This window comes from Cyanistes caeruleus, chromosome 34 (genome assembly GCF_971803275.1).
Source record: "Cyanistes caeruleus chromosome 34, bCyaCae1.hap1.1, whole genome shotgun sequence".
NCBI classification, from domain to species: domain Eukaryota; kingdom Metazoa; phylum Chordata; class Aves; order Passeriformes; family Paridae; genus Cyanistes; species Cyanistes caeruleus.
Window position 1 is genome coordinate 1,955,644 of NC_141735.1, and position 56,796 is coordinate 2,012,439.

General features: G+C 62.7%; 3 protein-coding genes across 3 annotated transcripts; 1 reads left to right on the forward strand and 2 right to left on the reverse strand.

Annotated features, from left to right (window-relative positions):
- The first annotated feature begins 4,201 nt into the window (after nt 1-4,201).
- AHNAK (AHNAK nucleoprotein) lies at nt 4,202-32,149 on the forward strand. Its single transcript, XM_086871133.1, has 5 exons — nt 4,202-4,283; nt 9,477-9,586; nt 10,989-11,142; nt 12,778-12,965; nt 14,917-32,149. Exons 3-5 carry the CDS (start codon nt 10,989-10,991, stop codon nt 30,592-30,594), a joined length of 16,020 nt encoding a protein of 5,339 aa, XP_086727259.1. The 5' UTR covers nt 4,202-4,283; nt 9,477-9,586; the 3' UTR covers nt 30,595-32,149.
- B4GAT1 (beta-1,4-glucuronyltransferase 1) lies at nt 32,122-37,182 on the reverse strand. The gene is made up of 3 exons (XM_086870880.1): nt 37,151-37,182; nt 33,846-35,688; nt 32,122-33,775 (listed from the first exon to the last, which is right to left on the reverse strand). The coding sequence occupies exons 1-3, from the start codon at nt 37,180-37,182 to the stop codon at nt 33,584-33,586; spliced, it is 2,067 nt and encodes a 688-aa protein (XP_086727006.1). The 3' UTR covers nt 32,122-33,583.
- Nucleotides 37,183-40,088: 2,906 nt separating this feature from the next.
- Nucleotides 40,089-48,251, reverse strand: NPAS4 (neuronal PAS domain protein 4). The gene is made up of 9 exons (XM_086871134.1): nt 48,077-48,251; nt 45,605-45,756; nt 45,400-45,502; nt 45,020-45,266; nt 44,816-44,925; nt 43,601-43,733; nt 43,183-43,282; nt 41,352-43,146; nt 40,089-40,135 (listed from the first exon to the last, which is right to left on the reverse strand). Exons 1-9 carry the CDS (start codon nt 48,249-48,251, stop codon nt 40,107-40,109), a joined length of 2,844 nt encoding a protein of 947 aa, XP_086727260.1. The 3' UTR covers nt 40,089-40,106.
- Nucleotides 48,252-56,796: the final 8,545 nt, after the last annotated feature.

The following is a 56,796-nucleotide window of genomic DNA, read 5'->3' on the forward strand; positions in this document are numbered from 1 at the left end:
CGGGAATGGACCGGGAATGGACCCGGGAATGGACCCGGGACCGGACCGGGAATGGACCCGGGAATGGACCCGGGACCGGACCGGGAATGAACCGGGAATGGACCGGGAATGAACCGGGAATGGACCCGGAACCGGACCGGGAATGGACCCGGAACCGGACCGGGACCGGACCGGGAATGGACCCGGGAATGGACCCGGGAATGGACCGGGAATGAACCGGGAATGGACCCGGGAATGGACCGGGAATGGACCCGGGAATGGACCGGGACCGGACCGGGAATGGACCGGACCGGGAATGGACCCGGGAATGGACCCGGGAATGGACCGGGAATGGACCCGGGACCGGACCGGGAATGGACCCGGGAATGGACCGGGAATGGACCGGGAATGGACCGGGAATGGACCGGGAATGGACCCGGGAATGGACCGGGAATGGACCCGGGAATGGACCCGGGACCGGGAATGGACCGGGAATGAACCGGGAATGGACCGGGAATGGACCCGGAACCGGACCGGGAATGGACCGGGAATGGACCGGGACCGGGAATGGACCGGGAACGGACCGGGAATGGACCCGGGAATGGACCCGGAACCGGACCGGGACCGGACCGGGAATGGACCCGGGAATGGACCCGGAACCGGACCGGGAATGGACCCGGGAATGGACCGGGAATGGACCGGGAATGGACCGGGAATGGACCGGGACCGGACCGGGAATGGACCCGGGAATGGACCCGGGAATGGACCGGGAATGGACCGGGAATGGACCGGGAATGGACCCGGGAATGGACCGGGAATGGACCGGGAATGGACCGGGACCGGACCGGGAATGGACCGGGAATGGACCCGGGAATGGACCCGGGAATGGACCCGGGAATGGACCCGGGACCGGACCGGGACCGGACCGGGAATGGACCGGGAATGGACCCGGGAATGGACCGGAACCGGACCGGGAATGGACCGGGAATGGACCCGGAATGGACCCGGAACCGGACCTGGACCGGACCGGGAATGGACCGGGAAAGGCACCGACCCCAACCGGGACCGGCCCAAAACGGCCCCGGTGCCCCCGGGACCGGTCCCGGAACCTCCCGTGGGGAGGGGTCCCGGGGGGGGGAGGGGGATCGGGAATTTGGGGGAATTTGGGGGAATTTGGGGCAATCTGAGGGAATTTGAGGGAATTTGAGGGAATTTGGGGGAATTTGGGGGGAATTTGGGGGGAATTTGGGGGAATTTGGGGGAATTTGGGGGAATTTGAGGGTTCAAGGGTGGGAAAAGTCCCGGATTTTGGGGGGATTGGGGCTCCCAGTATGGACTGGGCCAAACTGGGAGCAGCGCCTGAGGGTCCCGACCCCCCCCTCTGCCCCCCCAAAGTCACCCCCAGTGCCCCCCAGTGCCCCCCAACTCCCCCCAGTGCCCCCCCAGTTCACACCCAGTGCCCCCCAATGCCCCCCAACCACCCCCAGTGCCCCCAACCCTCCCCAGTGCCCCCCCAAATGTCCCCCAGTGCCCCCCCAAAGTCACCCCCAGTGCCCCCCAGTACCCCCCCAACTGCTCCCAGTGCCCCCCAACTCCCCCCAGTGCCCCCCCAAGTGGCCCCAAATGTCCCCCAGTGCCCCCCCACTGTCCCTCCAGTGCTCCCAGTGCCCCTCCAACCACCCCCAGTGCCCCCCAGTGCCTCCCAGTGCCCCCCCAGTTCACACCCAGTGCCCCCCAATGCCCCCCAACTTCCCCCAGTTCCCCCCAAGTGCTCCCCAAGTGCCCCCCCAGTTCCCCCCAGTACCCCCCCAACCCTCCCCAGTCCCCCCCCAGTGCCCCCCAACTTCCCCCAGTTCCCCCCCAGTTCCCCCCCAGTACCCCCCCAACCCCCCAGTGCCCCCCAGTACCTCCAATGTCCCCCAGTGCCCCCCAACCCTCCCCAGTACCCCCCCAGTGCCCCCCAGTGCCCCCCCAGTTCACACCTAGTGCCCCCCCAATGTCCCTCAGTGCCCCCCAGTGCCCCGCACTGTCCCCCCAGTTCCCCCCAGTTCCCCCCAGTACCCCCCCCAGCCCTCCCCAGTGCCCCCCAGTGCCTCCCCAGTTCACACCCCAGTACCCCCCCAACCCTCCCCAGTGCCCCCCTGTACCCCCCAATGTCCCCCAGTGCCCCCCAGTGCCCCACAACCCTCCTCAGTCCCCCCCCAGTCCCCCCCCAGTGCCCCCCAGTGCCTCCCCAGTTCACACCCCAGTACCCCCCAACCCTCCCCAGTGCCCCCCCAGTGCCCCCCACTGTCCCCCCAGTTCCCCCCAACCCTCCCCAGTTCACACCCAGTGCCCCCCAATGCCCCCCAACCCCCCCCAGTGCCCCCCAAATCCCCCGTTCCCCCCCAGTGCCCCCCCAGTTCACACCCCAGTGCCTCCTCAGTGCCCCCCAACCCTCCCCAGTTCCCCCCCAGTGCCCCCCACTGTCCCCCCAGTTCTCCCCAACCCCCCCCAGTTCCCCCCAACCCCCCAAAGTGCCCCCCAACTCCCCCCAGTGCCCCCCCAGTGCCCCCCCAGTTCCCCCAGTTCCCGGTTCTGGGGTTTTTGGGGGGTCTGGGGTCACTTTTTGGGGTTTTTCGGGGGGTCCGAGGGGTCTGGGGGGTCCCCGGGGGGATTTGGGGTCACGGGGGGGGCGGGGCTTGGGACTCACCTGGGGGGAGGGGGAGGGGGAGGGGGAGGGGATGGGGGGGTCCCGTTCTGGAATCGTTCAATGGAACCGGAACCGGAACCGGGACCGGGACTGGATCGAGATTGGATCGGGACCGGAACCGGGATTGGGACTGGAACCGGGACTGGATCGAGATTGGATCGGAACCGGGATTGGATCGAAACCAGGACCGGGATTGGAACCGGGACTGGATTGAGATTGGATCGGAACCGGGACTAGGATTGGATTGGAACCGGGACCGGGGTTGGATCAGGACCAGGATCAGAACCGGGACCGGATCGGAACCGGGATCGGGATTGGATCGGGATTGAACCGGGACCGGGATTGGATCGGAACCGGGACCGGGACCGGATCGGAACCGGGACCGGGATTGGATCGGGACCGGGACCGGGACTGGATCGGGACCGGGACCGGGATTGGATCGGGACCGGGACCGGGATTGGATCGGGTCAGGACACGGACCGGGACCGGGACGGGCTCGGGAACAGGAGCAGAACCGGGACTGAAGCTGGACCGGGACCGGGATCGGATCAGAACCGGCACCGCATCAGATTTAGGAGCGGGACCGGGTCGGAACCGGGACCGGAATTGGGCCAGGAGCGGGATCAGAACCGGGATCAGAACCGGGACCCGCAGTGAAACCGGGACTGGAGCGGGATCAGAACCGGGATCAGAACCGGGATTGGGATCAGAACCGGGATCGGGATCAGAACCGGGATTGGGATCAGAACCGGGATTGGGATCAGAACCGCCCCGGCTCAGAACCGGGACCGGGATCAGAACTGGGATCGGGATCAGAACCGGGATCGGGATCAGAACCGGGACCGGGATCAGAATCGGGACCGGGATCAGAACCGGGATCGGGATCAGAACCGGGATTGGGATCAGAACCGGTACCGGGGTCAGAACCGGGACCAGGGTCAGAACCGGGACCGGGATCAGAACCGGGATCAGAACCGGTACCGGGATCAGAACCGGGACCGGGATCAGAACCGGGACCGGGATCAGAACCGGGATCAGAACCGGTACCGGGGTCAGAACCGGGATCGGGATCAGAACCGGGACCGGTGTCAGAACCGGGACCAGGATCAGAACCGGGATCGGGATCAGAACCGGGACCGGGATCAGAACCGGGATCAGAACCGGTACCGGGATCAGAACCGGTACCGGGATCAGAACCGGTACCGGGGTCAGAACCGGGACCGGGATCAGAACCGTTACCGGTGTCAGAACCGGTTCCCGGTTCCAGGTTCGGAGCTGCTCCGGGCCGGTGCCAGGACAGGGATCGGGATCAGAACCGGTACCGGTGTCAGAACCGGTTCCCGGTTCCAGGTTCGGAGCTGCTCCGGGCCGGTGCCCGGACAGGGAGCGGGCCCAGAAGCGGGCCGGATCCTCCCGCTGCCGCTCCGGGGCTGTCCCGGGCCGCTCCCTGTGCCGGGGCCGGGCCGGGCCGGGCCCTCCCCGCGGGGCGGGGGAGGCTCCGCCGCCCTACAAGAGCCGGGAGCCGCCCGGGCGCGGCCACTCCGCACGGACCCGCTCCGGGACCGCCAGAACCGGCACCGGGCATGGCCCGGCCCGGCCGCTGAGCCCGCAGGTACCGCCGGGACACAACCGGCACCGAACCGGGACGGGCGGCGGCTCCGGGAGGGGCGAGGGGGGGGTCCCGGGGCTGTTTTGGGGGGTTCTGGGGGGTTCTGGTGGTCCCGGGAGTCGCCTGGGGGGGTTCGGGAAGTGTCCGAGGAGGCTCCGGTAACTCCGGGAGCTCGGGGGGCGTCCCGGTGGTCCCGAGAGTGGCCCGGGAGGGTCCCGGGGGGTTCCGGTGGTCCCGGGACCGCCGTGGGGGTGCAGGGGGGGTCCCGTGACCGTCTCGGGGGGCTCCGGTGCCGCCGGGGGTTCGGGGGGGTTCGTTCGTCTCGGGGGGCTCCGGTGCCGCCGGGGGTGTCCCGGGGGGGCTCCGGGAGCGCCGCGATCTCCCCGGGGTGGGGGGGGTGGGGTGGGGGGGGCCACGCGTGTCCCGCGCTGGGTCCGGGGGGGGCTCCGGGATCTCCGGGGGGGGGGGGGGTCCCGAACTGTTCGGGGCAACCCTCGGGGGGTCTCGCGCCCGTCCCGGGGGTCCCGGGGGGTCCCGGGGGGGTCCCGGGGGGGTCCCGGGGTGTCCCGGCCGCGCTCAGGGCGTGGCCCCCCCTTCCCCCCCCCCCCTCCGGCCGCGCCCGGGGAGTCCCCGGTGGGGGCGGGGCCGCGGTTCCCCCCCCCCCTCCCCCCCCTCCGGGCCCCTCCCGCCGCTCCCGCCCCGCCCGGACCGGGGGGGACCCCGGGGGGGGGTCCCGGTGCCGATTTTGGGGCGGGGGGGGGATCCCCGGGATCCCGCGAGGGCGCGGCCGCGCGTGGGCGCTCGGTTAATGAAGTTGGGGTAATTAACGCTCATCAGCGCCGGTTTCAGCGCGGGGGTGGGGAGAGCGCCGAGCTGCTTTTTTGGGGGGGGGGGCGTTAATTTTGGGGTCCCCAAACCCCACCCGAGGGGTCCGGGAGGGGGGGGCGTTTGGGGAGGGGGGGAGGGGACGCGGGTTCCCCCCCCCTCCCCCCCCCGCTTTGCGGTTTTTGGGGCGCGGCCGCTCCCGGGCGCCACTTCCCCCCCTTGGGGACCCCCCCACCCTTCTCGGGGGGCCGAACCCCCCCTTTGGGGACCCCCCCCTTTGGGGACCCCCCACCCTTCTCGGGGGGCCGAACCCCCTCTTTGGGGACCCCCCCCCCCTTTGAGGACCCCCCCACCCCTCTCCGGTCACCGAACCCCCCCTTGGGGACCCCCCCACCCTTCTCGGGGGGCCGAACCCCCCCTTGGGGACCCCCCCACCCCTCTCGGGGGCCGAACCCCCCCTTTGGGGACCCCCCCACCCTTCTCCGGTCACCGAACCCCCCCTTTGGGGACCCCCCCACCCCTCTCCGGTCACCGAACCCCCCCTTTGGGGACCCCCCCACCCCTCTCCGGTCACCGAACCCCCCCCGGGACCCCCCGAATTTATTTGGGGTGGGGTCCATTCCCCCGCCCCCCCCCCGGAACATCTCGGGGGGGTTCCCAAGGGGGGGTTCCCAAGGGGGGGGGGGGGGGGGGAGGGGATTTTTTGGGGAGGGGGCGGGGCTGGGGACACCCCCGGAGTGTCCCGGCGCCACCGCGTGTGGCCGCGGGCAGAGTCCGGGCAGGACCCGGTGGAACCGGTCCGGGACCCTCCCGGATCCCCGCGCTCCCCGCCGCCCGCGGGACTCTCGCTCCAGCCGGTCCGACCGGTACCGGCCGCGGGGCCCCGCCCGCCGCTCCTCCTCCTCCTCCTCCTCCTCCTCCTCCTCCTCCTCCTCCTCCCGGGGTTCTTTCCCCCCGTTTTTCCCCATTTTTCCCCATTTTTTCCCGTTTCCCCCCGTTTTTTTGGGATGGTTTTCCGGGATTTGGCGTTTCCTGGGAGGATCCCGGGCCGTGCGTCACCGGCCCCGCCCGGACCCCCCGCCCTTGGGGGGGTCACAACTCCCGGGGACCCCCGGATTTGGGGTGAAAACCTCCCCAAAGCCCCAAATCCGGGTCCTGGAGCGGTGACAAAGTGGGGGCGACACCGGGGGGACCTCGGGGGTGGCACCGGGGGGACCTCGGGGACCTCGGGGGAGGATGAGGAGGGTCCCGGGGGTGGCACCGGGGGGTCCCGGGGGTGGCACCGGGGGGTCCCAAGGGACAACGTGGCCTCAGCGGTTTGTCCCTTTGCGGCCCGGGGGGCTCTGGGGGACCCCAAAACAGCGCCCGGGGACCCCAAAACAGGGTCAGGGGACCCCAAAACAGCGCCCGGGGACCCCAAAACAGGGTCAGGGGACCCCAAAACAGCGCCCGGGGACCCCAAAACAGGGTCAGGGGACCCCAAAACAGGGTCAGGAAACCCCAAAACGGCACCTGGGGGTCCTGAAACAGGACCTGGGGACCCCAAAACAGCGCCAGGGATCCCAAAACAGCACCCTGGGACCCCAAAACAGCACCTGGGGACCCCAAAAGAACGCCCTGGGACCCCAGAAGAGCGCCCGGGGACCCCAAAACAGCGCCTGAGGACCCCAAAACAGGGTCAGGAGACCCCAAAACAGCACCTGGGGGTCCTGAAACAGGACCTGGGGACCCCAAAACAGCACCAGGGATCCCAAAACAGGGTCAGGGAACCCCGAAACAGCGCCCTGGGACCCCAAAACAACACCCAGGGGTCCCAAAAGAGCCCCCGGGGACCCCAAAAGAGCGCCCTGGGACCCCAAAAGAGCCCCCGAGGACCCCAAAACAGCGCCTGAGGACCCCAAAACAGGGTCAGGGAACCCCGAAACAGCGCTCGGGGACCCCAAAGCATCTCCCGGGGACCCCAAAATAACACCCAGGGGTCCCAAAAGAGCGCCCTGGGACCCCAGAAGAGCGCCAGGGGACCCCAGAACATCTCCCGGGGACCCCCGTGTCCCCCCCAGCCGTCACCCAGGGGTGGTGGCCGGCTCCCTTTGGGGACCCCGCTGCCACCGGCCAGGGTGACACGGGTGACATCTCATCCCTCTGTCCCTCTGCGGCTTTTTGGGGGCGGCGGGGGGGACACTAAAAATACCGGGCGGGGGCCACACGTGGTTTTCACCCCAAAAATAGCGCGGCGGGGCTGGCGGGGGGGTGGTGACACCGCCGGGGGCGGGGGGGGGGTGGTGACACTCGGAGCTGTCCCCTGGGCTCGAGCCACCTCGGGATGGGAGGAAAAGCGCTGGAAAATCCTGGAAAAAGGCTGGAAAATCCTGGAAAAAGGCGGATTTTTGGCTCATTTCTGGGCGCGGGGAAGCGGCCGCGGGGCCCGGCCCCTCCCAGCGCTCGGGGCCGCTCTGAGTCACCCCCGGCCCCCCCCCCGGGTCCCCCCCCGGTCCCCCCGCCCCGCTCTGAGTCACCAACCAGTTTGGCCGCCACCGAGCGGAGCCTTCCAGAGCCTTCCGAGCCCGGATTGTCCCTCCTGGGGACACCCCCGGGCCGCGGGGGGACACCCCGAGACCCCCCCGGAGGTGTCACCCCCCCGCTGGGGACGCTCCGGGGGTCCCCCGGGTGTTGTCACCCCCTCCCCGGTTTTGCAGGGGGGGTTTGGAGAGAGGGGAAGATTAAAAAAAAAACCGCACGAAATTGTGTGAAAAGGGAGAAATTCACTCAAAAGTTGAGGGGCGGAGCTGGGGGAGCGCGACGGGGGCGCGAGGGGAGCGCGACGGGGACAGGGACAGAGGGACAGGGGATGGGACAGGGGGACAGGGGGACACAGGGACAGGGGACAGGGGGACACGGACAGGGGATGGGACAAAGGGACACAGGGACAGAGGATGGGGACAGAGGGACAGGGGGACAAGGACAGGGGATGGAGACAGGGGATGGGACAGGGGACAGGGGGACACGGACAGGGGATGGGGACAGGGACAGGGGGACACACGGACAGGGACAGAGGGACAGGGGACAGGGGATGGGGACAGGGGATGGGGACAGGGGATGGGACAGGGGACAGGGGGACAGGGGGACACGGACAGGGACAGAGGGACAGGGGACAGGGGATGGGACAGGGGATGGGACAGGGGGACACAGACAGGGACAGAGGGACAGGGGACAGGGGGACACAGACAGGGACAGAGGGACAGGGGACAGGGGGACACGGACAGGGGATGGGACAGGGGGACACAGGGACAGGGGGACACAGGGACAGGGGATGGGGACAGGGGGACACGGACAAGGGACAGAGGAACAGGGATGGTGACAGGGGACAGAGACAGGTGACAGGGGATGGGGACAGGGGGACAGGGAACAGGGGATGGGGACAGAGGGACACGGACAGGGGACAGAGGGACAGGACCAGGGATGGGGACAGAGGGACAGGGGATGGTGACAGGGAGAGAGGGACAGGGACAGAGGGACAGGGGATGGGGACAAGGGGACAGGGACAGGGACAGGGATGGTGGCAGGGGTCAGGTGACAGGGCCAGGGGGACAGGACAGGGCATGGGGACAGGGACAGAGGGACACGGACAGGGGGACAGGGGAGGGTGACAGGTGACATTCCCACGCTGTCCCTCCCTTCCCGACCCTCCCCCAATTCCCGCGGGGTCGGAGCCCTTCGGGGCCACCCGGCCCTGGGGACATCGCGGGTGTCCCCAAAGTGTCCCCGAGCCGGGGCCGGGTCCCGGTGGGGGAAGGGATGAGGGGGGGGGGGGAGGGACGGAGCCCCCCGGTGTCCCCCGATGTCCCGGGGGTGTCCCGGGGGTGTCCCCCGATGTCCCGGGGGTGTCCCCGTGTCCCGGGGGTGTCCCGGGGGTGTCCCGGGGGTGTCCCGGGGGTGTCCCCGTGTCCCGGGGGTGTCCCGGGGGTGTCCCGGGGGTGTCCCCCGATGTCCCGGGGATGTCCCGGGGGTGTCCCGGGGGTGTCCCGGGGGTGTCCCCGATGTCCCGGGGGTGTCCCGGGGGTGTCCCGGGGGTGTCCCCGTGTCCCGGGGGTGTCCCGGGGGTGTCCCGGGGGTGTCCCGGGGGTGTCCCGGGGGTGTCCCCGATGTCCCGGGGATGTCCCGGGGGTGTCCCGGGGGTGTCCCCGTGTCCCGGGGGTGTCCCGGGGGTGTTCCGGGGGTGTCCCCGATGTCCCGGGGGTGTCCCGGGGGTGTCCCCGATGTCCCGGGGGTGTCCCGGGGGTGTCCTGGGGGTGTCCCCGATGTCCCGGGGATGTCCCGGGGGTGTCCCGGGGGTGTCCCCGTGTCCCACCGTGTCCCCGATGTCCCCGCCAGGCTGGGAGGTGACACCGGAGCCGCCGCGAGGTTCCCGAGCGAGGGCCGAGGATTCCTGGGGCGGATCCGGCCGGGACCGGGACCGGGACCGGGACCGGGACCCCACCAAGGTCAGCGGGGCCGGTTCGGCTCCTCCTGAGCCCCGGCCCGACCCCAGACCCAGCGTCCGGCCCCGACCCCCGACCCCCGACCCCCGACCCAGCGTCCGGCCCCGACCCCCGACCCCCGACCCAGCGTCCGGTCCCGACCCCCGACCCCTGACCCCAGACCCAGCGTCCGGCCCCGACCCCCGACCCCAGACCCCGCGTTCGGCCCCTCCCCGACCCCCGACCCCAGACCCAGCGTCCGGCCCCGACCCCGACCCCCGACCCCGCGTCCGGTCCCGACCCCCGACCCCTGACCCCAGACCCAGCGTCCGGTCCCGACCCCGACCCCAGACCCCGCGTCCGGCCCCTCCCCGACCCCAGACCCAGCGTCCGGCCCCGACCCCAGACCCAGCGTCCGGCCCCGACCCCCGACCCCAGACCCCGCGTCCGGCCCCTCCCCGACCCCAGACCCCAGACCCAGCGTCCGGCCCCGACCCCCGACCCCGGACCCAGCGTCCGGCCCCGACCCCCGACCCCGGACCCAGCGTCCGGCCCCTCCCCGACCCCAGACCCCAGACCCAGCGTCCGGCCCCTCCCCTTGAACCCCAGCCCCTCCCTGGTCCCGAGCCCCCTGCCCAGCCCCCCTGACCCCAGCCCCTGCCAAGACCCCCGACCTTGTCCAGCCCCTCTCACCCCCAGCCCCCAACCCCTCACCCCCCAGCCCCTTCTCACCCCCGTGACCCCAACCCTTGACCCCCAACCATGTCCAGCCCCCCGACCCCAGCCCCTGACCCCGACCCCTGACCCCAACCATGTCCAGCCCCTCCATTCCCACCCCCAATCCCTGCCCAGCCCCCCCGACCCCAATCCCTGACCCCCAACCCTGCCCCCAGCCCCTTCTCACCCCCAGCCCCAAACCCATCACCCCCAGCCCCTTTTCAGCCCCTGCCCAGCCCCTCCATTCCCACCCCCAGCCCTGCCCAGCCCCCTGCCCTCAGCCCCTGCCCCCAAACCCTGCCCCCAGCCCCTTCTCATCCCCCCGACCCCAATCCTTGACCCCCAACCATGTCCAGCCCCCTGCCCCCGACCCCACTCCCATCCTCAGCCCCCCCTGACCCCCGGCTGTGTCCAGCCCCTCCCCCCCAGCCCCCCCAGCCTCCCCCTGACCCCCAGCCATGTCCAGCCCCCTGACCCCAACCCCTGACCCCAGCCCCTCCCCCCCAGCCCCCCCAGCCCCATCCCCAGCCCCCCCCGACCCCCAGCCGTGTCCAGCCCCTCTCCCCCAGCCCCCCCAGCCCCCCCAGCCTCCCCCTGACCCCCGGCCATGTCCAGCCCCCTGACCCCAACCCCTGACCCCAGCCCCTCCCCCCCAGCCCCCCCACCCCCAGCCCCAGCCCCCCTGACCCCCGTCCGTGTCCCGGCGCAGATGGAGCGCGAGGAGGAGACGCGGGAGATCCTCCTGCCCAACTGGCAGGGCAGCGGCTCCCACGGCATCACCATCGACCAGACCGACCGCGGCGTCTTCGTGCGCCGCGTCCAGCAGAACTCGCCGGCCGCCCGCATGGGCGTCGTCAAGGAAGGTGGGGACACCCGGGGGGGCTTTGGGGACGTCCTGGTGGCATCTCGGGGGCTTCTGCTCCATCCCCGTGGGTGGTGACCCCGTGGTTCGAGTGCTGGGGATCCAAATCTTGCCCAAACCTGAAGAAATTTGGGTTAAAATCAGATTTTTGGGGTTGTTTGGTTCATTTTGGTGGCACCTCAGGAGCTTCTGCTCCATCCCCGTGGGTGGTGACCCCGTGGTTCGAGTGCTGGGGATTCAAATCTTGCCCAAACCTGAAGAAATTTGGGTTAAAATCGGATTTTTGGGGCTCTTTGGGACATCCTGGTGGCATCTCAGGAGCTTCTGCTTCCATCCCCGTGGGTGGTGACCCCACGGTTCGAGTGCTGGGGATCCAAATCTTGCCCAAACCTGAAGAAATTTGGGTTAAAATTTGAGTTCTGGGGATCTCTGGGACATCCTGGTGGCATCTCAGGAGCTTCTGTCTCCGTCCTCATGGGTGGTGACCCCATGGTTCGAGTCACAGTGGGGATGGGGAGTTCATCCCTCAGAGTTTTGGGGTTCAAAACCGGATTTTTGGGGATCTTTGGGGACATCCTGGTGGCATCTCAGGAGCTTCTGCTCCATCCCCGTGGGTGGTGACCCCGTGGTTCGAGTGCTGGGGATCCAAATCTTGCCCAAATCTGAGGGGATTTGGATTAAAATCGGATTTTTGGGGCTCTTTGGGACATCCTGGTGACATCTCGGGAGCTTCTGCCACCATCTCCATGGGTGGTGACCCCGTGGTCAGTCACAGTGGGGATGGGGGGTTCATCCCTCAGAGTTTTGGGGTTCAAAACCGGATTTTTGGGGTCATTTGGATTTTTGGGGTCGTTGGGTCCTTTCTGGTGGCATCTCAGGAGCTTCTGCTCCATCCCCGTGGGTGGTGACCCCATGGTCAGTCACAGTGGGGACAGGATGGGTCCCCAAAGCCCTGACATGTCCTCCCTGTGTGTCCCCATGTGTCCCCGTGTGTCCCCGTGTGTCCCCTGTGTGTCCCCGTGTGTCCCTGTGTGTCCCTGTGTGTCCCCGTGTGTCCCCCGTGTCCCCACATGTCCCCGTGTGTCCTTGTGTGTCCCTGTGTGTCCCCACATGTCCCCGTGTGTCCCCATGTGTCCCCCATGTGTCCCCATGTGTCCCCGTGTGTTCCCACATATCCCCCCGTGTCCCCACATGTCCCCACATGTCCCCACATGTCCCCGGTGTCCCCGTGTGTGCCCACATGTCCCCACATGTCCCCCCGTGTGTCCCCCCTGTGTCTCGGTGTGTCCCCACATGTCCCCACATGTCCCCGGTGTCCCTGTGTGTCCCCGTGTGTCCCCACATGTCCCTGTGTGTCCCCCGTGTCCCCACATGTCCCCACATGTCCCCACGTGTCCCCATGTGTCCCCACATGTCCCCCCGTGTGTCCCCCCTGTGTCTCGGTGTGTCCCCACATGTCCCCACGTGTCCCCGTGTGTCCCCCCTGTGTCTCGGTGTGTCCCCACATGTCCCCACGTGTCCCCGTGTGTCCCCGTGTGTCCCCCGTGTGTCCCCACATGTCCCCACGTGTCCCCACATATCCCCCCGTGTCCCCACATGTCCCCACATGTCCCCGGTGTCCCCGTGTGTCCCCCAGGGGATCAGATCGTCAGTGCCACCGTCTACTTTGACAACCTGCAGTCGGGGGAGGTGGCGCAGCTGCTGCAGAGCGTGGGCCACCACACGCTGGGGCTGCGGCTGCAGCGCCGCGCTGACCGCTCGCCCCCCGCCGGACACGGCTGCGGCCAGCGGGACCCCGCGCCCGGCAGCCCCGAGGTCGTGCTGGTGAGTGCGGGAGGGACGGCGCAGGGGGAGGATGGGGAGGAGGGGGATGAGGGGGAGGATGAAGATGAGGATGAGGAGGGAGATGTGGGGAGGATGAGGATGAGGATGAGGAGGGAGATGTGGGGAGGATGAAGATGAGGAGGATGAGAACGGGGAGGATGAAGATGAAGATGAGGATGGGGAGGATGAAGATGAAGATGAGGATGAGGAGGATGAGGATGAGGGGGAGGATGAAGATGAGGATGAGGATGGGGAGGATGAGGATGAGGGGGAGGATGAAGATGAGGATGAGGAGGGAGATGTGGGGAGGATGAGGATAAGGATGAGGAGGATGGGGAGGAAGATGTGGGGAGGATGAGGAGGACAAGAACAGTGGGGAGGATGAGGATGAAGATGAGGAGGAGGATGAGGATGAGGAGGGGGATGTGGGGAGGATGAGGATGAGGAGGATGAGAACGGGGAGGATGAGATGAGGATGAGGATGGGGAGGAAGATGTGGGGAGGATGAGAATGAGGATGAGGAGTACAAGAACAGTGGGGAGGATGAGATGAAGATGAAGATGAAGATGAGGAGGATTGAGGATGAGGATCAGGAGGATGAGGATGGGGAGGAAGATGTGGGGAGGATGAGGAGTACGAGAATGGTGGGGAGGAGGAGGATGAGGATGAGGAGGATGAGAACGGTGGGGAGGATGAGATCAGGATGAGGAGGATGAGGAGGGAGATGTGGGGAGGATGAGGATGGAGAGGATAAGGAAGATGAGAACAGTGGGGAGGATGAGGATAAGGATGAAGATGAGGAGGATGAGGGGGAGGATGTGGGGAGGATGAGGATGAAGATGAAGATGAGGAGGAGGATGAGGAGGATGAGGATGAGGATGGGGAGGGAGATGTGGGGAGGATGAGGATGGAGTACGAGAACGGTGGGGAGGATGAGGATGAGATGAGGATGAGATGAGGGTGAGATGAAGATGAGGATGAGGGGGAGGATGAGGATGAAGATGAAGGTGAGATGAGGATGATGAGGATGAGATAAGGATGAGGAAGATGAGGATGAGATGAGGATGGGGAGGAAGATGTGGGGAGGATGAGGATGGAGTACGAGAATGGTGGGGAGGATGAGATGAAGATGAAGATGAGGATGATAAGAGGATGAGGATGAGATGAAGATAGGATGAGGATGAGATGAGGATGAGGATGGACATGAAAATGAGATGAAGATGAGGATGAGGACAGGGAGGATGAGGAGGGAGATGTGGGGAGGATGAGGATGAGATGAGGATGAGAATGATAAGAGGATGATGATGAGATGAGGATGATGAGGATGAGGATGGAGATAATGAGATGAGGATGATGATGAGATGAAGATGAGGATGATGAGGATGGAGATGAGGATGAGGATGAAGATGAGGATGAGAATGATAAGAGGATGAGATGAGGATGAGATGAAGATGAGGATAAGATGATGATGAGGATGGAGATGAGAATGAGATGAGGATGAGAATGATAAGAGGATGAGGATGAGATGAAGATGAGATGAAGATGAAGATGAAGATGAAGATGAAGATGAAGATGAGGAGGATGAGGACGGGGAGGATGAGGAGGGAGATGTGGGGAGGATGTGGATGAGATGAGGAGGATGAGGATGAGATGAGGATGAGACGATGAGATGAAGATGAGGAGGATGAGAATGAGATGAGGATGATGATGAGATGAAGATGAGGATGATGAGGATGAGGATGGAGATAATGAGATGAGGATGAGGTGAGGATGAAGATGAGATGAGGATGAGATGAGGATAAGATGAGGATGAGGACAGGGAGGATGAGGAGGGAGATGTGGGGATGATGAGATGAGGATGATGAGGATGAGGATGGAGATGAGATGATGATGATGAGGAGAGGGAGGAAGCAGCATCCCGGCTCTCACCGGTGCCGTCCCCTGCCCGCAGAGCGGCGATGACGAGGAGTACCGGCGCATCTACACCACCAAAATCAAACCGCGGCTCCGGTCCGAGGAGGGGCCGGACGCCGAGGCCGGGGGGACGCAGAGCAGAACCATCACCGTCACCCGCAAGGTCACCGCCTACACCGTGGACGTCACCAGCCACGACGGCGACCTCAGCGTCATCGGGAGCCCCGAATTCAACGTCCGCGTCCCCACGCCGGAGCTCGGGGTGACGTCCGGGACACCCGAGGGGCTTCACCTGCGGACGGAGCCCCAGAGCCAAATTCCTGCTGGAGAAACTGGAAAATCCCTCCCGGGCTGGAAGGGCTCCGGTGCCTTCCCGGGCTCTCCCCGGATCGAGGCCAACGGACAGTTCGGAGAGCCGGACGGGCGATTCCACGCTCCGTGTCCGCAGGGAGAGCTCGCCGGCTCCTCGCCACCGCTGGACGTGGGGAAAATCAAAATCCCGGCGTTAAAAATCCCCAAATTCGGGTTCCAGGCTGGCAGAGAAGCTCCGGCCCCGCAGGTGGGCGGCGGGACGGACGTCACCCGCTCGTCCCCACCGGACCTTCCGTCCCCGGTGCCGCGGGTGGACGTGGCGGTCAAAGGCGCCGCCGAGGCTCCGCCGGACGTCGCCGGCCTGGAGCTCCCGGCCCCGGATGGCGCCAAGGGGAAAATCCAAATCCCGCACGTGACCTTCCCCAAATTCACCGGCCAGGGGGACGGCGCCGCCGCCGAGGTCCCCAAGGGGGTGGCCGTCCCCGAGGTGGCCCTGGAAGGAGAATGGAAAGGCCCCACCTTCAAGAAGGTGGAAACGCCCCAAATTTCGCTGTCGGACGTGAACCTGAACCTGAGGGGCCCCAGGGTGGAAGGGGACCTGAAAGGACTCGGCCCCAAGGGGCTCCAGGTGGACGTGAAGGGTCCGGAGGTGGCAGTGGCCGGTCCAGGGGGTGGCCTGAAGGGCGTGGAGATGGACGTTGGCGTGAAGGGGTTGAAGGGAGGAGTGGACGTGTCCCTGCCGACCGTGGGCGGTGAATTGAGGGGGCCCCAACTGGACCTCAAAGGGCCCCAAATCGGGGTGGAGGTGCCTGGGGTGGACATCAAAGGCCCCGCGGTGAAGATGCCGGAGATGAGCATCAAGACCCCCCAGATCTCCGTGCCCGGTGTCGACCTCAAAGGGCCGGGAGTGAAGGGAAATCTGGACGTTTCTACCCCAAAACTGGAAGGGGAGCTGAAGACCCCAGGACTGGACATCAAAGGTCCCAAAGTCGAGGTTGGGAGCCCAGAAATGGAGATCCAAGGGCCCGAGGGGAAGCTGAAGTTCCCCAAGCTGAAAATGCCCAAATTTGGGGTGAAAGGAGAGACCCCCAGCGTGGACGTGACCCTTCCCAAAGCGGGGGTGGACATCTCCGGCCCCAAGGTGGACGTCAGCGTCCCGAACGTGGACATCAAAGGCCCCAAAGTGGACGTTGAAGCACCTGAGATGGACATTCAGGGCCCCGAGGGAAAATTCAAGATGCCCAAGTTCAAGATGCCCAAATTTGGGATGCCCGGGGTGAAAGCTGAAGGTCCTGAGGTGGACGTGAACCTCCCGAAAGGCGGCATGGAGGTGTCCTGCCCCAAGGTGGACGTTGAGGCACCGAATTTGGACATCCAGGGGCCCGAAATGCACCTCAAGGCCCCCAAAATCTCTGTGCCGGATGTCGACCTGACCCTGAACGGCGCCAAGGCCAGCGGCGACCTGGACGTGTCCGTGCCGGGTTTGAAGGGCCCAGGACTGGACATCAAAGGTCCCAAAGTCGAGGTGGAAACGCCGGATTTGAACCTCCAAGGACCCGAGGGGAAGCTGAAGTTCCCCAAGCTGAAAATGCCCAAATTTGGGGTGAAAGGAGAGACCCCCGAGCTGGAGGTGGCCCTTCCCAAGGGCGGAGTGGACGTTTCGGGTCCCGGCGTCACCGTCGAGGTCCCCGGCGTGGACCTGAAGGGCCCCAAGGTGAAGGTGCCTGAGGTGGGCATCAAAACCCCCCAGATCTCCATGCCTGACATCGACTTGAACCTCAAAGGACCCAAAGTCAAGGCAGATTTGGATGTTTCCACCCCAAAACTGGAAGGGGAGCTGAAAACCCCCGGGCTGGACATCAAAGGCCCCAAAGTCGAGGTGGAAACGCCGGATTTGGACCTCCAAGGACCCGAGGGGAAGCTGAAGTTCCCCAAGCTGAAAATGCCCAAATTTGGGGTGAAAGGAGAGACCCCCGAGCTGGAGGTGACGCTCCCGAAGGGGGAGATGGACATTTCCGCCCCCGGGGTGGACGTGGATGTCCCGAGCGTGGATGTGGAGGGGCCAGAGGTGAAAGGGAAAGGCCTCAAGTTCAAAATGCCCGAACTCAACGTTCAGACCCCAAAACTCTCCATGCCAGACGTGGATCTGGGCTTGAAGGGCCCAAAACTGAAAGGAGATGTTGGAATTTCTGGGCTGAAGGGCCCCAAAATTGACGTGAAAGGCCCCAAAATGGACGTGGAAGGTGCCAAAATCGATGTGGAAGGTCCCAAGTTGGACGTGAAAGGTCCCAAGTTGGACGTGGAAGGTCCCAAAATTGACGTGGAAGGTCCCAAGTTGGACGTGCAAGGTCCCAAGTTGGACGTGGAAGGTCCCAAGTTGGACGTGGAAGGTCCCAAGTTGGACGTGGACGTGCCAGAGGTGGATTTGGAATGTCCTGAAGGGAAGGTGAAAGGCCCCAAATTCAAGATGCCCAAACTCAACATCAAATCCCCCAAAATCTCGATGCCGGACGTGGATTTGAACCTGAAGGGACACAAAGTGAAGGGAGAGGTGGACGTGTCCCTTCCCAAGGTGGAAGGGGACATCAAGGGGCCGAAGGTGGACGTGGAGGTCCCGGATGTCCACCTGGAAGGTCCAGAGGCCAAACTGAAAATGCCCAAAATGAAATTACCTCATTTCAACGTTTCCGGCCCCAAACTGGAGGGGCCTGAGGTGGAGGTGACCCTGCCCAAAGGAGAGGTGGACATCTCCGGGCCGGAGGTGGACATTGAGGGACCGGAAGTGGACGTTGGAGGTGCGGAAGGGAAATGGAAAGGTCCCAAATTCCGGATGCCAAAACTCAACATCAAATCCCCCAAAATCTCCATGCCGGACGTGGACCTGAACCTGAAGGGCCCCAAGGTCAAGGGGGACATCGATGTTTCTGCTCCAAAGCTGGAAGGTGACCTGAAGGGTCCTGAAATGGACATCAAAGGGCCGAAAGTGGACGTTGAGGTGCCCGACGTGGATTTGGAGTGTCCAGAGGGGAAGATCAAAGGCCCCAAGTTCAAGATGCCCGAGATGCACATCAAGACCCAGAAGATCTCCATGCCTGACGTGGACATCAACCTGAAGGGCCCCAAGGTCAAGGGTGATGTGGACGTGTCCCTCCCAAAGCTGGAAGGTGACCTGAAGGGTCCTGAACTGGACATCAAAGGCCCCAAAGTGGACATTGAGGCACCCGACGTCGACATCCACGGCCCTGAGGGAAAATTCAAGATGCCCAAGTTCAAGATGCCCAAATTTGGGTTGAAGGGAGAAGGTCCCGAGGTGGACGTGAACCTCCCAAAAGGAGACCTGGATGTGTCCGGCCCCAAGGTGGACATTGAAGGTCCAGAGCTGGACATTGAAGGTCCAGAGGGGAAGATCAAAGGCCCCAAGTTCAAGATGCCTGAGATGCACATCAAGGCTCCCAAGATCTCCATGCCTGACGTCGATTTGAATCTAAAGGGCCCCAAAGTGAAAGGAGATGTTGATGTCTCTGTCCCCAAGCTGGAAGGTGACCTGAAAGGTCCCAAAATTGACCTCAAGGGCCCCAAAGTGGACATTGAGGCACCCGATGTCGACATCCACGGTCCTGAGGGAAAATTCAAGATGCCCAAGTTCAAGATGCCCAAATTTGGGATGCCGGGGTTCAAGGCAGAAGGTCCCGAGGTGGACGTGAACCTCCCGACAGGAAACCTGGATGTGTCCGGCCCCAAGGTGGACATTGAAGGTCCAGAGGTGGACGTGGAGCTGCCAGAGGGGAAAGTGAAAGGCCCCAAGTTCAAGATGCCCGAGATGCACATCAAGGCCCCCAAGATCTCCATGCCCGATGTCGACTTCAACCTCAAAGGCCCCAAGTTGAAGGGGGACATCGATGTCTCTGCTCCAAAGCTGGAGGGTGACCTGAAGAGTCCTGAACTGGACATCAAAGGCCCCAAAGTGGACATTGATGTACCAGACGTTGATATCCACGGACCTGAGGGAAAATTCAAGATGCCCAAGTTCAAGATGCCCAAATTTGGGATGCCCGGGGTCAAGGCAGAAGGTCCTGAGGTGGACGTGAACCTCCCAAAAGGAGACCTGGATGTGTCCGGCCCCAAGGTGGACGTTGAGATGCCGAGTGTGGACATTGAGGGTCCCGAGGGGAAGATCAAAGGCCCCAAGTTCAAGATGCCCGAGATGCATTTTAAGACCCCCAAGATCTCCATGCCCGACATCGACCTGAACCTGAAGGGCCCCAAGGTCAAGGGGGACATCGATGTTTCTGTCCCAAAGCTGGAGGGTGACCTGAAGGGTCCTGAACTGGACATCAAAGGCCCCAAAGTGGACATTGAAGCACCCGATGTCGACATCCACGGCCCTGAGGGAAAATTCAAGATGCCCAAGTTCAAGATGCCCAAATTTGGGTTGAAGGGAGAAGGTCCCGAGGTGGACGTGAACCTCCCAACAGGAAACCTGGATGTGTCCGGCCCCAAGGTGGACGTTGAAGGTCCAGAGCTGGACATTGAAGGTCCAGAGGGGAAGATCAAAGGCCCCAAGTTCAAGATGCCTGAGATGAACATCAAGGCCCCCAAGATCTCCATGCCCGACATCGACTTGAACCTGAAGGGCCCCAAGGTCAAGGGGGGTGTGGACGTCTCCGTCCCCAAATTGGAGGGTGACCTGAAATGTCCGGATGTGAACATTAAAGGTCCGAAGGTGGATGTGGACGTTCCTGACGTGGACGTTGAAGGTCCTGAGGGAAAGTGGAAGGGACCCAAGATCAAGATGCCAGAGATGAACATCAAGGCGCCGAAATTTTCTCTGCCTGATGTCGACCTGAACCTGAAAGGTCCCAAGCTGAAGGGAGAAGTGGCTGTGTCTGCCCCAAAAGTAGAAGGTGACGTGAAAGTGCCGGATCTGGAGGTGAAAGGACCCAAAGTGGACGTGGACGTCCCCGACATCGAACTGGAAGGTCCCGAGGGGAAGATCAAAGGCCCCAAGTTCAAGATGCCCGAGATGAACATCAAGGCCCCCAAGATCTCCATGCCCGACTTTGATCTGAACCTGAAAGGCCCCAAAGTGAAGGGAGACGTGGACGTGGCCGTCCCGAAAATCGAGGGAGATTTTAAAGCCCCAGACATCGATATCAAAGGCCCCAAAGTCAACGTGGACCTCCCCGACGTTGACCTGGAGTGCCCCGAAGCGAAGCTGAAGGGCCCCAAGTTCAAGATGCCCGAGATGCACTTCAAAACCCCCAAGATCTCCATGCCCGACATCGACCTGAACCTCAGAGGCCCAAAACTGAAGGGGGATGTGGACATTTCCACCCCCAAGCTGGAAGGTGACCTGACGGGCCCAGACGTGGACATCAAAGGTCCCAAACTGGACATCAAAGCACCTGACGTGGACATTGACCTCCCGGAGGGGAAGATCAAAGGCCCCAAGTTCAAGATGCCCGAGATGAACATCAAGGCCCCCAAGATCTCCATGCCCGACTTTGATCTGAACCTGAAAGGCCCCAAAGTGAAGGGAGACGTCGATGTGTCCCTGCCCAAGCTCGAAGGGGACCTGAAAGGGCCGGAGGTGTCACTGAAAGGACCAAAAGTGGATGTAGAAGTTCCTGACGTGGAGCTGGAATGTCCTGAGGGGAAGATCAAAGGCCCCAAGTTCAAGATGCCCGAGATGAACATCAAGGCCCCCAAGATCTCCATGCCCGATTTTGATCTCAACCTCAAAGGCCCCAAATTGAAGGGGGACGTCGATGTCTCTGCTCCAAAACTGGAAGGTGACCTGAAGGGTCCTGAACTGGACATCAAAGGCCCCAAAGTCGATGTCGACCTTCCTGACGTTGAGCTGGAGTGTCCTGAGGCAAAACTGAAAGGCCCCAAGTTCAAGATGCCCGAGATGCACATCAAGGCCCCCAAGATCTCCATGCCCGACATCGACCTGAACCTGAAAGGTCCCAAAGTGAAGGGGGACATCGATGTCTCTGCTCCAAAGCTCGAGGGGGACCTCAAAGCCCCAGACATCGACATCAAAGGCCCCAAAGTTGATGTGGACCTTCCGGACATGGATTTGGAGTGTCCCGAGGGGAAGATCAAAGGCCCCAAGTTCAAGATGCCCGAGATGCACATCAAGGCCCCCAAGATCTCCATGCCCGATGTCGACTTCAACCTCAAAGGACCCAAGGTCAAGGGGGACATCGATGTCTCTGTCCCCAAGCTGGAGGGTGACCTGAAGGGTCCTGAACTGGACATCAAAGGCCCCAAAGTGGACATTGAGGCACCCGACGTCGACATCCACGGCCCTGAGGGAAAATTCAAGATGCCCAAGTTCAAGATGCCCAAATTTGGGTTGAAGGGAGAAGGTCCCGAGGTGGACGTGAACCTCCCAAAAGGAGACCTGGATGTGTCCGGCCCCAAGGTGGACGTTGAGATGCCGAGTGTGGACATTGAAGGTCCAGAGGGGAAGATCAAAGGCCCCAAGTTCAAGATGCCCGAGATGCATTTTAAGACCCCCAAGATCTCCATGCCAGACATCGACCTGAACCTCAAGGGCCACAAGGTCAAGGGGGACATCGATGTCTCTGTCCCCAAGCTGGAGGGCGACCTGAAGGGTCCTGAACTGGACATCAAAGGCCCCAAAGTCAATGTGGACCTCCCTGATGTGGATTTGGAGTGTCCCGAAGGGAAGATCAAAGGCCCCAAGTTTAAAATGCCCGAGATGCACATCAAGGCCCCCAAATTCTCCATGCCCGACGTCGACTTCAACCTGAAGGGCCCCAAGGTCAAGGGTGATGTGGACGTGTCCCTTCCAAAGCTGGAGGGTGACCTGAAGGGTCCTGAACTGGACATCAAAGGCCCCAAAGTGGACATTGAGGCACCCGATGTCGACATCCACGGCCCAGAAGGGAAAATAAAGTTCCCCAAGTTCAAAATGCCCAAATTTGGGATGAAGGGAGAAGGTCCCGAGGTGGACGTGAACCTCCCGACAGGAAACCTGGATGTGTCCGGCCCCAAGGTGGACATTGAAGGTCCAGAGCTGGACATAGAGGGTCCAGAGGGGAAGATCAAAGGCCCCAAGTTCAAGATGCCCGAGATGCACATCAAGGCCCCCAAGATCTCCATGCCCGACATCGACCTGAACCTCAAAGGCCCCAAATTGAAGGGGGACATCGATGTCTCTGCTCCAAAGCTCGAGGGGGACCTCAAAGCCCCAGACATCGACATCAAAGGCCCCAAAGTCAATGTGGACCTCCCTGATGTGGACATTGAAGGTCCTGAAGGGAAGATCAAAGGCCCCAAGTTCAAGATGCCCGAGATGCACATCAAGGCCCCAAAGTTCTCCATGCCCGACGTTGACTTTGGCCTGAAGGGCCCCAAGGTGAAGGGGGACATCGATGTATCTGTTCCCAAGCTGGAAGGTGACCTGAAGGGTCCTGAACTGGACATCAAAGGCCCCAACGTGGACATTGAGGCACCCGATGTTGACATTAATGGCCCAGAAGGGAAAATAAAATTCCCCAAGTTCAAGATGCCCAAATTTGGGATGCCCGGGGTCAAGGCGGAAGGTCCCGAGGTGGACGTGAACCTCCCAAAAGGAGACCTGGATGTGTCCGGCCCCAAGGTGGACGTTGAGATGCCGAGTGTGGACATTGAGGGTCCCGAGGGGAAGATCAAAGGCCCCAAGTTTAAAATGCCCGAGATGCACATCAAGGCCCCCAAGATTTCCATGCCCGACGTCGACTTCAACCTGAAAGGCCCCAAATTGAAGGGGGACATCGATGTCTCTGCTCCAAAGCTCGAGGGGGACCTCAAAGCCCCAGACATCGACATCAAGGGCCCCAAAGTCAATGTGGACCTCCCTGATGTGGACATTGAGGGTCCCGAGGGGAAGATCAAAGGCCCCAAGTTCAAGATGCCCGAGATGCACATCAAGGCCCCCAAGATCTCCATGCCCGACGTCGACTTCAACCTCAAAGGCCCCAAGGTGAAGGGGGACATCGATGTCTCTGCTCCAAAGCTGGAAGGTGACCTGAAGGGTCCTGAACTGGACATCAAAGGCCCCAAAGTGGACATTGAGGCACCCGACGTCGACATCCACGGCCCGGAAGGGAAAATTAAAATGCCTAAATTCAAGATGCCCAAATTTGGATTTTCTGGGCCCAAAGTTGAAGGCCCCGAGGTGGACGTGAACCTGCCAGAGGCTGAGGTCAACATTTCAGGTCCCAAGGTCGACGTTTCCGTCCCCGAGCTGGACGTCGAAGGCCCCGATGGGAAACTGAAGGGTCCCAAGTTCAAGAAGCCGGAGCTGCAGTTCAACGTCCCCAAGATCTCCATGCCCGACATTGACCTCAACCTGAAAGGCCCCAAACTGAAAGGTGACCTCGATGCTTCTCTCCCCAAGGTCGAGGGCGAGCTGAAAGGCCCCAAAATGGACATCAAGGGACCGGAGCTTGAGCTGGAGGGGCCAAAAGTTGACCTTGAAGGAAAAGCTAAAAAATCCAGGTTCAAACTTCCCAAGTTTGGCTTTTCTGGCCCAAAAGTTCAAAGCCCTGAGGTGGACGTGAAGCTTAAAAAACCTGAGGTTGAAGTGTCCGGCCCCAAAGTTGAGGTCCAGGCTCCGGATTTGGACATCCAGGGAAAATCCAAGGGCTCCAAATTCAAAATGCCTTTTCTGAACATTTCTTCACCCAAAGTCTCGATGCCGGACGTGGAGCTGAACCTGAAGGGACACAAAATGAAAGGGGAGTTTGACCTGTCCACCCCCAAGCTGGAAGGGGAACTGAAAGGTCCTGAGATGGACATCAAGGGCCCCAAGGTCAACATCGAGGCCCCCGACGTGGACATTCACGGCCCGGAGGGGAAAATCAAAATGCCCAAGTTCAAAATGCCCAAATTTGGTGTTTCTGGGTTTAAAGGGGAGGGGCCAGAGCTGGACGTGAACCTGCCGGCAGCAGAACTGGACGTGTCAGGTCCGAAGGTGGACATTGAAGGTCCAGAGGTGGACATTGAGGGGCCGGAGGGGAAGATCAAAGGCCCCAAGTTCAAGATGCCCGAGATGAACATCAAGGCCCCCAAGATCTCCATGCCCGACATCGACCTGAACCTGAAAGGTCCCAAAGTGAAGGGAGACGTGGACGTGTCCTTGCCCCAGGTGGACCTGAAAGGACCCAAGGTGGACGTGGAAGCTCCCGAACTCAACGTGGAAGGTCCGAAAGGGAAAATCAAGGGCCCCAAATTTAAAATGCCCGAAATGAACATCAAAGCTCCCAACATCTCCATGCCGGACCTGGACCTCAACCTGAAAGGTCCCAAGGTCAAAGGCGGGGTGGACGTCGATCTTTCTGCACCAAAAATCGAAGGGGACGTGAGCTTGCCGGACATCGACATCAAAGGACCCAAGGTGGACATTGAAGGTCCAGAGCTGGACATTGAAGGTCCCGAGGGGAAGATCAAAGGCCCCAAGTTCAAGATGCCCGAGATGCACATCAAAGCCCCCAAGATCTCCATGCCCGACGTCGACTTCAACCTGAAGGGCCCCAAGGTGAAGGGGGACATCGATGTCTCTGTCCCCAAGCTGGAAGGTGACCTGAAGGGTCCTGAACTGGACATCAAAGGCCCCAAAGTGGACATTGAGGCACCTGACGTCGACATCCACGGCCCTGAGGGAAAATTCAAGATGCCCAAGTTCAAGATGCCCAAATTTGGGTTGAAGGGAGAAGTTCCCGAGGTGGACGTTAACCTCCCAACAGGAAACCTGGATGTGTCCGGCCCCAAGGTGGACGTTGAGATGCCGAGTGTGGACATTGAGGGTCCCGAGGGGAAGATCAAAGGCCCCAAGTTCAAGATGCCCGAGATGCACATCAAGGCCCCCAAGATCTCCATGCCCGACATCGACCTGAACCTGAAAGGTCCCAAATTGAAGGGGGACATCGATGTCTCTGCTCCAAAGCTGGAGGGCGACCTCAAAGCCCCAGACATCGACATCAAAGGCCCCAAAGTCAATGTTGATCTCCCTGACGTCGAGTTGGAAGGTCCCGATGGGAAGATCAAAGGCCCCAAGTTCAAGATGCCCGAGATGAACATCAAGGCCCCCAAGATCTCCATGCCCGACTTTGATCTGAACCTGAAAGGTCCCAAATTGAAGGGTGACGTTGATGTGTCCCTGCCGAGTGTGGAAGGTGACCTGAAAGGGCCAAAGGTGGATGTGAAAGGCCCCGAATTTGATGTTTCTGCCCCAGATGTTCAAATTGAGGGCCCTGAAGGGAAGATCAAAGGCCCAAAGTTCAAGATGCCCGAGATGAACATCAAGGCCCCCAAGATCTCCATGCCTGATTTTGATCTGAACCTCAAAGGTCCCAAATTGAAGGGGGACGTCGATGTCTCTGTCCCCAAGCTGGAAGGTGACCTGAAGGGTCCTGAACTGGACATCAAAGGCCCCAAAGTTGATGTGGACCTCCCTGATGTGGAGCTGGAAGGTCCCGAGGGGAAGATCAAAGGCCCCAAGTTCAAGATGCCCGAGATGCACATCAAGGCCCCCAAGATCTCCATGCCCGACATCGACTTCAACCTGAAGGGCCCCAAGGTCAAGGGTGATGTGGACGTGTCCCTTCCAAAGCTGGAAGGTGACCTGAAGGGTCCTGAACTGGACATCAAAGGCCCCAAAGTGGACATTGAAGCACCCGACGTCGACATCCACGGCCCTGAGGGAAAATTCAAGATGCCCAAGTTCAAGATGCCCAAATTTGGGTTGAAGGGAGAAGGTCCCGAGGTGGACGTGAACCTCCCAAAAGGAGACCTGGATGTGTCCGGCCCCAAGGTGGACGTTGAGATGCCGAGTGTGGACATTGAAGGTCCAGAGGGGAAGATCAAAGGCCCAAAGTTCAAGATGCCCGAGATGCATTTCAAGACCCCCAAGATCTCCATGCCCGACATTGACCTGAACCTCAAAGGCCCCAAAGTGAAGGGAGATGTTGATGTCTCTGTCCCCAAGCTGGAGGGTGACCTGAAGGGTCCTGAACTGGACATCAAAGGCCCCAAAGTCAATGTGGACCTCCCTGATGTGGACATTGAAGGTCCCGAGGGGAAGATCAAAGGCCCCAAGTTCAAGATGCCCGAGATGCACATCAAGGCCCCCAAGATCTCCATGCCCGACTTTGATCTGAACCTGAAGGGCCCCAAGGTCAAGGGTGATGTGGACGTGTCCCTCCCAAAGCTGGAAGGTGACCTGAAGGGTCCTGAACTGGACATCAAAGGCCCCAAAGTGGACATTGAGGCACCCGACGTCGACATCCACGGCCCTGAGGGAAAATTCAAGATGCCCAAGTTCAAGATGCCCAAATTTGGGTTGAAGGGAGAAGGTCCCGAGGTGGACGTGAACCTCCCAACAGGAAACCTGGATGTGTCCGGCCCCAAGGTGGACATTGAAGGTCCAGAGCTGGACATTGAGGGTCCTGAAGGAAAACTGAAGGGCCCCAAGTTCAAGATGCCTGAGATGCACATCAAGGCCCCCAAGATCTCCATGCCCGACATCGACCTGAACCTGAAGGGCCCCAAAGTCAAAGGTGACATGGACGTGTCCCTGCCCAGCGTGGAAGGAGAGCTGAAAGGTCCCGAGGTCAACGTCGCCGTCCCCGACGTCACCATCGACAGCCCTGAGGGCAAATTCAAACTGCCCAAGTTCAAGATGCCCAAATTCTCCATGCCCGGCTTCAAAGGGGATGGGGTGGACGTGGACCTGACCCTCCCCAAGGGTGACGTGTCCGTTTCGGGCCCCAGCGTGGACGTGGAGGCTCCAGAGCTGAGCGTGGATGGGAAAGTCAAAGGCCCCAAATTCTCCATGCCCGAGATGAACATCAAGGCCCCCAAGATCTCCATGCCCGATGTCGACTTCAACCTCAAAGGTCCCAAATTGAAGGGGGACATCGATGTCTCTGCTCCAAAGCTCGAGGGGGACCTCAAAGCCCCAGACATCGACATCAAAGGCCCCAAAGTCAATGTGGACCTCCCTGATGTGGACATTGAAGGCCCTGAAGGGAAGATCAAAGGCCCCAAGTTCAAGATGCCCGAGATGCACATCAAGGCCCCCAAGATCTCCATGCCCGACGTCGACTTCAACCTCAAAGGACCCAAGGTCAAGGGGGACATCGATGTTTCTGCTCCAAAGCTGGAGGGTGACCTGAAGGGTCCTGAACTGGACATCAAAGGCCCCAAAGTGGACATTGAGGCACCCGACGTCGACATCCACGGCCCTGAGGGAAAATTCAAGATGCCCAAGTTCAAGATGCCCAAATTTGGGTTGAAGGGAGAAGGTCCCGAGGTGGACGTGAACCTCCCAAAAGGAAACCTGGATGTGTCCGGCCCCAAGGTGGACGTTGAGATGCCGAGTGTGGACATTGAGGGTCCCGAGGGGAAGATCAAAGGCCCCAAGTTCAAGATGCCCGAGATGCACATCAAGGCCCCCAAGATCTCCATGCCCGACGTCGACTTCAACCTGAAGGGCCCCAAGGTCAAGGGGGACATCGATGTCTCTGCTCCAAAGCTGGAGGGGAACCTGCAGTGCCCAGATGTCGACCTCAAGGGCCCCAGAGTGGACATTCAGGCACCGGACGTGACCCTGGAGGGTCCCAAGGGGAAAATGCCTGAAGTTCACCTCAAGACCCCCCAGATCTCCATGCCCGACATCGACCTGAACCTGAAGGGCCTGAAGGTCAAGGGTGAGGCCGACCTGCAGGGCCCCAAGCTCGAGGGGGGTCTGAAGGGCCCCGAGGTCGAGATCAAAGGCCCCAAAGTGGACATCGAGTGCCCAGCGGTCAACATCGATGGTCCGGAGGGGAAAGTGAAGCTGCCCAAAATGAAAATGCCCAAATTTGGCTTTAAAGGAGAAGGTCCCGACGTGGATGTGAACTTGCCGAAGGCTGAGGTGGATCTTTCCGGCCCCAAGGTTGATCTTGGCCTGCCGGAGGTCAACGTTGAAGGTCTGGAGGGCAAAGTCAAAGGTCCTAAACTGAAAATGCCCGAAATGCACGTGAACGTCCCCAAAATCTCCATGCCCGAGATAGACTTGAACTTGAAAGGCCACAAAACCAAGGGCGGCTTCGACATTTCCACCCCGAAGGTCGAAGGTCACCTGAAAGGGCCCGAGGTTGACCTCAAAGGCCCAGAATTCGGCGTCAAAGGTCCCGAAGTCGACGTCGAATGTCCCGACCTGAGCATCGAGGGCCCGGAGGCCAACGTCAAAGTTCCCAAGTTTAAAAAGTCCAAATTTGGGTTCGGGATGAAAAGCCCCAAGGCCGAGGTGGATTTACCCGAGGGGGAGCTGAACGTGGAGTCACCCGAGGCCCACCTGTCCGGGAAGGGCAAGAAAAGCAAGTTCAAGATGCCCAAAATCCACATGAGCGGCCCCAAAGTGAAGGGGAAGAAGGGGGCGTTCGATGTCAACGCGGCGGGGGCCGAGCTGGACGCGGAGCTCAACGTCACCGGCCCCGACGTCACCGTCAGGGGCGACGCCGCCGTGAAGTCGCCCAAAGGCAAGAAACCCATGTTTGGCAAGATCTCCTTCCCGGACGTCGAATTCGACCTCAAATCGCACAAATTCCGCGGCGAGGCCTCGGGGGGGGTCCCCAAAGTTGAGGGTGAGCTGGAGGTCAAGGGCCCGAGTCTCAACGTGGACGTGGAAGGTCCCGACGTCAACCTGAAAAGCCCAAAATTCAAACTCCCCGGGGTCCAGGTGGGCACGGGGGACGTGAAGGTCGGGGGTGACCTGAAGGGCCCCGGCATCGACGTCGCCGTCCCCTCGCTGGCGGCGCCCGACGTCGACATCGGCGTGAAAGGACCAAAAGTAAAAGGCGAAGTCGGCGCACAACTGGAAGGTCCCGAGGGGAAACTGGGATGGCCCAAGGGGGGGAAAATGGGTTTGGGGCTGGAGATGCCGGACGTGAGCTCGGACGTGGATGTGAAGCTCAAAGGGCCCCAAATATCCGGGCCTGAGTTGGAGGGGAACCTGCAAGGACCAAAATTAAAGGGAGATTTGGACATTTCGGGCTCCGTGGAAGGGCCCGGTGTTACCCTGGACGCAGCCGGCCTGGACCTCGGTGGCCTGGGGGGGAAGGTGAAGCTGCCCACGGTGAAGTCCCCAACGCTGGAGGTCAAGGGGGGCGTCCCCTGCTCCGTCCAGTCCCCGGGGGCCACCCTGGACCTCAAGGGGCCCTCACTGGACGTCTCCGGGCCAGATTTGGATGTCAACCTGAAAGGACCAAAGTTGAAAGGAGACGTCGGCGTCAAATCCCCGCAAGGGTCGGCGGACGACGCCGGCTTTGAAATTTTGGGGGGCACCATCAAACTCCCGTCCCTGAAGCTGCCCCAGTTCAGCATCTCCGGCCCCAGCGTGGACGGAGGGGACGCGGGGGTCACTCTGGAAGGTCCCCAGGTCAAGGCGGGGCTGAAGGGCTCCGGTTTGGGGCTGGAAGGTCCCGAGGTGGAACTGAAAGGGCCGAAATTCTCCGCGCCGGACGTCGACCTGAGGCGGAAAGGACCAAACGTCGACGTGGCCGGTGACATCAAAGGGTCAAAGGTCAGCGTGGAAGCCCCTCACGGAGGCGTCCACCTGGAGGCTTCGGCTCTGGAAGCGTCCGGCTCGGGGTTGAACGTCAACGTGAAAGGGCCAAAGGTCAAAGGCGCAGCCGAGGCGACGCCGCCATCGGTCAGCGCCGGTTCCGGAACCTTCCACGTCTCCTGCCCCAAGGTGAGCGCAGAGGGCGGCCAGGTCAAAGTGTCCTTCCCCAAGCTGCGGATGCCGAAATTCGTCTTCTCCGAGCCCGAGGCCAAGGGCCGTGAGGTCGGGGTGGACGTCGACTTCCCCGGCGCCGACGCGGCCGAGCCGGAGCCGGACGAGGCCGAGGCGAGGCTGAAGAAATCCAAGCTCAAGATGCCCAAATTCAACTTCTCCAAGCAGAAGGGACGCGGCGGCGGCGGCGGCACCCCGGGGTCCCCCGAGGCCTCGGGCTCCATGTCCGGCTCCAAGGGTGACCTGAAGAGCTCCAAGGTGAGTCTGGGCTCGGCCGAGGGCGAGCTGGAGGCCGAGGCGCCGGCGGCCAAGGGCAAATTCTCGTTGTTCCGCGGCAAGAAACAGCGGCCGCGCTCGTCGTCCTTCAGCGATGACCACTCGGCCGAGCCGGACGCCGCCAGGCAGCCCAAGAGCAAATTCGGGACCTTCGGGGGCATCGGCTCCAAGGCCAAGGGGTGCTACGAGGTGACGGCCGGCGCCGAGGACGGGGGGCGGGCGCCGGGGTCCCCCAAATCCCGCTTGTCCTCGTCCTCGTCCTGCGAGGGCGTGGCCCGGGGCGGGCTCCGCGTGCCCGGCCTGGAGCTGGCGGTGGCCAAAGGCAAGGAGTGACCGCGGGGGAGGGGTTGTACATAGGCCTGGAGCGAGGGACCCCCCCCGTGTGTACAGAGAGGGGGAGGGGCTGGGGGTTCCCCTCCCCCCCACCAAAGATTTTGGGGGTCCTCCCCTTGTGCTGAGAGCTTTGTTTTTTTTCCCTCCCAATTTATCCTTTTTTTTTGGATATTTTTATTGGGGTTTGTTTTTGTCCCCTGTTTTTTTTCTTCCTCCCTCCTCTGCCCCTCCCCCCCCCCCCAAAAAAAATATTTTCAGTGTTTGGTTCGTGGAAATGAATTTTTATTTTTTTTTTTGTATTTTTTCCTTCATTTTAACTTTTTTTTTTTGCTTTTTTTTTTTTTTTTTTTTTTTTTGCGGGGCTGAAGGTTCTGTCGGTTTGGTGGATTTATTCCAAAGTTTGGATTTTTTGGGTTTGTGAAAGAAATGAAACCAAATCCGTGGATCTTTTATGTTTTAAAAAAAAGTTTAAATATTATTAAAAAAATATTTTTAAAAAATTAAATATTATTTTAAAAAATGTAAAAAATTAAATATTATTTTTAAAAAAATAAAAATTTAAATATTATTAAAAAAAGAAGACCAAAACTGTGGATTTCTAAAAAAAAACCCTACCCAAAACCGTGGATGTATTTGATAAATTGGATATATTAAAATATAAGGAGAAAAAAAATATGGATTTACTAAAGAAATTAAAAGAAAAATATGGAATTATTAAAAAAAACTCAAAGTAAAAATGTGGATCTATTAAAAAAAAATCAAAGAAATTAGCAAATAAATAATAATTTAAATAATAATAATAATAGTAAATTATATGAACAGCGACAAAATTGGATCAATTAAGAAAATAAACCAAAACTAAAAGGGGATTTATTAAAAAAATAACATTAAATGGATTTATCCAAAGAAAGAAACCAAAAAAAATACAGATTTATTGAGCAGCATAAAGCAAAAATATTAATTAATTACATAAAATAAACCAAAAAACACGGATTTACCAATAAAAACAAACCAAACCCGTGGCTTTATTAATAAAAATAAACCAAAACCAGTGGATTTATTAATCCAAACAATCCAAAAGCCACAACTCTGACCTCTGAAACTGAGAAGTGTCCCCAGAGCTTGGAAGATTTTAATCCGTGGCACAAGACCCGGAGATCGAATGACTCCGGGGAGGACGGAACGAGCCCAGAGCCGCTCCCGAGGTTTTCCCTGCAGCTTTATTTTCATTTTTTTTTTTTGTTATTTTTAGCTGTTTTATGGCTGTTTTTTTGTCGTATTTGTTACATTCTTTGTATTATAATTTGATAAAAACGCCCGTTTCTGTCTTGTTTAGCCCCAAAATTCAAAAAAAAAAAAAAAAAGGTGCGTTGGTGCATCCGGGATAAAGTTTTGTTTTATGAGGATTTTGGGGAAGTTTAAATAAATTAAATTTTTAAGGAATTCCTCCCCCCTTCCCAGAAAATTGAAACCTTTGCAGCACTTTAACGGCGAATTAACGGGAGAAAAAACGGTGGAAAACGCAAATAAAACCAAAAATGTTTATTAACCGCGATTTTGCTTCGTTTGGGGTCTTTTTTAAGGTGAAATTTGGGGGTTGAGGCTCCCTCTGGATTTTGGGGGGGGTCCCTTTGGGGGGGGGGAGGGGTCACACCAAAACAAATCTGGGCTCCCGTCCCCTCCCCCCACCTCAAATTTCACCTCCCCACCCCCCAACCAGGGCCCCTCCCCCACCTCGGATTTGGTGTCACGGCCCCTCCCCTCCCCTCCCCATATTTGGGATTCCCCCCCGTCCTCTCATTGCCCCTCCCCCTCCCCCAGGCCCTTTTTGCCCCTCCCCCTCAAAAATAAAGCACTTTGGTCCTCCCGCCCGCCAGGGGGCGCTGCCGCGCACGCGCTTTAGGGCGTGGCATCTCTGGAATAACGCACCGGAAGTCGGCCATGTTGCCCTGGTGCACGATGGGAACTGCAGTTCCGTGCACCCTCACAACTTCCGGTCACCTGTTTGTGAAGCATGACGGGAACTGTAGTTCTAAATTAGCGGCCATACCGGAAGTGGCTTGGCGGCTGTTTCCCGATGCATTCTGGGAGCTGTTGTTTGTTAATAAGGGGGCGGGGGCTCGGCCATGTTGGCGCCCGGTGCATGCTGGGAGCTGTAGTTCGCTCCAGTCCCCCAGGAGGAGTCTCTGCCTCACGGCCTGGGCGTTACTGGTCCGTACTGGGCGTTACTGGTCCGTACTGGAGGCAGCTGCTCGCCACGCCCTGCCCCACCGCCGTGACGTCACCCACACCGAGGCATCATGGGTAGGCGGCCATCTTTACTGAGGGCACTGGGGGACGGTCACCGCCGTGTCCGGGGGGCATCCAGGTGTCCATGGAGGGTCCCCAGGTATCCTCAAAGATCCATTGGAGGGTCCTCAGGTGTTCATGACAGGTCCTTCAAGTGTCCCCAGGCATGTCTCAGGTGTCCCAGGCGTGTCCCAGCTGTCCCAGGTGTGTCCCAGGTGTTCATGGGAGGTCCTTCAAGTGTCCCAGGCATGTCCCAGGTGTGTCCCAGCTGTCCCCAGGCGTGTCCCAGGTGTCCTCAGGTGTTCACGGCAGGTCCTTCAAGTGTCCCCAGGTGTGTCCCAGGCGTTCTGGGTGTGTCCCAGGCGTGTCCCAGCTGTCCCCAGGTGTCCCAGGCATGTACCAGGCATGTCCAAGCTGTTCCCAGGTGTGTCCCAGCTGTCCCCAGGTGTTCACGGCAGGTCCTTCAAGTGTCCCAGGCGTGTCCCAGCTGTCCCAGGTGTGTCCCAGCTGTCCCCAGGTGTGTCCCAGGCATGTCCCAGGTGTGTCCCAGGTGTCCCCAGGTATTCACGGCAGGTCCCTCAAGTGTCCCCAGGCATGTCCCAGCTGTCCCAGGTGTGTCCCAACTGCCCCAGGTGTGTCCCAGGCGTGTCCCAGGCATGTCCCAGGCGTGTCCCAGCTGTCCCCAGCTGTCCCCAGGTGCTCAGCAGCGCCGGGGGGATCCGGGGTAGCGCCTCCTCAGCTCCTCCCGGAATCCACGGAAGAGGCGCCGGTTGTGGCCCAGCTCGGCCTCGCGGCCCCCGTGGAACCCGCCCGGCTCCTTGAACCCCCGGTGGGTGACGAAGGCCCCGTCCAGCACCGCGAAGCGGAACCCGGCCACGTGCAGCTCGCAGGCCTGGGAAGGGTTAAAATGTCACCCCGAGACCCCCAGGGAGCCCCCCGGACCCCCCCGGCCCCGTCCTCACCTGGCTGATGCGGTTGAAGCCGTACTGGAGGAACCTCTCGTCGAAGGGGGGGACGCCGCGGGCGGGGGCCACGAAGAACGGCTCCCAGGGGTCCCTCCACGGCGCCTCGTAGGCCACGCGCGGCCGCGGCGCCGGCGGCAGCGTCCGCCAGCGGCCGAAATCGGTGGGGGCCTGGCAGCGGGGACACAGCGTCCCGTAGAACGGCCGCGCGTCCCCCGCGCCCCAGAGCCGCAGTAGCTCCGGCTTGGACGCCGGCGGCCGCAGCCCCGCGCGCACCTCGAAGGCCGGCAGCACAAAAAGCACCCGCGCCCAGGGCGGCTCGGCGGCCTGGGGGTCACTCGGGGCGTTGGGGTCACTGAGGGTGTTGGGGTCACTCGGGGCATGGGGGTCACTCAGGGCCTTGGGGTCATTCGGAGCGTTGGGGTCACTCAGGGCCTTGGGGTCATTCGGAGCATGGCGGTCACTCAGAGCTCGGGGGTCATTCGGAGCATGGCGGTCACTCAGAGCTCGGGGGTCATTCGGAGCTCGAGGGTCACTCAGAGCTCGGGGGTCATTCAGAGCGTTGGGGTCACTCAGAGCGTTGGGGTCACTCAGGGTGTTGGGGTCACTCAGAGAGTGGGGGTCACTCAGAGCACGGGGGTCACTCAGAACTCGGGGGTCACTCAGAGCTCGGGGGTCACTCGGGGCCTTGGGGTCACTCAGAGCTCGGGGGTCACTCGGGGCCTTGGGGTCACTCAGAGCTCGGGGGCCACTCAGAACTCGGGGGTCACTCAGAACTCGGGGGTCATTCAGTTCATGAGGGACAGGGGGGTCCTGGAGACCCCCGGGGACCTCCAGGCCGTTGGGGACCCCCAGGGCTCGGGGACTCTTGGGGTCTTCCCGGCCACTGGAGCCCAACCAAGTCTTGGGGTTCTTTGGGATTTTGGGGACCCCGAGGTCCCGGAGACCCTCAGGGGCCACCACGGCCTTGGGTGAAGCCCCCAAAGCCTTTGGGTTCCCCGAATCCCCCCGAAACCCCAAACTGCCCTGAACAGCCCAAGTTTTGGGGTTCCCCGAATCCCCCTGAGCTTTGGGGTCCCCCCGTCCCCCCCAGTTTTTGGGGTCCAGGCCCCCGTCCCGCAGCAGCTCCAGGAACCCCTCGCGCAGCCCCGGGCTCGGCACCACGTCGGCGTCCACCACGAGCACGAAACGCTCCCCCAGTTTGGGTGGGGGGTCCCCCCGCGGGGCCCCCCCGGCCGCCCCCTCCCAGGCCACGTTCCTCAGCAGATTCCCGGGGTACGGCACCCCAAACTGTAACTGGGGGGTCGGCGGCCGCCAGCCTCGCCAGGGCCCCCCGACACCCCCCGGCGCTTCGGGGGGCTCGCGGCGCCTCGGGGATTTTTGGGGGGGTCCCGCCGCCCCCAGCACCACGTGCAGCCTCAGGCGGCTCCTCAAACTCCGGCAGGGACCCCCCAAAATCGCCAGCAGCTCCTCCAGCCCCTCCCGGGGCACCCCAAACACGGCCAGGGCCAGCGGGCCCCCCCAGGACCCCCCCAGCGCCGCCGCCGCTCGCCCGGGGCTGCCGTGGGTGGCCAGGACCAGCTCGGGGCGGGGGCGCGGGCCCAGCCCGGGGGGGCTCCCAGCACGTCCCGGAACACCCGGAACGCCCCCGAGGCGTCCAGGACCCCGCGGGGGGGCGCGGCGGGGCGGGGGGGCGCGGGGCGGGGGGCACGGCCCGCAGGTAGAGGGTCTGCAGCAGAGCCAGAGCCCCCAGGAACCAGGCACAGCCCCCCAAAACACGGCCCCGGGGCATGGCGGGACTGGGGGAACTGGGGGGAACTGGGGAGGGGGGGACTGGGGGGGACTGGGGGGAACTGGGGGACTGGGGGGAACTGGGGGGGATTGGGGGGACTGGGGGGACTGGGATGGACTGGGAGGGACTGGGGGGGACTGGGGGGACTGGGGGGATTTGGGGGACTGGCAGGGACTGGGGGGACTGGGGGAACTGGGGGGATTGGGGGGGACTGGGGGATTGGGGGGACTGGGGGGATTGGGGGGATTGGGGAAACTGGGGGGACTGGGGGGGATTGGGGGATTGGGGGAACTGGGGGAACTGGGGGGACTGGGGAGGGGATTTGGGGGAGACTGGGGGGACTGGGGGAACTGGGGGGACTGGGGGGACTGGGGGACTGGGGGAACTGGGGGGACTGGGGGGACTAGGGGGGACTGGGGGGACTGGGGGGACTGGGGGGACTGGGGGGGACTGGGGGCAACTGAGGGGATTGGGGGATTGGGGGATTGGGGGGACTGGGGGGGACTGGGGAGGACTGGGAGGAGATTTGGGGGGACTGGGGGGACTGGGGGGGACTGGGAGGAACTGGGGGGAATGGGGGACTGGGGGGACTGGGATGGACTGGGGGGACTGGGAGGAGATTTGGGGGGACTGGGGGGACTGGGATGGACTGGGGGGACTGGGAGGGACTGGGAGGAGATTTGGGGGGACTGGGGTAACTGGGGGGACTGGGAGGGGATTTGGGGGACTGGGGGGCACTGGGGGGACTGGAGGGACTGGGGGGACTGGGGAGGGTAATGAGGGGGACTGGGGGAACTGGGGGGACTGGGAGGGTAATGAGGGGGACTGGGGGAACTGGGGGGGCTACTGGGGGGAACTGGGGGGGCTACTGGGGGGGAGTGGGCGGGTAATGGGGGACTGGGAGAGGGGATTGGGGGACTGGGGGGACTGGGAGGGACTGGAAGGACTGGGGGTACTGGGGGTACTGGGGGTACTGGGAGAGGGGACTGGGGGTACTGGGGGTACTGGGGGTACTGGGAGAGGGGACTGGGGGGGACTGGGAGCTACTGGGGGCACTGGGAGGGGTCAGGAGCGTGTACCGGCAGGGCACTGGGGGATACTGGGGGTTACTGGGAGGATTCTGGGGGTCTCTGGGGCCGGCGCGGAGCCAGGACCAGTCCGGCATGCTGGAACCAGTACGGGGCTACTGGGACCAGTACGGGGCTACTGGGACCAGTACGGGCGTGCTGCGACCAGTACGGGCGTGCTGCGACCAGTTTGGGGTCACCGGTCCCAGTTTGGGGTCACCGGTCCCAGTTTGGGGTCACTGGTCCCAGTTTGGGGGATGGCGGGGAGGGGCTGGGTCCAGTGCCGGGGGGATCGGGACCAGTTTGGGGTCACCGGTCCCAGTTTGGGGTCACTGGTCCCAGTTTGGGGATGGCGGGGAGGGGCTGGGTCCAGTTCCGGGGGTGTCGGGACCAGTTTGGGGTCACCGGTCCCAGTTTGGGGTCACTGGGACCAGTCCGGGACTCACCGCGCTGCGTCGGCGCCGGAGGAGCTGCGCATGCGCGGGAAGAAAGGGGCGTGGCCCCACACGCAAAACGGGCGTGGTTATGCAAATTTGACAAGGCCACGCGAAAGGGCGCGGTTTCACAGCTTGTGGGCGTGGTCTGAGCGTTGTGGGCGTGACTTGATAGTTGTGGGCGTGGTTTCGGCCCCGAGGACCCCCAAATTCCTGCGTCCCCCCAAAAAATTCCTGATTTGTCCCCAAAATTCCTGATTTGTCCCCAATTCCTGATTTGTCCCCAAAATTCCTGATTTGTCCCCAATTCCTGTCCCCACCCCAAAATTCCTGATTTGTCCCCAATTCCTGATTTGTCCCCAAAATTCCTGATTTGTCCCCAATTCCTGTCCCCACCCCAAATTCCTGATTTGTCCCCAATTCCTGATTTGTCCCCAATTCCTGTCCCCACCCCAAAATTCCTGATTTGTCCCCAATTCCTGATTTGTCCCAAAATTCCTGATTTGTCCCCAATTCCTGATTTGTCCCAAAATTCCTGATTTGTCCCCAATTCCTGTCCCCACCCCCAAAATTCCTGATTTGTCCCCAATTCCTGGATCCCCAAAATTCCCCCCAATTCCTGTCCCCCCCCCAAAATTCCTGATTTGTCCCCAATTCCTGATTTGTCCCCAAAATTCCTGATTTGTCCCCAATTCCTGGATCCCCCCAAAATTCCTGATTTGTCCCCAATTCCTGGATCCCCCCAAAATTCCTGATTTGTCCCCAATTCCTGGATCCCCCAAAATTCCTGATTTGTCCCCAATTCCTGATTTGTCCCCAATTCCTGTCCCCCCCCCAAAATTCCTGATTTGTCCCCAATTCCTGTCCCCCCCCCAAAATTCCTGATTTGTCCCCAAAATTCCTGATTTGTCCCCAATTCCTGGATCCCCCAAAATTCCTGATTTGTCCCCAATTCCTGATTTGTCCCCAAAATTCCTGATTTGTCCCCAATTCCTGTCCCCCCCCCAAAATTCCTGATTTGTCCCCAATTCCTGTCCCCCCCCCAAAATTCCTGATTTGTCCCCAATTCCTGATTTGTCCCCAAAATTCCTGATTTGTCCCCAATTCCTGATTTGTCCCCAATTCCATTTGTCCCCAATTCCTGATTCGTCCCCAATTCCTGGATCCCCAAAATTCCTGATTTGTCCCCAATTCCTGCCCCCACCCCAAAATTCCTGATTTGTCCCCAATTCCTGTCCCCACCCCAAAATTCCTGATTTGTCCCCAAAATTCCTGATTTGTCCCCAATTCCTGGATCCCCAAAATTCCTGATTTGTCCCCAAATTCCCGGGGTCACCGGGAAGAAGCCACCACAGGCACGGGGACCATGGGGGGACACTTTTATTGCCGGGGGTGTCGGGGCCACGGGGCCTCCAGGGGACATTGGGGACATCACCGGGGACATTGGGGACATCACCGGGGACATCACCGGGGACATTGGGGACATCACCGGGGACAGCACCGGGGACACGGCGGGGCTCGGTCCCTCGGGCAGGGACGGTGGCAGTGTCCCCCCCTCCTTTGGGGACATCGGGTGACGACAATCGCGGGGTTGGGGACACGGGGGACACCGGGGGACATCGTGGGGGGGGTCTCAGTCTTTGATGCGGGGACACGAGCGGGTCCCACATCCCTTGGGGACATTGGGGACATCAAGCCACGCGTTGTGTCAGGCCGAGGCAGTGACGAGGAGGGACATCGGGGACATCGGGGGGTGTTGGGGACATCGGGGACGTTGGGGACATTGGGGACATTGGGGACATTGGGGACACTGAGTCACGACGTGTCTCAGTCTCGGGTTGGGGACATTGGGGACGTTGGGGACATTGGGGACATTGGGGACATTGGGGACACTGAGTCACGACGTGTCTCAGTCTCGGGTTGGGGACATTGGGGACATTGGGGACGTTGGGGACATTGGGGACATTGGGGACACTGAGTCACGATGTGTCTCAGTCTCGGGTTGGGGACATTGGGGACGTTGGGGACATTGGGGACATTGGGGACATTGGGGACACTGAGTCACGACGTGTCTCAGTCTCGGGTTGGGGACATTGGGGACGTTGGGGACATTGGGGACACTGAGTCACGACGTGTCTCAGTCTCGGGTTGGGGACACTGGGGACGTTGGGGACATCAGGCCAGGATGTCCCTTGGAGGACAGCGTTGGGGACACTGGGGACACCGAGGCGTGACCTGGCCTGGCCCGGTGGCTCGGGGGAAGCGGTGGCCACGTCCCCCGGGCCTGGGGACAACGGGGGGACATCAGGTCACGGCTCGGCTTGGGGACAATGGGGACACCGAGCCACATTGTGCCTCTGCCCCACGGCTCGGGGGACACGGGGGACATCACGGGGACATCGTGGGGACATCACGGGGACATCACGGGGACACCAAGCCACATCGTGCCTCGGTCCCCCGCACTGGGGACATTCGGGGTGACACCCACGGGGGGGGAGGGGACGCGATTTTCGGGGTGACTCTGCCAAAAACGCAGACCCCGAGGTGGGGGCGGGGGTGACAGGGACGAGGCGGGTGACAAGGGACAAGAAGGACACTCCGCTCTGGGGGGAGGGGCACAGGTGGGTCCAAACCCCCCCCCCGCCCCTCTCCAGAGACCCCAAAAAAATTTTGGCGACGGGTCCTGGGGCGGGGGGGGGGGGAGGGGGGAGAGGGGGGGAGGGGACGGGGTGGGGGGGGGGGGGAGGGGACACGAGGGACGGTCCCCAGGCTGGGTCCGGGCTGGGGGAGGGGGGGGCCACCAGCCCCCCCCCAATTACCTTAGAGACTCGTTACGAGTTAAATTAGCACGAGCGGCCCCGGGGGGCGGCGGGCGGGGGGCGCGGCCGGGGCCGGGGGGACGCTGGCCCGGGCCGGGGTGACAATGACAATATGCCATACTGGGGGCAAGTCGCGTCACAGACTTAGTTCAGAACGACGGGGCGCGCTGGCTTCCGGCTGTGGGGACAGAGCGACACGTCAGGGACACCCCCAAAACCCACCCCGAACCGCCCCCAAATACCCCGCGGGTCCCGGCGTCACCCCGTCCCCAGCCGGGATTGTCCCTTGTCCCCAGAACAGGGAGCCGGGGGGCTCCGGCACCGCCCCCCACCCATCCAAACACCCCCCAAGGAGGGGACCCGGCTGTGGGGGTCCCGTCCTGCGGCGCTGCCTGTGTCCCCCTGTCCCTCTCTGTCCCCCCGTCCCTGTCCCCCCTGTCCCTCCTGTCACCTCCTGTCACCTCCTGTCCCTCCCTGTCCCTCTCTGTCCCCCGGTCCCTGTCCCCCCTGTCCCTCCTGTCACCTCCTGTCACCTCCTGTCCCTCTCTGTCCCCCCGTCCCTGTCCCCCCTGTCCTTCCTGTCACCTCCTGTCCCTCCCTGTCCCTCCTGTCACTCCCTGTCCCCCCGTCCCTGTCCCCCCTGTCCCTCCCTGTCCCCCCTGTCCCTCCCTGTCCCCCCTGTCCCTCCCTGTCCCCCCTGTCCCTCCTGTCACTCCCTGTCCCCCCGTCCCTGTCCCCCCTGTCCCTCCCTGTCCCTCCCTGTCACTCCCTGTCCCCCCTGTCCCTCCCTGTCCCCCCTGTCCCTCCCTGTCCCTCCTGTCCCCCTGCCCCTGTCCCCTCTGTCCCTCCTGTTCCCCCATCCCCGTCCCATTTCCGTCCCCCCGTCCCTGTCCCCTCTGTCCCTCCTGTTCCTGTCCCCTCTGTCCCTCCCTGTCACTCTCTGTTCCCCCATCCCGGTCTCATTTCCGTCCCCCCGTCCTTGTCGACCCTGTCCCTTCTGTCCCCCTGTCCCCCCTGTCACCTCCTGTCCCCCCATCACTGTCCCCCTGTCCCCCCTGTCACCTCTGTCCCTCCTGTCCCCCCATCCCCGTTCCCCCATCCCTGTCCCCCCTGTCACCTCCTGTCCCCCCATCCCCGTCCCCCTGTCCATGTCCCCCTGTCCCTGTCCCTTCTGTCCCCTCTGTCCCTCCTGTCCCCATCCCTGTCCCCCCATCCCTGTCCCCCCATCCCTGTCCCCCTGTCCCTCCGTCCCTGTCCCTCCTGTCACCTCCCGTCCCCCCATCTCCGTTCCCCCATCCCTGTGCCCCCCTGTCCCTCCATCCCTGTCCCTTTTGTCCCCCCATCCCCATCCCCCCATCACCCCCCGAGCCCCCCGAGCCCCCCGAGCCCCCCACCTTTGCGGAAGGCGTCCTGGAGGCGGCTCTGGGGGAGTTGATACAACTCAGCGAAGGGGTCGCGGGGCGACCGGGGCGGGGGGACCGGCCGTGGTCCGGGGGTCCCCCCCGAGGGGCGCCGGGGTCCGCCGCGGGTGGCGATGGCAGCCAAGCCCTGCAGCAGCCGGCGCAGGGCGGGTCCGGCGGGGGGCGCGGGGGGCGGCGGAGACGTCTCGGGGGTCAGCAGAGAGCCGGGGGGACCCCCCGAGACCCCCCCCGGGCTCTCGGGGCTGGGCGGGAGCTTCTCGGCCGCGGGCTCGGGGGGCTCGGGGGGCCCGAAGGCGAAGGGGGGCGCCTGCCGGGGGGTGTAGGGCGGCGTCCAGGTCTCGGTGCCCGTCCCGGGGGTCTCGGGGACCCCCAGCCCCGGCGCCAGGCGCACCAGCCCCAGCGGGGGGCCCAGCGGGGCCGAGGGGCCGAGCCCGAGCCCGAGGTCGGGGTCGGGGCCGATGTCCGGCCCCAGGCCGGGGCAGGCGCCGGCCCCGAGCGCGGCTCCCACGGCGAAGCCCAGCGCGGATCCCAGGCCGGCGCCTCCGGCCACTCTGGCCGCTCCGGCCGCTCCGGCCGCCAGCCCGATACCGATGTCCGAGCCGGGGCCGGAGGCCAGGCCGAGTCCGGCGGTGGGGTCAACGTCCGGAGCGAGAGCGGCGCCGACTCCCAGGCCAATGTCCATCTCGGGCCCGAGGGCGGCTCCGACCGCCAGCCCGACCCCGGAGCCCACGGCGAGTTCGACGTTGTGTCCGAGGCCGGGGCCGGTGCCGGACGGGAGAGTCGAGCCCACGTTGGCTCCGAGGGCGGCTCCGAGGCCGAGTCCAACCCCGGCTCCGGCTCCCACGTCGGGGCCCAGGCCGAGGCCGGCGGTCACTCCGGCCCCGACGGTCACTCCGATGTCCGGGGGCAGCGCGGTGGTGCCGATGTCCAGCCCGACGCCGGCCCGGATGGCGCCGCCGGCCAGGCCGGGCCCGATGCCGAGGGCCACCCCCGGCCCGATGCCGGCGGTCACTTCGGCCGTGCCGGCCGCTCCCATGTCCTGGCCGAGCTCAGTCCCAAGGGCGGGGCCCACGTCGGCTCCGGCCGCCAGGCCCAGGCCAACGTCCACTCTGATGCCGCTTCCCACGGCGAGGCCGACGCCGGCGTCCGAGCCCAGGCCGTGGCCAATGGCGTCTCCGAGAGCGTGGCCGACGTTGGGGGCGACGCCGGCCCCGAGGCCGCGGTCAGCGGTGGCCGCGGTGCCGTGTCCGAGGCTGTGTCCGATGGTGGCTCCCAGGCCGGGGTCAGCGGTGGCCGCGGTGCCGTGTCCGAGGCCGTGTCCGATGGTGGCTCCCAGGCCGGGGTCAGCGGTGGCCACGGTGTTGGCTCCCAGTCCGTGTCCGATGGTGGCCCCGAGTCCAGGGTCAATGGTGGCCGCAGTGTTGGCTCCCAGGCCGTGTCCAATGCCAGTCCCAAGGCCGTGGTCAGCGGTGGCCGCGGCGCCGTGTCCGAGGCCGTGTCCGATGGTGGCCCCAAGGCCGGGCTCCACGCCGCTGCCCAGGGCGGCTCCCAGGCTGTGTCCGATGGTGGCTCCCAGGCCGGGGTCAGCGGTGGCCGCGGTGCCGTGTCCGAGGCCGTGTCCGATGGTGGCTCCCAGGCCGGGGTCAGCGGTGGCCGCGGCGTTGCCTCCCAGGCCGTGTCCGACGTCGGCTCCGAGGCCGCAGCCGGCGCTGACCGCGAGGCCGAGGCCGTGTCCGGCGCCGTCGCCCAGGCCGGGCCCCACGCCGAGCTCGATGCCGGGGCCGAGGTCGCCTCCGGCTCCGACGGCGGCGCCGGGGAAGTCGAGGCCGGGCCCGAAGGGCTCCGGGGGTCCCGGGGGGGCTTCGGCCGCCAGCTGCTGCCGCAGGCACCAGGCCTCGGCCTCACTGCGGGGGGACGCGGCGGTCAGGGGCGTCTGTGGCCAGCTGGGTGTCCCCAGGGGCTGCTGTGACCCCTGGGCGATGACCACTGACCACTGACTGCTGATCATTGACCACTGAGCACTGAGCATTGACCACTGACAACTGACCACTGACTGCTGACCATTGGTCATTGACCACTGAGCATTGACCACTGAGCACTGACCCCCAACCACCGACCACTGACCACTGAGCACTGACCACCAACCATTGACCACTGACAGCTGACCACTGACCCCTGGGCACTGACCACTGACCACTGACTGCTGACCACTGGGCACTGACCTGATGACGAAGTTGTGGGCGAGCAGGGCCGGCCCCTCCGGCCGCAGGCGGGCGTAGACCCACGTCCAGCCCAGGCCGTCCTTGCGCTGCAGCCGCGTCACCAACTCGCCACGAGCCTCCGGCCCCGCGCCGGCTGTGGGGACACGGCGATGGTCAGCGGGGATGGACAGGGGTGTGGGGACACGGCGATGGTCAGCAGGGATGGACAGGGGTGTGGGGACACTGCAATGGTCAGTGGGGATGGACAGGGGTGTGGGGACATGGCGATGGTCAGTGGGGATGGACAGGGGTGTGGGGACATGGCGATGGTCAGTGGGGATGGACAGGGGTGTGGGGACATGGTGATGGTCAGCGGGGATGGGCAGGGGTGTGGGGACATGGTGATGGTCAGCGGGGATGGACAGTGGGGATGGACAGGGGTGTGGGGACATGGTGATGGTCAGCGGGGATGGGCAGGGGTGTGGGGACACTGCAATGGTCAGCGGGGATGGACAGGGGTGTGGGGACACGGCGATGGTCAGCGGGGACGGGCAGGGGTGTGGGGACACGGTGATGGTCAGCGGGGATGGACAGGGGTGTGGGGACACGGCGATGGTCAGTGGGGATGGACAGGGGTGTGGGAACACTGCAATGGTCAGCGGGGATGGACAGGGGTGTGGGGACACTGCACTGGTCAGCGGGGATGGACAGGGGTGTGGGGACACTGCAATGGTCAGTGGGGATGGACAGTGGGGATGGACAGGGGTGTGGGGACACGGCAATGGTCAGCGGGGATGGACAGGGGTGTGGGGACACTGCAATGGTCAGCGGGGATGGACAGGGGTGTGGGGACATGGTGATGGTCAGTGGGGATGGACAGGGGTGTGGGGACACTGCGATGGTCAGCGGGGATGGAGAGGGGTGTGGGGACACTGCAATGGTCAGCGGGGATGGACAGGGGACACCGAGGGGACATCGCTGGGGACAGGGGACATCGGCCGGGATGACGGAGAGGTTTGGGGACACAGCAACACCGACAAGGATGGGGCAGCCCCAGGGCCACGCAGGGGACACGTGGGGACACCGAGGGGACAAAGCCAGGGCGATGTGGGGACCCCCCTGGGGACACGGGGACTCGGGGGACAGGGACACCCGCAGGGGACTGAGTGAGCCCGGGGGCCGCAGGGACACGAGGGGAGGGCACAGGGACACCCGGGGGACCCTGGCGACACTGACCGAGGCGCAGGTGCTGGCGGGCGACGTGGCCGAGGTCCTCGGGGTGCAGCAGGCGGTACCAGGAGCGGCCCAGCAGCTCCCCCCGGCCGTAGCCCAGGTGCACCAGGACACTGCCGGACACCAGGTCGGGGTCACTCGTCCGCCCAGACGGGTCCCCTCCGGCCACCCGCGGCCACCCGCGGCCACCCGCGGCCACCCCCTCACCTGTCGGAGATGTCCAGCAGGGCCAGGTCGCGGGCGTGGCGGCTCTGGAAGGCCGGCAGCAGGAGGCAGTCGGGGCAGGGCCAGGGCGGGGGGTCCAGGGGGGCGCAGAAAGCCACGAAGAGCGCGGGGGCGGCCCCGGGGGGCCCGGGGGGCTCCTGGAAGCGCCCCCGCAGCAGCACCAGCTTGCGGCCGGCGCTCGGCCGGCGAGAGGCGCGGGACGTGGTGAAACGGCAGCGGAAAAGGCGCTCTGGGGGACACCGGGAGGGGGGTGTCGGTCACTCCGTGTCCGTCCCTCTGTCCATCCCTCCCTCCTGTCCATCCCTCCATCCCTCCCGGAGCCCTCCCGGAGCCCCCAGACCCCCCCCCGGACCCCCACCCACCTGCCTGGGGGGCCCCGGGCAGGCTCAGCTGCTGCCGCACCAGGGGGTGATCGGCGGGGTCCAGCAGGTCGTAGATGCTGTCCCCTTGTGCCACCAGGTCCACCTGGGGGGGGCAGGGAGGGAGGCCGGGGTGAGCCCCCAGCGCCCCCGGGACCCTCGGCGCCCCCGGGACCCCCGCCCGCCCCCGGCCCGGCCGGCCGCTCACCATGGAGTGGCCCAGGTGCTGCGCCACGTTGTCGGTGACCCCGACCAGCTTCCCCTCGCGGGTCACGGCCAGCAGGAACCCGGGCAGCGACGCCACCAGGTCGGCGAGCTCCGGCCCCCCCAGCAGCTCCAGGGGCGCCCCCCGGCTCGGGCCTGGCGTGGGGACACGAGGGGACACCGCTCAGCCACGGAGCCGCCGGGACCCCTCCCGTGTGCGGCCAGCTCTGGTCACCGTCCCTGGCCCTGTCCCGGTTCCTCTGTCCCAGCTCTGGTCCCTGTCACCGATCCCGGTCCCTGTCACCGATCCCGGTCCCTGTCACCGATCCCGGTCCCCGATCCCGGTCCCTGTCACCGATCCCGGTCCCTGTCACCGATCCCGGTCCCCGATCCTGGTCCCCGATCCCGGTCCCCGTCACCAATCCCAGTCCCTGTCACCGATCCCGGTCCCCGATCCCGGTCCCTGTCACCGATCCCGGTCCCCGTCACCGATCCCGGTCCCCGTCACCGATCCCGGTCCCCGATCCCGGTCCCCGTCACCGATCCCGGTCCCTGTCACCGATCCCGGTCCCCGATCCCGGTCCCTGTCACCGATCCCGGTCCCTGTCACCGATCCCGGTCCCTGTCACCGATCCCGGTCCCCGATCCCGGTCCCTGTCACCGATCCCGGTCCCTGTCACCGATCCCGGTCCCCGATCCTGGTCCCCGATCCCGGTCCCCGTCACCAATCCCAGTCCCTGTCACCGATCCCGGTCCCCGATCCCGGTCCCTGTCACCGATCCCGGTCCCCGTCACCGATCCCGGTCCCCGTCACCGATCCCGGTCCCCGATCCCGGTCCCCGTCACCGATCCCGGTCCCTGTCACCGATCCCGGTCCCCGATCCCGGTCCCTGTCACCGATCCCGGTCCCTGTCACCGATCCCGGTCCCTGTCACCGATCCCGGTCCCTGTCACCGGTCCCGGTCCCCGTCACCGGTCCCCGTCCCACCGCCCCGCCCGGTCCCCGCCGCTCTCCGCGGTGCTGAACGGGAACCTCCCGCCGCTCTCCGCGGTGCTGCACCGGCCCCGGTCCCTGCCCGCGGTGCTGAACGGCCCCGGTCCCCATCCCGGTCCCTTCCCGGTCCCAGCCCTGTCCCCATCCCGGTCCCCATCCCTGTCCCCATCCCGGTCCCTTCCCGGTCCCCAGCCCTGTCCCTTCCCGGTCCCCATCCCTGTCCCCATCCCGGTCCCTTCCCGGTCCCCATCCCTGTCCCCATCCCGGTCCCATCCCGGTCCCAGCCCGGTCCCTTCCCGGTCCCCGCTCCCGAGAGCGGCTCCCGCCGCTGCCTGACGCCGGTGGCTGCTGCCAGCCCCGTGTCATTCCCGCTCCCTTCCCGGTGTCATTCCCGGTCTGTCCCCGGTCAATCCCCGCTCCCATCTCCACTCCCCGATCCCCTGGTGTGGGTCAATCCCTGGTCCCGGATCCCATCCCCGCTCCGGTCCCTTCCCGGTCCCTCCCCGGTCCCGCTCCATCCCCGGTCCCGGTCCCACTCCATCCCCGCTCCATCCCCGCTCCGGTCCCTTTCCGGTCCCGCTCCATCCCCGCTCCATCCCCGCTCCATCCCCGCTCCATCCCGGCTCCGGTCCCGCTCCATCCCCGGTCCCGCTCCATCCCGGTCCATCCCCGCTCCGTCCCCGGTCCCGCTCCGTCCCGCTCCGTCCCCGCTCCATCCCCGGTCCCGCTCCATCCCCGCTCCATCCCCGGTCCCGCTCCATCCCCGCTCCATCCCCGGTCCAGTCCCTTCCCGGTCCCGCTCCATCCCCGGTCCCGCTCGGTCCCGCTCCATCCCCGCTCCATCCCCGGTCCCGCTCCATCCCCGCTCCATCCCCGGTCCAGTCCCTTCCCGGTCCCGCTCCATCCCCGCTCCGTCCCCGGTCCCGGTCCCACTCCATCCCCGCTCCATCCCCGGTCCAGTCCCTTCCCGGTCCCGCTCCATCCCCGCTCCATCCCCGCTCCATCCCCGCTCCATCCCGCTCCGTCCCGCTCCATCCCCGCTCCATCCCCGGTCCCGCTCCTTCCCCGCTCCATCCCCGCTCCATCCCCGGTCCCGCTCGGTCCCGCTCCATCCCCGGTCCAGTCCCTTCCCGGTCCCGCTCCATCCCCGGTCCCGCTCCATCCCCGGTCCCGGTCCCGCTCCGTCCCCGCTCCATCCCCGGTCCCGCTCCATCCCCGGTCCCGCTCCGTCCCCGCTCCGTCCCCGCTCCATCCCCGGTCCCGCTCGGTCCCGCTCCATCCCCGGTGCCGCTCCATCCCCGGTCCCGCTCCATCCCCGGTCCCGCTCCATCCCCGGTCCCGCTCCATCCCCGGTGCCGCTCCATCCCCGCTCCATCCCCGCTCCATCCCCGCTCCATCCCCGGTCCCGCTCCATCCCCGGTCCCGGTCCCACTCCATCCCCGCTCCGTCCCCGGTGCCGCTCGGTGCCGCTGCCGGTCTCACCTGGCCGCAGGCAGGCTCCCTTGCGGGTGTAGATGCAGGCGAGGGCCATGACGTGCAGGTACGAGAGGCGCGGCCGGTCGCCGTCGGGCAGCGGGAGGAGGTCGCGCAGGGCGCGGATCTGGGCGTTGATCTGGTCCCGGCGCGCCTTGGAGGCGCCTTTGGTGGAGCGGAGCATCCTCCGCCCGCGCCGCCGCCCGGGCCCGCCGCTTTATGCGGCCCGAGCCCCCGCGTCACCGGCGGCGTCACCGGCGCCGCCCGCCCCCCGCCGGGGGGGCTCGGGGGGGACGCGGCGGGAGCGTCACCGCTGACGCTGACGCACGAGCGGGGGGAGGCGGCGGGGAGGGGAGAGCGGGGGGATCGCACCGAAATTGGAGATGGAGCGGGGAGAGGGGCGGGGCTGCGGGGAGGGGGGGGAGGGGCGAGGGGCACGGCCGGGGTTGGGGGGAGAGGGAGGGAGGGAGGGAGGGAGGGAGGGGGGAGTCAACGGGGGGTCAGGGGGGAGATGGGGGGGGGAGATGGAGGGGATAAAGGGGGAGGGGGGAAGGGGAGGGGCGGGGGGAGAGGGTGGAGAGGGGAGATGGTTGGGATGGGCAGGGGGAGATGGAGGGGTCGGTGGGGAGATGGAGGGGTCAGTGATGGTCAATGGGGAGATGGAGGGGTCAGTGATGGTCAATGGGGAGATGGAGGGGTCAGTGGGGAGATGGAGGGGTCAGTGAGGGTCAGTGAGGGTCAATGGGGAGATGGAGGGGCCAATGGGGAGATGGAGGGGTCAGTGAGGGTCAATGGGGAGATGGAGGGGTCAATGAGGATCAATGGAGAGATGGAGGGGCCAATGGGGAGATGGAGGGGTCAGTGATGGTCAATGGGGAGATGGAGGGGTCAGTGGGGAGATGGAGGGGTCAATGAGGGTCAATGGGGAGATGGAGGGGTCAATGAGGGTCAATGGGGAGATGGAGGGGTCATTGATGGTCAATGAGGAGATGGAGGGGTCAATGAGGGTCAATGGGGAGATGGAGGGGTCAGTGGGGAGATGGAGGGGTCATTGATGGTCAATGGGGAGATGGAGGGGCCAGTGAGGGTCAATGAGGGTCAATGGGGAGATGGAGGGGTCAATGAGGGTCAATGGGGAGATGGAGGGGTCAATGAGGATCAATGGGGGTCAATGGGGGTCAGTGATGGTCAATGGGGAGATGGAGGGGTCAATGAGGGTCAATGGGGAGATGGAGGGGTCAATGAGGGTCAATGGGGAGATGGAGGGGTCAATGGGGAGATGGAGGAGTCAATGGGGAGATGGAGGGGTCAGTGAGGGTCAGTAGGGATATGGAGGAGTCAATGGGGAGATGGAGGGGCCAATGGGGAGATGGAGGGGTCAATGAGGGTCAATGGGGAGATGGAGGGGTCAGTGAGGGTCAATGGGGAGATGGAGGGGCCAATGGGGAGATGGAGGGGTCAATGAGGGTCAATGGGGAGATGGAGAAGTCAGTGAGGATCAATGGAGAGATGGAGGGGTCAATGGGGGTCAGTGAGGATCAATGGGGAGATGGAGGGGTCAATGAGGATCAATGGGGGTCAATGGGGGTCAATAGGGGTCAGTGAGGATCAATGGAGAGACGGAGGGGTCAGTGGGGGTCAGTGGGGAGATGGAGGGGTCAGTGAGGGTCAGTGGGGGTCAATGAGGATCAACAGGGAGATGGAGAGGTCAATGATGGTCAATGGGGAGATGGAGGGGTCAATGGGGGTCAATGAGGATCAATGGGGATAAGGAGGGGTCAATGGGGGTCAGTGAGGATCAGTGATGGTCAATGGGGAGATGGAGGGGTCAGTGAGGATCAATGGGGAGATGGAGGGGTCAGTGGGGGTCAGTGAGGATCAGGGGGGTTCAGGGGGGAGATGGAGGGGTCATTGATGGTCAATGGGGAGATGGAGGGGTCATTGATGGTCAATGAGGATCAGTGGGGGTCAATGGGGGTCAGTGAGGATCAATGGGGAGATGGAGGGGTCAGTGGGGGTCAGTGAGGATCAGGGGGGTTCAGAGGGGAGATGGAGGGGTCAATGGGGAGATGGAGGGGTCATTGATGGTCAATGGGGAGATGGAGGGGCCAGTGAGGGTCAATGAGGATCAATGGAGAGATGGAGGGGTCAATGGGGAGATGGAGGGGTCAATGGGGGTCAATGGGGAGATGGAGGGGTCAATGAGGATCAATGGGGAGATGGAGGGGTCAGTGAGGGTCAATGGGGAGATGGAGGGGTCAGTGAGGGTCAATGGGGAGATGGAGGGGTCAGTGAGGATCAGTGGGGGTCAATGGGGGTCAGTGAGGGTCAATGGGGAGATGGAGGGGTCAGTGAGGGTCAATGGGGAGATGGAGGGGTCAGTGAGGGTCAATGAGGATCAATGGGGAGATGGAGGGGTCAGTGAGGGTCAATGAGGGTCAATGGGGAGATGGAGGGGTCAATGGGGGTCAATGAGGGTCAATGGGGGTCAGTGGGGGTCAGTGGGGGTCAGTGGGGGTCAGTGATGGTCAATGAGGGTCAGGGGGGGTCAATGAAGATCAGTGGGGGTCAATAGGGGTCAATGGGGGTCAGTGGGGAGATGGAGGGGTCAGTGATGGTCAGTGAGGGTCAGTGAGGGGTCAGTGAGGGGTCAGTGATGGTCAGTGATGGTCAGTAGGAGTCAGTGATGGTCAGTGATGGTCAGTGATGGTCAGTGAGGGTCAGTGGGGGTCACTTGGGGTCAGGGGGGGTCAATGAGGGTCAGTGAGGGTCAATGGAGTCAGGGGGGGTCAGTTGGGGTCAGTGATGGTCAATGAGGGTCAGTGATGGTCAGTGACAGTCAGTGATGGTCAGTTGGGGTCAGTGATGGTCAGTGATGGTCAGTGATGGTCAGTGATGGTCAGTGGGAGTCAGTGATGGTCAATGGAGGTCGGGGGGGTCAGTGATGGTCAGTGATGGTCAGTTGGGGTCAGTGATGGTCAGTGAGGGGTCAGTGATGGTCAGTGAGGGGTCAGTGATGGTCAATGGGGGTCAGTGATGGTCAGTGATGGTCAGCTGGGGTCAGTGATGGTCAGTGAGGGGTCAGTTTGGGTCAGTGATGGTCAGTGAGGGGTCAGTGATGGTCAGTTGGGGTCAGTGATGGTCAGTGAGGGGTCAGTTGGGGTCAGTGATGGCCAGTGAGGGGTCAGTTTGGGGGGTCAGTGGTCAATGGGGTCAATGGAGGGATGGAGGAGCCAAAGGGGGCTCAAGGGTGAGGGTCAGTGGGGGGTGGGGGATCAGAGTGACCACAGGGAATCAGAGTGACCACAGGGGGATCAGAGTGACCACAGAGGGACCAGAGTGACCACAGGGGGATCAGAGTGACCACAGAGGGACCAGAGTGACCACAGGGGGATCAGAGTGACCACAGGGAGATCAGAGTGACCACAGGGGGATCAGAGTGACCACAGGGAGATCAGAGTGACCACAGAGGGATTAGAGTGACCACAGGAGGGATCAGAGTGACCACAGGGAGATCAGAGTGACCACAGGGAGATCAGAGTGACCACAGAGGGGCTGCAGTGACCACAGGGGGATCAGAGTGACCACAGAGGGGCTGCAGTGACCACAGGGGGATCAGAGTGACCACAGGGGGATCAGAGTGACCACAGAGGGATCAGAGTGACCACAGGGAGGCTGCAGTGACCACAGAGGGATCAGAGTGACCACAGGGAATCAGAGTGACCACAGAGGGATCAGAGTGACCACAGGAGGATCAGAGTGACCACAGGAGGGATCAGAGTGACCACAGAGGGACCAGAGTGACCACAGGGGGATCAGAGTGACCACAGAGGGACCAGAGTGACCACAGGGGGATCAGAGTGACCACAGGGAGATCAGAGTGACCACAGGAGGGATCAGAGTGACCACAGGGAGATCAGAGTGACCACAGGGAGATCAGAGTGACCACAGAGGGGCTGCAGTGACCACAGGGGGATCAGAGTGACCACAGAGGGGCTGCAGTGACCACAGGGGGATCAGAGTGACCACAGGGGGATCAGAGTGACCACAGAGGGATCAGAGTGACCACAGGGAGGCTGCAGTGACCACAGAGGGATCAGAGTGACCACAGGGAATCAGAGTGACCACAGAGGGATCAGAGTGACCACAGGAGGATCAGAGTGACCACAGGAGGGATCAGAGTGACCACAGAGGGATCAGAGTGACCACAGAGGGATCAGAGTGACCACAGGAGGATCAGAGTGACCACAGAGGGATCAGAGTGACCACAGGGAATCAGAGTGACCACAGGAGGGATCAGAGTGACCACAGAGGGATCAGAGTGACCACAGGGAAATCAGAGTGACCACAGGAGGAGCAGAGTGACCACAGGAGGGATCAGAGTGACCACAGAGGGACCAGAGTGACCACAGGAGGATCAGAGTGACCACAGAGGGATCAGAGTGACCACAGGGAATCAGAGTGACCACAGGAGGATCAGAGTGACCACAAAGGCATCAGAGTGACCACAGGGGGATCAGAGTGACCACAGAGGGATCAGAGTGACCACAGAGGGATCAGAGTGACCACAGAGGGGCTGCAGTGACCACAGAGGGATCAGAGTGACCACAAAGGGACCACAGTGACCACAGGGGGACCGCAGTGACCACAGAGGGACTGCAGTGACCACAGGGGGACCGCAGTGACCACAGGAGGGATCAGAGTGACCACAAAGGCATCAGAGTGACCACAGGAGGACCGCAGTGACCACAGGAGGATCAGAGTGACCACAGAGGGGCTGCAGTGACCACAGAGGGGCTGCAGTGACCACAGGGGGATCAGAGTGACCACAGAGGGGCTGCAGTGACCACAGGGGGATCAGAGTGACCACAGAGGGATCAGAGTGACCACAGAGGGATCAGAGTGACCACAGGAGGATCAGAGTGACCACAGAGGGATCAGAGTGACCACAGAGGGACCGCAGTGACCACAGAGGGACCGCAGTGACCACAAAGGGACCACAGTGACCACAGAGGGACCGCAGTGACCACAGGGGGATCAGAGTGACCACAGGGGGACCACAGTGACCACAGGGGGACCGCAGTGACCACAGGAGGGATCAGAGTGACCACAGGGGGACCACAGTGACCACAGGAGGACCGCAGTGACCACAGAGGGATCAGAGTGACCACAAAGGGACCGCAGTGACCACAGGGGGGGTCAGCGCTGCCCGAGGACCCCCAGGACGAGGCGGGGGGGGAGGGGAGGACCCTCCCCCCTCCCCCCCAGGCCTTTGGGATCCCCCTCTCCCCCTCCCCCACCCGCGGCGCCCCCGGACGTGGCTCCTCCCCCCGGCCCCTCCCCCCTCGGCTCCGCCGCTGCCAAATTTGGGCGCCGAAGCCGCGGAGCCAAAAATAGCGCGGGGAGCCCAAAATAGCGCGGGGGGAGGGGCGGGAGCCCCGGCAGGGGGGAGGGGCCGCTCCGGGGGGAGATCCCGACCCTCCCCCCAAGCTTTGGGAGCCCCCCCGGCCCCTCCCCCCCCCCCCCAATTTGAGGGGCGCTCCGGGACCTCTCCCCTCCCCCCCTCCCCCAATCCCGGGATTCCCGAATTCCCGATTTTCCCCTCCCCCCTCCCCCCCCCCATTCCCGGGGGTCTCCCCGAATTCCTGGGGTTCCCCCCCCCCCCGCCCCTCCCCCCAGCCGCGGTGTTTCCATGGTAACGGCAGCGCGGGGGGGGGAGGATGAGGAGGGAGGGAGGGAGGGAGGGATGAAGGAGCCGGGGAGAGGGAGGAGGAGGAGGAGGAGGAGGAGGGAGGGGATGAAGATGGAGCCGTTAAAAGGGGGGTGAGGATGAGGAAGGAGAGGAGGAAGATGAGGAAGGGAGGAGGATGAAGGATGAAGATGATGAGGATGAAGATGAGGATGAAGATGGAGGAGGATGAGGATGGTGAAAAGGGGATGAAGATGAGAACGGAGCCGTTAAAAGGGGGGTGAGGATGAGGAAGGGGGAGGAGGAAGATGAGGATGAAGGATGAAGGTGAGGAAGGGAGGAAGATGAGGATGAAGATGAAGATGAGGATGAAGATGGAGGAGGATGAGGATGGTGGAAAAGGGGATGAAGATGAGAACGGAGCCGTTAAAAGGGGGGAGAGGATGAGGAAGGAGGATGATGAGGATGAAGATGAGGAAAGAGGAAGAGGAGGATGAAGATGAGGAGGAAGATGAAGATGAGGATGAAGATGGAGGAGGATGAGGATGGTGAAAAGGGGATGAAGATGAGAATGGAGCCGTTAAAAGGGGGGTGAGGATGAGGAAGGGGGAGGAGGATGAAGATGAGGATGAAGGAGGATGATGAGGATGAAGATGAGGGAAGGGAGGAGGTTGAGGGGGAAGATGAGGATGAAGGAGGAGGATGAAGGAGGATGATGAGGATGAAGATGGAGGAGGATGAGGATGGTGAAAAGGGGATGAAGATGAGGATGGAGCCGTTAAAAGGGGGGTGAGGATGAGGAAGGAGAGGAGGAAGATGAGGAAGGGAGGAGGATGAAGGATGAAGATGAGGATGATGAGGATGAAGATGGAGGAGGATGAGGATGGTGGAAAAGGGGATGAAGATGGAGCCGTGAAGAGGGGGGGCGGTGAGGATGAGGAAGGAGGGGGAGGAGGAAGATGAGGATGAAGATGAGGATGAAGATGAGGATGAAGATGGAGGAGGATGAGGATGGTGAAAAGGGGATGAAGATGGAGCTGTGAAGGGGGGGCGAGGATGAGGAAGGCGGGGGAGGATGAAGATGAGGATGGAGGATGATGAGGATGAGGATGAAGATGAGGATGAAGATGGAGGAGGATGAGGATGGTGAAAAGGGGATGAAGATGAGAATGGAGCCGTTAAAAGGGGGGTGAGGATGAGGAAGGGGGAGGAGGATGAAGATGAGGATGAGGAAGGAGGATGAAGGAGATGAGGATGAGGAAGGAGAGGATGAAGATGAGGATGAGGAAGGAGAGGATGAAGATGAGGAGGAAGATGAGGATGAAGGAGGATGATGAGGATGAGGATGAGGATGAGGATGAGGAAGGAGGAGGATGAGGATGGTGAAAAGGGGATGACGATGAAGATGGAGCCATAAAGAGGGCGGGGTGAGGATGAGGAAGGAGGAAGATGAGGATGAAGATGAAGATGAGGATGAAGATGAGGATGAAGATGGAGGAGGATGAGGATGGTGAAAAAGGGATGAAGATGAGGACGGGAGCCGTTAAAAGGGGGGTGAGGATGAGGAAGGAAGATGAGGATGAAGATGAGGATGAAGGAGGATGATGAAGATGAAGATGAGGAAGGAGGTTGAGGATGAAGATGAGGATGAGGAAGGAGAGGAGGATGAGGATGAGGATGAGGATGGTGAAAAGGGGATGAAGATGAGGATGAGGAAGGAGGATGAAGGAGATGAGGATGAGGAAGGAGAGGAGGATGAAGATGAGGATGAGGATGGTGAAAAGGGGATGAAGATGAGGATGGAGCTGTTAAAAGGGGGGTGAGGATGAGGAAGGGGGAGGAGGATGATGAGGATGAGGAAGGAGGGAAGATGAGGATGAGGATGGAGAAGGATGAGGATGAAGATGAGGAAGGAGAATGAGGATGAAGATGAAGATGGAGGATGATGAGGATGAAGAAAGGAGGAAGGATGACGAGGATGATGAAGGAGATGAGGATGAGGAGGGAGGATGAGGAAGGAGAGGATGAAGATGAGGAGGAAGATGAGGATGAAGGAGGAAGATGAGGGTGAGGATGAAGATGAGGAAGGAGGAGGATGAGGAGGAGGATGAAGATGAAGGAAATAAGGATGAGGATGAAGATGATGAGGAAGGAGGACGATGAAGATGAGGATGAAGATGAGGAAGAGGAAGGAGGATGATGGAGATGAGGATGAAGATGAGGAAGATGAGGAAGGATGAGGATGAAGATGAAGGATGATGATGATGAAGAGGATGAAGATGAAGGAAATAAGGATGAGGATGAAGATGAGGATGGACGAAGGAGGAGGAGGAGGACGGAGATGAGGATGAGGAAGGAGGATGATGGTGATGAGGATGAAGATGAGGATGAAGGAAATAAGGATGAGGATGAAGATGAGAAGGATGAGGATGAAGATGAGGAAGGAGGAGGATGATGAGGAAGGAGGATGATGGAGATGAGGATGAAGATGAGGATGAGGAAGGAGGATGATGGTGATGAGGATGAAGATGAGGATGAAGATGAGAAGGATGAGGATGAAGATGAGGATGAGGAAGGAGGGTGATGGAGATGAGGATGAAGATGATGAAGATGAGAAGGATGAGGATGAAGATGAGGAAGGAGGAGGATGATGAGGAGGATGAAGATGAAGGAAATAAGGATGAGGATGAAGATGAGGATGAGGAAGGACGAAGGAGGAGGAGAGGACCGAGATGAGGATGAGGAAGGAGGATGATGGAGATGATGAGGAGGAGGATGAAGATGAGGAAGGATGATGAGGATGAGGATGAGGATGAAGGAAAGAAGGATGAGGATGAAGATGAGAAGGATGAGGATGAAGATGAGGATGGAGGAGGATGACGAAGAGGAGGTGGATGAAGGAAATAAGGATGAGGATGAAGATGAGGGATGGACGAAGGAGGAGGAGGAGGACGGAGATGGGATGAGGAAGGAGGATGGATGGGAGATGAGGATGAAGATGAGGAAGGAGGAGGATGATGAGGAGGATGAAGATGAAGGA

Coding starts and splice junctions, on each gene's coding strand:
- B4GAT1 (XM_086870880.1), bottom strand. CDS start 37,182: ATGCGCAGCTCCTCCGGCGCCGACGCAGCGCG. Junction 35,689..37,150: donor TCCGGCGCCGACGCAGCGCG/GTGAGTCCCGGA, acceptor AGTTCCCCCCAG/TCCCCCCCAGTCCCCCCCTC. Junction 33,776..33,845: donor GCTTCAACCGCATCAGCCAG/GTGAGGACGGGG, acceptor AACCCTTCCCAG/GCCTGCGAGCTGCACGTGGC.
- NPAS4 (XM_086871134.1), bottom strand. CDS start 48,251: ATGCTCCGCTCCACCAAAGGCGCCTCCAAGGCGCGCCGGGACCAGATC. Junction 45,757..48,076: donor GGGAGCCTGCCTGCGGCCAG/GTGAGACCGGCA, acceptor TCCCCACGCCAG/GCCCGAGCCGGGGGGCGCCC. Junction 44,926..45,019: donor CTGCTGGACATCTCCGACAG/GTGAGGGGGTGG, acceptor GGTGTCCGGCAG/TGTCCTGGTGCACCTGGGCT.
- AHNAK (XM_086871133.1), top strand. CDS start 10,989: ATGGAGCGCGAGGAGGAGACGCGGGAGATCCTCCTGCCCAACTGGCAG. Junction 11,143..12,777: donor CATGGGCGTCGTCAAGGAAG/GTGGGGACACCC, acceptor TGTGTCCCCCAG/GGGATCAGATCGTCAGTGCC. Junction 12,966..14,916: donor GCAGCCCCGAGGTCGTGCTG/GTGAGTGCGGGA, acceptor CCCTGCCCGCAG/AGCGGCGATGACGAGGAGTA.